At 43.3% G+C, this 72,089-nt stretch overlaps 1 protein-coding gene across 1 annotated transcript; it reads right to left on the bottom strand.

Annotated features, from left to right (window-relative positions):
• Positions 1-14,329: 14,329 nt before the first annotated feature.
• On the bottom strand, positions 14,330-51,416 carry LOC126234738 (dehydrogenase/reductase SDR family member 11-like). The gene is made up of 6 exons (XM_049943484.1): positions 51,247-51,416; positions 48,802-48,964; positions 45,951-46,080; positions 39,638-39,767; positions 26,740-26,886; positions 14,330-14,509 (listed from the first exon to the last, which is right to left on the bottom strand). Exons 1-6 carry the CDS (start codon positions 51,376-51,378, stop codon positions 14,468-14,470), a joined length of 744 nt encoding a protein of 247 aa, XP_049799441.1. The 5' UTR covers positions 51,379-51,416; the 3' UTR covers positions 14,330-14,467.
• Positions 51,417-72,089: the final 20,673 nt, after the last annotated feature.

The following is a 72,089-nucleotide window of genomic DNA, read 5'->3' as shown; positions in this document are numbered from 1 at the left end:
GGGAGAGCGTTGTGCTGACCACACGCCCCTCCTATCCGCATGGGCTTACTATCGCGATGCCATCTGGTTAAAATAATCTTCGTCACACAAAAAATACCATCAAGTCAGAGTGTGCTTTAATAAATCCACAACAGTGTCATCAAATAACTGGGAGAGCAAACATAAAGAGTCTTTGATGGGAACCCAAGTGAACAATGATACCGCATCAAAGCTAACCATCATATCTCCTTCTCCAAGATCTAAGCATTTAATTCGACTGATGAAGTCGGTCGTATTCTTGATGTGGTGCTCACAATGACCAACGTGCGGAGTAAGGAGGCTGGGCAGATGTTTAGCTAATCGGTACGTTGGTGATCCAATGATGCTTACGATGGGGCACAGAGGAGTGTGCTCCTTATGAACCTTGGGAAGGAAATACAAAGTAGGTGGACGAGATGCCTGAGTAATCAGCTTTTTAATGACATTCCCTTCTAGTGAAGACCACTTTAGAAGCTTCGACGGCTTGTTAATTATTCTACATGTTGTGTCCCAGTGAAACTGCAGAAGAAATCCGTCATGAAATGAGTCGTATTGTTTCAAAATCCAAGCCACCAGCCTCAAACTTTACAAGAGCTGAGTGTAATGGTCTTCATGAGCTCCCCAATGATCCTCTCATCGTAGTTTTACCAGCAGGCAAGGGCAATGCAGCCGTCATTATGGAAAGATAGGACTATGACGCGAAGATCCGGTTGGTGCTGGAGGAGGAGATGTACCAAAAACTTTCAAGGGGCCCAACGAATCAATCGCGCTGATAATGTGTCGTGGAATGTCTGACTGGGACAGTTTGGAAATTAAGCCATAATGCCAGACTCTATCAAATGCTTTCTTAATGCCGAAAAACACTGTACCTGTGATGTGTTTCCAGTTTCTCGCCCTGCATATGTGTTCCACCAGATATAGGGATTGGAGGATGATGCTGTGTTCTGCATGGAAGCCAAACTGCTCAGGACCAATTAAGCTGTTGTCTTCTGGAATTGTTGTATTGGGACTGGGTGAGAGATCTGTGGATAAGATACCCCAGTACTTTCTCTAGAAAGCACAGGAGTTTAATGGCTATGAAGCTTTGGGCAAGGAGGAGGTTTTTATTGGATTTAGGTAATGTTATGATCTGAACACTTATCTAAACGGTTGGCGAGTGGGTTAGGAAGAGGCACTGGTAATAGGCTGTGGCGAGGTAGGTAATTATAGAAGGAGATAGGTGTTTTAGTAAGGGAACGTGATCCCTTTGGATATCAGGAGCTCTGTTGTTTTCTATACATCTGATACAGTCACACACAAAGTGATCGGAAACAGGTATAAACTCTGTCTCTGATCTTACTATCTCAGAGCCAGTCTTCCGACTATTTCCCTTTCCTGCCTATCACTCTCATCATGCTTGATAACATGAGCTCAGAAGCCCTGGGTAGAGCCTTCTGCAATTTCGTAATTTTCCATACATTGCTCATATTATGTTCCCCATCTCTGAGTTTTTCTTCCCAGCAGAGGCTCTTGTAGTTTTTCTTTCACCTGGCCTCATAACTGACTAAGTACATGACGATTGGTGGGATCACATTAGCATTGCCAGTTCCTTCTCATGCGCCACTTAGTGACTGTCAGATTGCAGGTGTAAGGATGCAGGTCCCTATCTCCAGATTAGATGGTCAGCTTGGTCCTTGTTTCTCAAACACAGGTCTGGAGGACAATTGAAAATACTCAGCTGCCACATCCATCTATCTTTCGCTCCACATTGGCGGTGGGTTCTCCATATGATGTCCCACCCATGGTGTTGTATTGTCCCAAGTTAGTAATGTACGTTATGTTTGCCATCCTCCTGCCTGGTTCTTCGGCATTGGCATATTCCAGGATAATTGGATTGTGGCTGAGTCCAGATCACAGTGACTTTGGATGCAGCCCTCCACAGCAGGCCCTTGGACGGGAAAATATCTAGGGTATCTGGACTGAACTGAACTTGGTAGGAGATGTGTGTAGGCTCCTCAGGAATGACTATCATCAAGGAGGGATTGCTTTAGACAAACCGTCTCAGTCTCCTTCCACTTGCTTTTACAGAACTGCAACCCGCCATGTTTTGCATTCAGATTCTCTGCTATTTTCCAACCTTGAAACTGCCTGTCGAACCTGAAGGTCCTGTGCGGTTATGTAACTGTGGGGAGGGTTATAAGTTGAAACTATTGTGAGGACATGATTACCTATTTTGAACTCTACAGCCCGCATCTCGTGGTCGTGCGGTAGTGTTCTCGCTTCCCACGCCCGGGTTCCCGGGTTCGATTCCCGGCGGGGTCAGGGATTTTCTCTGCCTCGTGATGGCTGGGTGTTGTGTTCTGTCCTTAGGTTAGTTAGGTTTAAGTAGTTCTAAGTTCTAGGGGACTTATGACCACAGCAGTTGAGTCCCATATTGCTCAGAGCCATTTGAACCATTTTTTTTGAACTCTACACTAGCAGCCTCAACCGTCAGTAGATTCATTATATTGACAGTCTGGAGGCAGATTTTCCGATTCACAAGGACGGTCGCCCCTTCAGTTGTGGTGGTGACGGTGAAGCTTATCCGCCCTGAGGTCAGTGTAGTTGCTCACCTTGAATCGATCGGTCAGTAATTTATGCGTCTCCATAATGCAGGCGACATCTATAGCACGCCAGCCTACACAGGACTGTAACTGTGTTGTCTTATCAGAAACGATGTTGGCATTGCAATTTGAGATGCAGATGTTTCTACAACTAAGGGTCATTATCTAGTAGCGACATGGCGGCTTTCACTAGTACAATTACTTGCGCGAATTTATCTGGCTGCTAAATGAGTCCCTCTACAATAAGGGGTGGAGCCCCTCCATGCCCACACCAGCATGATGGCCAACTCAAAAGGTCTACTGCCATCTCTGCATAAAGGGTTAGTGTTTACTAAAGTGAGGTGTCGCAGGATGGGGGTACTGCCATGTTTGCGTACGTCTGGCTAAGGTTAGCCATTTATACGCGCTCATCTGGAGATAGATTACGTCGAAAGTCGAACGAAGGGTAGCGGCTTTAAGGGCAGGGGGCAAAAAGTAACAAGGCAAGCGCCAAGGGAGAAAAAACCTCTGCGATAGTTAGGTCGGGTAGTAAGAGCAGTAGCGGATGTCTTGCTGACTGCGATAGGTCATGCAAGGGTAGGTTATGTTAGAAGCAGGTATCATGCAATCGGATACCGTGTCATCCCAAGTTTCGTCATAAGAAATCAGTCCTAGACGGTGCTGCAGCTGGGTGTGCTGTAGTACGTGCTGGGCTCGTGTGGATTCTCCTGGGCCTGCTGCGGTGGCTTCGTCCCTGTAACAAAGGAATTCAGAGCAGCAACGCATGCGTTGCCTTTACGCCCTCTACTGCGCCGTGTCGTCAGTGACTTCGCACAGCTTCATCAGGCTGGTGCTGAACGGCGTCCTCCTCTACGTTGAGTGGGACGGGGCCAGTATTTATGCCTACTGCCTTCCCCCTCCATGGACGGTTTTAGGCACACCGTCGGCAGTCCGATGCCCCTGGCTTGGAGCTGGTGTTCCGTTTTCGGTTTGGTGTGCCTGACGGGAATGTGGTGCTCTGTTCTCGGCACATTGTACCTGAAGCTCTGTCTAGCAATCGTGCCCCATGTCGACACTCTCATTTCTCCTTCTTGTTGAGTTTTGATGCTGAAACTTGAGTTATAAGCAACTCCATTGCAAGGTCCTGTCCTTTGCTTAGTTGGTAGCAAGTGTCTCGAATCAAGAGGTTTTCCGCCATCTTTATCTCTGTTGACTCTCTTATAACTCTGTCCCAGTATCTAGGGTCTTGCCAGAACCTTCGTTCCTTCATAGATCACGGTATATATAAGTTCAGATAGTGACTATGTAGGCTTCCCCAGCGTAATAACTGGTAATATTGTTCTCCGCAGCCGGATTATGAAGTCATCTGGACACAATATTTCTGCAGTCCTTCTGGCCGCCATCTTCAGGTTAGTAAACTGTTTTATGAACTCACCGGTACTGAATTTAGACTGATAGCGGCGGCTCCTTTATGAACTGCAGAAGGCCAATAGTGCTTGCGCAAGAAATCGTAACTGCCCTCTAATGCAAGTGAACATATAGCGCCCCAGTGATGGAAGCTGGCGAAATCGACAAATCGAAATCGAAAAATATTCTGATGGCTTAATCAAAGACCGTTTTTTGTTTGATAAAACTGGGTTCCAAACTTACTTAAAGGGCAACCCCTGTCTCTAAAACTGTCCGATAGTCGAATTTCAATGGGTTCTTTTAAAACACTGTCCCATTAGCGAGACGAAGGGGCAACCGTTTGTATCTCTTCGTGCAACGTTTTATATCACTTGGAAAGACAGTGCTCTGCCACTGCAGATTTCAGGTTTGTTTCAGCCTGAGAAATCTGCGGTGGCAGAACACTGTCTTCCCGAAGAACATAAAACATTGTGTGAAGAGCCACAAATGGTTGCCCTTCCTCGCTCTTGGGACTGTATTTTAAAAGAATCCATTGCAATTCGAGTGCCTGACAAACAAGGGTTATCCAGTAAGTAAGATTTGGAACCTGTTTTATCAGAGATTGACGAATAGCGGTCTTTGAGTCAGCTATCAAAATAGTTTTTTTTTTTCATAGCGATTTATCAGTTTCACCAGCTCCCACTTGCGCTAGAGGGCAGTTATGACGATTTCTTGTGCATGCGCTCTTTGCCTTCTCCGGCGTATAAAGGAGCTGCCGTTCGCAGCATGTATTCAGTTCCAGCGAGTTTGTGGAACAGCTTACCCACCTGAAGATGGCGGCCAGATGGTCTTCAGAAATATTGTGTCAAGATGACTTCATGATACGGCTACACACCCGAGAAGAATATTATAAATTCCGACAGTGTTCGACAAAGCTTAATTTAGCTGCCTGTCTCAGACAGGTGTGCCAATGATAGTCTTGGCGTCTGATTTCCACTGTCCTAGTTGTTTGCCAACGTATGACACGCCACACTGGCCAGGTATATTACAAATTCCCGGTTTTCGTAAGCCTAGGTCGTCTTTCACATTTATCAGTAGACTAATTTTGTTAGGTGGACAGAACACAGGTCATGTTACGCTTCTTGAAACTTCTGCTGAACTTGGCAGAAATAGATCCCACATACGGCAGATAATCCATCTTCATCTTCATCTTGTTCTTCCTTTCCATCATGTGGCAGAATGCGTGGTTGAATCTGTTTGACCATGTATCCATCATTGTAGAAAACTGATCTTAGATGCTCTGTTTATGAAGTCAAATTATCTTGATCTGACAAAGTGTGCGTCGTGTGGACGAATGTCTTAAGAACTTCATTCTTCTGTGCTGGGTGACGACAGCTGCCAGCTTTCGAGTATAAATGAGTGGCTGTCACCAAACGACCCATCTGCTCCGCTTCTTCGCAGTACAGCCAGAAACGGTAGAAGAAATCAGCCAGGAGACATGCAGCGCGATCACCACGACGAAACCTCCAAAATCGAACATTTCCACTACCGAGAAGCTGGCAGTCTGGCACTCAAGAAGCTCTGGGAAGGCAGCAGCATTGCGGTTCTGTCAGCAGAAAAAAGGAACTCCACAGTCGTTATTCAACAGATCGAAAATGATCATAAAGTTCGTCAACTTCTGGAGGACCAGCTACAGACTTTAGGAATATGATATTTCGGGCAGAGCAGACAAGATCAGGGCTCTATTGAACGAAGCAGTCATGTCCCACAAGATCATCAAAGAAATATGACCCACAGTGCCATTTACACCTACACTCTATGGTCTCCCGAAAATACAGGAAACGGGTGTGCCACAACATCCATTTGTCAGCAACAATGGCGTGTCAACGTACCCAACAGCTAAGTATTTGAAAAAAAAAAAAAAAACAGCTGTGCTCATATGTGGGGAAGTGTATTCTCCACATCCTAGATGTCTTGCAACATCTCAAGCAACATCACACAATCTGATGTAATGGTCAATTATGATGTGGTCTCCCTTGTTACCAAGGTACCACTGAAAGACTCACTGGAACTGATTGCAGAAAAATGTGACGATGCTCTCATGAACCTGTTTAAGCATATATTGTCAACATATTTCCCGTATGGGGGCCAATATTGCAATCATACAGAAGGAGTGACCATGGGCAGCCGCCGTTTGCTGTGGTTGCCAATCTGTTCATAGGGAAGGAAGCATTAAAGATGGCTAGACACAAACCCAAATGCTTCTTCACATGTCTAGGTGATTTCTTTGTGATCTGACCTCATGGAAGGGAGATCTCAATGAATTTTTGGAACATCTTAACTCACACTAACCAAATATAAATTGCACCACTGAACTCGGGAAGAATGGTCAGCTGCCGTTTCTGGATGTACTGGGAAAAAGGAGAACAGATGGGTCATTTGGTCGCAGTGCGTAATGCAAACCAGCACTCACTTATTTGTACTTGGAAGACAATAACTGTCAACACCTAGCACAAAAGAATGAAGTTCTAAAGAAATTGGACCACATGGCACGCACCTTATCGCACCAAGAGAGTTTGACATAAGAAATAGAGCTAACCTAATTGAAGAACTATTTTCAACAGTTACAAAAGGAGAAATGAAAACTGTTTTCGCTAACAAGGGAATGGAATTTCACCATTCATCATTAATTACAGCATGAAGGAAGATGGATAAGCAGGGCTATCAAATGTTGTTTAACCATTCAGATGTACTATATGTGAATCATGTTTCCATGAAGTGATAAAATGACATAAGAGACTTGGACACGTCGGTTTCAAAGGTCTGTAGAATGTGACTGATATTAATTTTGTTCCTTGTTTGAAAATAAATCAGGTCAGTATGGCAAGATGAAGAGATCTGTAATAGAGATCGAAAGTTCATGGCGAACTTATTCATGCAGATTTGAGTGCATGGATGAGAAAACTGTCTCTTGGAGGTGCACATTTATACATAGTTTACAAGGGTGATTGTACTTCTTACAGATTTCTGTATTTTCTTAAAAGTAAACATGATGCTTTCCCTGTGTTTCAGAAATTTCAGAGACTGACTGAAAGATAAACTGGAAACAAAAATCAGAGTTCTGTGAAGTGACGATAGGACTAAATTCTTAAATAAGTAATCTGGAAATTATTTCAAGCAAAATGTAATAATACATGAAAAAAACAAATGCCTTTACGCCACAACAGAATGGCCAAATAGAGCGGGATAACAAGGTCCATCGCTGAATTTGCTTGCATCACGTTACTGAATACTCATGACTTTTGGGCAGGGAAATTAGGTCAGTAGTATATGTACATGCTCCTCATCAGTTTAGACCAAAATGGGACTTTAAATCGAAGAAATTAATCATCGTTGGCTGTGATGGATATAGTACCAATTACAACCTCTACAATCCTGAGTCGAAGAAAATTACAATCTCCTGCAATGTGTTTCAGTGGAGAAGAAAGACATGCCTTATACTTGGAACTAAGATATTGATTTTTATCTGTGGGACCATGTTTCAGAAAATGTTGAAGAGCAATCTGAAGAGGATGATAATAGTGAACAAGTCAAAGAAAATGAAAGGATGTATCTTGAGAGATCGACGTAATCTGCGAGGAAGTACTCGTTTTCAGGACCAAGGCATCTTGTTCTGCCATTCTGTTTGAACCTCAAACTTTTGAAGAAGCAAAGATGTCACTAGAGTAATCAAAGTGAAAGCAAGCAGTAGAAGACGAAATGGCATCTCTAAAGAACAAGGGCTCTGGCGCCATTAAGAGAAAAGCGCAAGACAGTTAGACGTGAGTTATCGTGTCAAGCAGAATTCTGAGGGAAAAACTGACCACCCGTGAAACTAGATTATTCGTAAAAGGCTACTCCCAACAAGAAGAGAGGTCCTCTCCTGTGATCTGGTACGACTCAGGGTTTTATTAACAATAGAACGAAATACAGAAATCAGGAAGCTTGACGTTAAGATTGCTCTTCTCAACAGGGATTTGAAAGAAGTTTACATGGTTCACCCAAAAGTGTTTGTTTTAGAGTACTCAAATATTGTTCGCAAGTTGAAGAAGCTTCTGTATGGGCTCAAACAATCACTACGCTGTTCGAATAAAAAAAATGTACAGTTTCTGTTAATATTTGGATTTGAACGACTGAACACAGACAAATGCGTTTTCTGTGCCTTAACAGGAGGGGAAGAGAGAGAGGTGAGTACATACACGGAAGTTAATTAATTGGGACTAGCGTCGAACCAGCCAAATAACCTCTAAATTGCTGGTGTGTTTTCATAAGCATTTACACTCACGGAAACCACTTTGCAGGGCAGGAGATAACCGACGGTCAAAATCAGGCTCGGCGCCTTTACAGGAGCCTATTTGTTCTCTCGTGTACCATTCTGAACTCCGAACGTCTCTCGCCCTCCACATGCCACACACTCACTTCTTATTTCGTGGCTTTTGTTCCCATCGATGGCACCACCGGCGTACCTCCAGAGTTATCCAGACAAAGACTGCCAGCGAGGGGCGAATCGATAGAAGCTGAGCCCGCTCGTCTCACGTGTAAGCATTGTACTACACACATCAAAAAAGTTATGCATAAGCCCGGTTCCCAGAACTCCTGAAGATAGACGTTGACTGCGCATATTGTATCTCAGACACAGTAACGTTAACTGTTCAGAGGTGTCACTAAACCCGCCCAAAGATGTAAACAGCCATGCATGAGCAGCGCCTTTTAGACAGAGCGGGTCCAACAGCCAACCAGTTCCAGTCATTCCACCAGGAAGGAGGTACATTGCTCGTGTTGTCTGTAGTTCAACCATTCCTAGACGGTCAGTACCGCGGTTCGATCGCGTCCGCATTGTTACTTTGTATCAGGAAGGGCTCTCAACAAGGGAAGCGTCCAGGCGTCTCGGAGTGAACCAAAGTGATGTTGTTCGGACATGGAGGAGATACAGAGAGACAGGAACTGTCGATGACATGACTCGCTCAGGCCGCCCAGGGGCTACTACTGCAGTCGATGAATGCTACCTGCGTATTACAGCTCGGGGGAACCCTGACAGCAACGCCACCATGTTGAATAATGCTTTTCGTGCAGCCACAGGACGTCGTGTTACGACTCAAACTGTGCGCAGTAGGATGCATGATGCGCAACTTTACTTCCGACGTTCATGGCAAGGGCCATCTTTGCAACCTCAACACCATGCAACGCGATACATATGGGCTCAACAACATGCCGAATGGACCGCTCAGGATTGGCATCACGTTCTGTTCACTGATGAGTGTCGTACATGCCTCCAACCAGACAATCGTCGGAGACGCTTTTGGAGGCAACCCAGTCAGGCTGAACGCCTTAGGCACACTGTCCAGCGTGTGCAGGAAGATGGAGGTTCCCTGCTGTTTTTGGGTGGCATTATGTGGGGCCGACGTAGGCCGCTGGTGGTCATGGAAGGCGCCGTAACGGCTGTACGATACGTGAATACCATTCTCCGGTCGATAGTGTAACCATATCGGCAGCATATTGGCGAGGCATTCGTCATCATGGACGACAATTCGCCCCCCCCCCCCCTCCCCATCGTGCATATCTTGTGAATGACTTCCTTCAGGATAACGACTACAGTGGCCAGCAAGTTTTCCAGACATGAATCCTATCGAACATGCCTGGGATGGATTGAAAAGGGCTGTTTATGTATGACGTGAGCCACTAACCACTCTCAGGTATCTTGCCGAATCGCCGTTGAGGAGTGGGACAATCTGATCCAACAGTGCCTTTATGAACTTGTGGATAGTATGCTACGACGAATACAGGCATGCATCAATGCAAGAGGACGTGCTACTGTGTATTAGAGGTACCGGTGCGTACAGCAATCTGTAGGTCTCGCTGTATGGTGGTACAACATGCATTTTAACTAAATGACGTTTAAACAGTTGCCATTAATTATGAACACACTGTCACCTAATAGACAGCAAAGGTACAGAATTTTATAAACAATTAACAGTCACTGAACAATCAGCTACAGTCAGCCAAAATTCACAGATTAGATTTTAAGCACATGACTTTTAAGCAACAAATCTAGCCCGAAAGGACATTTTTAACTTATTTGTAAAACGACTCGACAGCCCTCTCACATGCAAACAAAATCACAATTACAAAACTTCACCACACCCATCAGAAACAGAATATTATTCTGTTTTCCTGGCTGTTTACAAGTACTTGCATTTGCATTCGCTATTCACACATGTCACGTTCAGAAAGGTATTTTCTAGTTAATGTGATCACAAACTTTTATTTTATTAGAAACAATGTTTTATCTTCGTACTGTCAATGTAGGATCCTTATTGTTTACACTTTTGCACTTTTGTTCAAAATTGTTCAAATGGTTCTGAGCACTATGGGACTTAACATCGGAGGTCATCAGTCCCCTAGAACTTTAAACTACTTAAACCTAACTAACATCACACACATCCATGCCCGAGGCAGGATTCGAACCTGCGACCGTAGCGGTCGCGCGGTTCCAGACTGAAGCGCCTAGAACCGCTAGGCCACACCGGCCGGCTGCACTTTTGTCATCTTACCTTAAGATGTAGTGTAAGTCCGCTCCAGACGCTAAAATTAGTTTACACTCACTAACGCCACAGCCCCAGCTACATGCTGTACACGCTTTGTATCTCTCCGTGTATCCTCAGCGCCCTACACCTCGTTTTACTTTCGGCGAATGGTGATATCTTCACTTCTGCCAATGATTTCTAAACAAGTGAATTATTTTTTCGCGAAGTAAATGTATTTATACTCTGTTGTCTATTTCTCAGACTAAGACTGATGTGAAGCTATATGTAATACATACCACAATCTAAACAACTGCAACCTTAGTTCTTGCTAAGGCTATCTTCCTATTTCGTGGAAAACCTTTAAAAAACATATGATCTTTCAGCATTCGAACATGTGATCTCTTTTACAGCTGTCGAACGCGCTTCCCGTTGCGGCACGGAACGCCTGACGGATGTAGTAACTCTTCTGAGTATCTTCTACACAGGAAATCAGCACCAACTTTTGCCAAGAATAATTTGTGCTTTGGGTCGTAGGTCGTGACTGGTAGTCGATAATCTGGATATAATATACAGACCCATTTGCAAAAGTTCTACAGTTCCTTAGTTTTGAGTGAGTTTAATGATGTTACAGGGAGCCGGGAAAAGAACGTTTGTCGTTGCACATATCGCCGCTCTAAATGAGTGGAGCTTAAACGTAACAGCTTTCGAAAGGCTTCAACTATCAGCGTTCACAAAATTCCTTTCTATTGTTAATTAAAAGCTGTAATAGCGTTTTCCATCACTAAACAGCTAAGCTGTTCGCATAAAAAGTACGTAAAAACCTCGTAATTTCAGCCAACACGCCTTAACAGACATACAGCTTCGTTTTAATATACGCGCAAACAAAATAGACATTCGGCGGGATGGCTGCAGGGAGCGACTGTAAATGGGAAATACCTTTACGGTCGCTCCCATCAGCCACTGCGCCAAGTGTAAACTTTGTCTGTGCGCATAGTACATTTAGCCTGCGACGTCTCCGGACCACCAGCCAGTAACAGAGCGTTTTCGATCACGTGACCAGATCTCGATATGTAATGATTTTAAGGCTTTAATTACATAAAAATAACAGATAAAAATGTGTGTTAAATCTTATGGGACTCATCTGCTAAGGTCATCAGTATCTAAGCTTACACATTACTTAACCTAAATTATCCTAAGGACAAACACACACACCCATGCCCGGGGGAGGACTCGAACCTCCGCCGGAACCAGCCGCACAGTCCATGACTGCAGCGCCCGAGACCGCTCGGCTAATCCCGCGTGGCGAATAACAGATATTTTGTGAGAATATTGACGATAAATGCCATTTATATGTTATAATGAATTGGAATAACAACAACCCGAACCATATTTTTTACATATGAAAATAGCCTATAATGTACTTTTGGTGTGTAGCTAATGGCTGGTGGCACATAATTAGTGACAGCGGTTTAAAAGTCATTTTTCTAAAGTCTGCTCACTCAGTTTTACTGTTGATTGTTTTTAAAATTCGTTTGACTTTAATAAAGGCAACTTATGTAGTGAAGATAATGAACGTTGAAGAAGTTATGTGGGGACCCCAGTCCTTTCATTAGGGTGACCTGATCCCAAAGCTTCCCACCAGTATTCCTAGTTATCAACATCCATTTTGCTTTAGGTAAATTATTAAACATAGTTTCTCTCTTTACTGCCACACACACTATGGTCTCCCGCTAATGACCTCTTGGCCATGAAGATGCTGCTATGCCCCACGCATTAACTTCAGTCTGTTCGGAAAACTGTCTCCAGAGCCACAAGCATTCAACTATGCCCCTTTATTTATTTATTCGTCCTTAGACCATTCAACACAACAGTATCAGACTTGTCAGGTACATTACATAAATAGCATATACTAAACATATACTATGTAGGATAGGATTAGATGAGGATGTGTGGCAGCCCACTCCTTCTCAATACGAATCCTATGCATTAACAAGGGCTTAGCCACTTCACTCGGCACATGATTATGAAAGTAAAATACGTGTACATAGTTTACAAGTAGTTTACAAAATAGTCAAGTTGAGTTGTACTAAAACCTAAATCGTTTGTCAATTTCAGGTATCTGGCCTCCCTTACGGATGAACACTCAATGGAAAAATTACACGATTCACACTCCACAACAAAAACAAAGCAAAATAATAAAATAAAGACTATGCCAGTCTAAACATTTTATCTGACAACCATACAAGAGCAAGGGGAAGAAAAAGTCATTCATTATATCCAGCAACGGTGTATTTGTCAAAGCATTGCAAAGAAGGTGAGAGGTGCTGGAAAAAAAATCTGCTGCTTTTTAGATAACATTACCCCTTTCCCTACCTGGTGTGACAAAATTCTGCCGGTTAAGAGTGCCAAGAGGAAATCTTTACCTGACATGTGGCAGGATACATCTGCTGAAAAACGGAATTTCTGTGAGCAAGAACTAACTGAATAGCTGATGTGCTCGTCTGTCTGTGCGATTGCAACAGGAATAGTGTTAATTTTTTCCTTGTCTTCTGGTGCTGCTTTTACAGATTTGTATTGCAGTAAACATTATGCGCTTTGATCTACGTCCTTGTACTTTCTCAAAATAAGGTTTCTGTTTCTCCAATAAATGACACAGAAAAACCAGAGTGTTTCAGCATGACTAGCATTTTTCATTCACAGTCGCTCGCTAAAATACTCAACAAATGTGAATTCTGTACACTATGAGGACTTGATGTAACAATGCTTCCGGTTACTTTACAGGTTTCCGAACTTCGCATCAAGAGTAATGAATGATCTACGCCATAGGCCAAACATGGAATCCACCGTCCAGTTTCATAAACTGATATTGTACAGGCAGATGGAAGTAGCACACACGGTAGTAGGGAGACGTTCGCGATTTAGAAATTGTTCAGAAAGGAAGATAGATTAGTGTTTAGTTTCTAATTGGTGACGAAGACAGTCTTTAGAGACAAAGCACGGGCTTGTAATGGCGGCGGTTGGAAAAAGAAATCGACCGTATCCTATCTGAAGCAATCAGTTCGGCATTGTGAATTTACATGTTAAGAAGTCTTTCTGGGGGCATTTGTCCCAATTTTAGTCGTTTACAGAAGTGAAACGTGGATGACAAAAAAATGGTTCAAATGGCTCTGAGCACTATGGGACTTAACTGCTGAGGTCATCAGTCCCCTAGAACTTAGAACTGCTTAAACCTAATTAACCTAAGGACATCACACACATTCATGCCCGAGGCAGGCCTAGAACCGCTCGGCCACTCCGTCCGGTCCATGCATCATAACAAAGTGGTCACACCAGAAAAGAAGCTTTTGAAACGTGGTGCTGCAGAAGAATGTTGAAGATGAGGTGGGATGATCGAATAAGTAATGAGGAGATACTGATTCAAAGTGGGGACATCTGCTGCGATATCTGAACAATCGGACATCTTCGGTGCAACACTGTTATCGCTCGCCCTCCATACAGTCCCGCCTTGGCCTCAGTCGATTTTCATCTGTTTCGGAAACTTTACAAACACTTTGATGATAACTAAGCGTTGAAAGCAGACGTGAGGCTGTGGCACCGTCAACAGTGTCAAACATTCTACAGTGACAGTACCAACAAACTGCTCTGTCGTCGCTGGTTGACTATGTTGAGAAATAAATATGTAGACACGAAGAATAAAGATAAAGAATGTTAATAAATTTTGTTTTATTTATAAAGGGTTTCAGACAAAGAAATTCAGAGGGATTACTTTCCAGCATGCCCTCGTATTAAAACTCTATGAAGTTTTTACACAACTGTTTTTATTAACAACTTGATGATAGAAACACAGTGCAACAGTTGCTTACAGGAGTTAGTAAAAGTCAATTATTTTCGTGAAGACGATTGCAGTGCTGTGTGCAGTTTATTGTAATGAAAAAAAGATTACAAATCACTTCCCACAGAACGAATGATGATATCATGCACCTGTAACATAAGAAGTTGCATTTGATTAGTAAAATTTTAAGCTGGACACAGAAACAGACACGCACACACGTACACACACAGACACACACACACACACACACACACACACATTTCGTGCTGGATACTGGTTTGCCACTGCAAAAGTTTTCAGCAGCTATTGCGCATAAATTAAGAAATACACTTCATCTGATGTCTCATTCCTTAGGGTGTCTGGTCAGTATCTTTCTGGCCAATATCTTTGGTGCTACAGAGCATTATGAATGTCAAATGTTAAGGAGGGTAGGACGTCAAACGGGCCGACTTGGAGCAGGAGAGGCACCATAGGACATTTTAATTTCCACTGTCTATACTTTTACAAGTAAATTCATAAAACTTTGTCACCATGACCAGGAAGGATTCAGGATTCACACTCGTAGCAGCGGAAGTTCAAAAACATAACAAAATAATTTTTTTACACGTGAAATTTCATCATTTTTTCACTTACTATTGGCTGCATTTGTTGCTATAGGTACACTTTTCTTCGTAAGTAAGAGAGACTGTTCGATGAATTATGCATTGCATACAAACCATACTCACAAGTGTCTGAAACTCTAGAATCTATTTCATTTATGAAAAAATGAATGAGCTGTTACGTTTTAAACTTAATGTTTATAAAAAAATCAAAATTTGTAGTTAATTATCTTAATTTTTACGACATATTTAATAGATTTGGAAAATTCTAGAGTTTCATACACCTGTAAGTATGGTTTGTATGCTGTGCAAAATTCATCAAAGAACCTCTCTTACTTGTGAAGAAAAATGTACCTATAGCAACAAATGTTGCCAATAGTAAGTGAAAAAATGATGAAATTTCGTATCTAAAAAAAATTATTTTGTTACGGTTTTGCAATTCCACTGCTATGAGTGTGAATCCTTCCTGGTCATGCTGACAAAGTTTTATGAATTTATTTGTAAAAGTATAGACAGTAGAAAATAAAATGTCCTGTGCTGCCTCTCCTGCTCCAAGTCGGCCCGTTTGACATCCTACCCCCCTTAAACTAGACAGCTACGAGAGATGTGGCGGTCAAACTACGAGGCCACGTGTGTACTACTGGATAGCCATACCTTTATTTTTTCTGATTGCGGTCCCAATATTGTGCAGTTGGTTTAACAGTTAGTTGTGAAAAATAATTTATTGTAAGAAGAGTGCATGGTCCTGCTGGCTCTCAGACGTAAAGCCTATTTTCCTCCGGAGCGAATGGAAACCAAGGCAAGCAAACGAGCATTCACAGACAATTCGCCCGTGTTCAATACCATTCGCTTGTGTCTGCGAACAACTGTTTACATTAGAGGTAAGAGAACAGGATATAACTAGAATAGCCTATTAACGCTGCGTTATTGCATTTTGGCACGCAGGATACGTCGCTACACATAGCCACGACGCACAACTTTGGTGTTCAGACAGGATTATTTTGCATGGCGTCTGACAGTTTTTGACGAAGTAAGCAAAAAGGCGCAGGAAAAGATGATTTTAGGTGTCGGAATTTGAAGAAAATGGTTCATATGGCTCTGAGCACTATGGGACTAAACTTCTGAGGTCATCAGTCCCCTAGAACTTAGAACTACTTAAACCTAACTAACCTAATGACATCACACGCATCCATGGCCGAGGCAGGATTCGAACCTGCGACCGTAGCGGCCGCGCGGTTCCAGACTACAACGCCTAGAACTGCTCGGCCACTCCGGCCGGCCTCGGAATTTGAAACTGAAAGTAAATATACGACCTGTCACATAGGCCACTTGATAAAATCTGCTGTATAGTTTGTTAGAGGGCAGATAGCATGATCCTGAGTAAACCATTTTTATTTATCATAAAAAATCTCTGACATAACAATGATACATGAGTCATGTAATTACAGATTAGATTAGATTAGTTTTTCGTTCCATAGATCCACGCTGAGGAGATCTTCGTGGATGTGGAACATGTCAAGGATACCAAGGATATGAGCAAAGAGAACCATCAGGAATTATGTTTATTTTTTAATTTTAATCAGCGTTATAGGTGCGACGGTCAGTCAGAAAGTAATGCCTCGTATGTTTTCTTTCTCCTTCAATAAAGTTTGTTAAGCGAAAAATTTGAATTTGGTGCTGTTCTACAAAGCTTCTTCTCCAATCCCCTTTCTGCATCAACAGATGCCAGTACTGCAGTCGCTTGCAAAACGGCCGATATCCATGTTTGTATTAAAAAAGCATTCTATGGTAGAGTTCTTAAACGCAGAAGGTGAAATGCCCATTCCCATTCATGAAAGACAGAAAAATGTTTACGGTGAAGCAACATTGGATCAGCCCTGTTAGACGATGCGTTCGTAACTGTAATTATGGTGAAGGGCAAACACCAAATTGGCTGACGAAACACGAACCGGCAGGCAGCGGCAGCGAATCGATGACATCATTCATGGTGATTGCCGCGTGACTGCAGATGATTTCTCTGTAAAAGCAGTGTGATGATCATTCAACAACTGGGATACTGAAAGGTTTGTGCAACTTCGGCACAGAGAAAGCTAATCGACCAAAATAAAGAGACAAGAAAAACAATTACCTCCCAACTCTTGCTGCTCTTTCGTTTGGAGGGAAAGGAGTTTGAAGAAAAATTATTGAGCGTAGACGAAACGTGTTCGTTATCGTGAACCAGAATCAACGAGGCAGTCAGTGGAATGGCATCACAGAAACTCACCCAAGAAGAAAAGTTCAGAACTGGGCGATCGGTAGGCAAAGTTATGGGATGAAGAGGATGTGATTATGGTTGATTTTTTGGAGCAGTGAATCACAATAAATTCTGTCCAATCGTTGTGACCTTGAAACAGCCTAAAGCGTGTCTTCAGCGAGTTCGGCCAAAAAAAAGCTATGCCGGATATTCTTCTTTTGCATTACAATGCAAAACCACACACCAGTCGTAACGCTACTGAAGAGATTGTGTAAATTGGATGGGAAGTCTCGCCTCATTTCGCATACAACTTTGACCTTGCTCTATCAAACTACCGTGACTTCGGGCTGCTAAAAGAAACTCATCGTGGGATTCACGTTGAAGATGAGTAAGGTCTGAAAATGTCCGTGCGTCAATGGTTTTTGGAGCAGGACCGTGAGTTTTACCACACTGGAATACATACCCTTGTTAAAAGATGGACTAAAACTATGCCGGCCGGAGTGGCCATGCGGTTCTAGGCGCTACAGTCTTGAGCCGAGCGACCGCTACGGTCGCAGGTTCGAATCCTGCCTCGGGCATGGATGTGTGTGACGTCCTTAGGTTAATTAGGTTTAAGTAGTTCTAAGTTCTAGGGGACTGATGACCTCAGATGTTAAGTCCCATAGTGCTCAGAGCCATTTGAACCATTTGATGGAAATGGACGGAGATTATACTCAAAATTCATAAACTAATCATCAGTATTGCGGTTTTCAATCGAAGTTTTTCTATTTGAAATTAATGACAAATAAAAAAAGGAGGCATTACTTTTTGACTGACCCTCGTACATACTCGTACTCCCGGGTTCCCGGGTTCGATTCCCAGCGGGGTCAGGGATTTTCTCTGCCTCGTGATGACTGGGTGTTGTGTGACGTCCTTAGGTTAGGTAGGTTTAAGTAGTTCTAAGTTCTAGGGGACTGATGACCATGGATGTTAAGTCCCATAGTGCTCAGAGCCATTTGAACCATACTCGTACTTGTTTACTTTCAATGAAATTTATTGTTCCTTTCTTTCTTAACGAAAATAAACACAAAGTTCGTGCTTATTCACTTCGTTCCCGCCTGATGTCGGTATCTAATGAATTTATCGTCTTCCTCACATCAACAGATGGTGACAGTTATTCGGCTTGGTACTGATTGACAGGGTTGTTGGATGTCTTTCTGAGGGATATCGCGTCAGATTCTGTCCAGCTGGCGCGTTAGATCGTCAAAATCCGGAGATGGTTGGGGGGCTCTAACCATTATGCTCCAAATGTTCTCAGTTGGGGAGAGATCCGGTGACCTTGCTGGCCAAGGTAGGATTTGGTAAGCACGAAGACAATCAGTAGAAATTCTCGCCATGTACGGCTAGGCACCTCTTGCTGAAATGTAAAGCCACACAGGTCTTCGACCTGGAATTTCACTGAAGTAGAGCAGCCCTCAGTGATGAATATCGCTTCGAATTTAGCTCCGATAACCAGCTAAGACATATCTGGATACGCCCTGGACATTAGTGGCATACCAACTTGACTGTCGCCCGTCATACGGTCCGACAACCAGGAGTGATGGTCTAAGGTGCCATTTATTTTCATAGCAGGGCGGCTTTGGTTGCCATCCGCGGCAACCTTGCAGCACAGCGGTATGTCGACGATGGCTGGTTGGTTGGTTGGTTTGTGAGATTAAAGGGACCAGACTGCTGCGGTCATCTCGACGATGGTCTACGCCCCATTTTGTTGCCCTTCATGGCAAACCATCCTGTGCATATATTTCAGCAAGATAATGGTCGCTCGCACTCAGCGAGAGTTTCTGCAGCTTGTTTTCGTGCATGCCAAACCCTACCTTGATTAGCAAGGTCGCCAGATCTCTTCTCAATTAAGAAAGTTTGGAGCATTACTGGTACGGCCTTCCAATCAACTCGGGATTTTGACGACCTAACTCGCCAATTCGACGCAATTGGGCACGGTATTCGTCAGGAGGACATCCAAAAACTGTATCAAATCAATGCCTTATTTGTATAAGGGCCAGAGGTGAGATAACGCGTTATCGACTTGCTCACATTGTGAAGCGCTCTCTCTTGAACAAATGATCCAATTTTTCTAAAACTGTAATCGTTTGTCTGTACATGTGCATCACGTCTATCGATTTCTATTCCATTTGGATAATTTCTGGGTGTGGGCAGCATTTTTTTTTTCGTGGAGTTTATTTCTTTTCCTTGGGCATTTGTGCTGTGGATCTATAAGAAGCACCTACGACATCTATATTTTTTTAACATCAACATTGCATTCTATTCAGACTAAACCATCCCTCATGCAACTCATGTCAACAACGTAAGTGATCAATGCAGCACACGAAAGCTTTCTATACTGCCAGCGCCGAAGCAGATAGCATGATCCCGAGTAAATGACCATTAAACAGTGGAATACGATCGAACACTGGCAAATGCGAACCGAATACGATCGAACGCTGTTCTCTCGCGCTCACCTACCGTTTACACCAGAGAGAATACTCGTTCGCTGATGCTCGTTCACTTGTGTTCGCTCCTGTGTAAACTAGGTTTAAGACGACTGTGTATAATAAGCGGTTGTTTCTGAGTGACGAGTCGTAGAATTACGAAATCGAATTAGGCACAGTATCAGATGCTAAGGACGATCAGACAGGCAATTTTGAAAATGACGATAGTATTTTTTTCTCTCTTCACTTGACTTCACAATCCCGCAATATTTTTAAAGTGACAACGCGAGCGTAACTTCATCATATTATGCTGTTGTCAAGTGACAGCTCACTATGAAGAACATCAATGCATAATTCTTCCTTTAAAGGCATCGTGTCAGCTATGCTCACCCATTTAATGTGTCAGCTGTAACACTTGGTGCATGAGCAGTGCCTGTTGAGAGTTCAGTATGACATGCAGGGCTTTAGGGGTGTAAGTGCAGATATTGTGAGTTTTGATACTTCAATATGTACCCACTTCGGTGTCTTGTTTTTTTCTCTGTGTGTAACAGTCTTGCCGCAAATGCGTCACGTAACTTACTACCGGAGGTTTTCTGCACGGTCGTAAGTGCATCACTAAATGGACTCGACCTATCGGTATAGACTAACCATTTAGCGTCCATGCATCCACGCTTCAACACCTACCCTGCTGCCCAGGGGAAAATAAGCATTAATGGCTTGTTCTTGCCACAAGTACTTGCAGGTACTAATCAGCCTAAGAAAAATACTGTTGCTAATATCCATAATTATTAGCCTGTAAATCTAGCAAACACTGGTGTTTTGTCGTTCAGTACACTGTCCCCAATCAGCAATAAAAATATCTGCACTTATACCCCTAACATCCCGTACAAGGTATGTCCAACCGAAAAGGAAAACTTCATTGTAACGGCGTTGTATGTAATCCCATTGGGTGAACGTGTTTGCAGAGAGATTGTTTGGTGGTATTGCTAGAGGCACAAGCGGATTTAACGGCTTCGCAGCAATTTACTCATTTCTGGAGAGTTATTTCCGCACTTCGTTGAGGGATGGATGGCACCCAGTCAGCACAAAGAATGATTATCCAATTTCTTTGCACAAAAGGAAAGCATGCTTCACAAATTTATCGCGAGATGGAAGAGGTGTACGGATAGCAGTGACTCGTGCGGTGCACAGTATTCCGAGGGTGTCAGCGTTATGAGGCAGCATGTGTTGCGTAGAAGACCCTCTGGCTCCTTCAGAAATTTCGATGGGAGGTCATGGAACATCCTCCTTACAGCCTGATCTCCCTATATGACTTGCATATCTTTGGCATGATCAGATGCACACCTGTGACGAGGAAGTGCCGGACACAGTGGACAACTGTATCCGCCAGCAATACAAGAGTTTCTACATTGAAGCCATCGAGTCCCTTCCTTCGCGCTGGGATCGATATATCAATTCCAATGACAGTTATGTATAATTGTACTGTTCCACATGATCTGTAGTTATAATATTGTTACTAAAATTTCTTTACTCGTAACTGTAGTCACTTTTTCATTTGCGCACACCTTGTAAATTACATAAAGTGCTACGTTCTTTTACATAGATGACAAAGAATCTTATCACTCATCAGTAAATATTCCCGAATTCGAAACCAGAACAGCTGTTAGTATGAGTGACATAAAAGTAGGTATCTTAGGTGTTGCGAAACAACTCAAATCACTTAAGAAAGGCAAGTTTTCCGGTCCAGATGGTATACAAACAGGTTACTTTCAGAGAACGCAGACACAATAGAGCCTTTCTTAGCAATCATATACAAGAGCTCACTTGACGAAAGGTCTGTTCCTAAAGACTGGAAAGTTGCACAGGTCACGCCAGTATTCAAGAAAGGAAATAGGAGTAACCCATTGAATTGCAGACCCATATCACTTACCTCAATTTGCACTGGGATTTTGGAGCATATACCAGAATAGAAGATTATAAATCACATTGAAGAAAATGACTTATTGATACATAACCAACACGGATTCAGAAAATACCGTTCTTGTGCAACGCAGTTAGCTCTTTATACCCATGAAGTGATGAGTGCTGTCTACAAGAGATCTCAGATCGATTCCATATTTCTAGATTTCCAGAAAGCTTTTGATACCGTACCTCACAAGTGACTATTAATCAAATTGCATGCATATGGAGTATCGTCTCAGTTGTGTGACTGGATTTGTGATTTCATCTCAGAGAGGTCACAGTTGGTAGTGATTGACGGTAAATCATCGAGTAGAACAGAAGTGATATCTGACGTTCCGCAAGGTAGTGTCATAGGCCCTCTACTGTTCCTAATTTACATAAGTGATCTAGGTGATAATCTGAGCAGCCCCATTAGATTGTTTGCAGATGACGCTGTAATTTACCGTCTAGTAAAATCATCAGATGATCAATTCCAATTAGAAAATGATCTAGAGAGAATTTCTGTATGGTACCAAAAGTGGCGATTGGCACTAAACAAAGAAAAGTGCGAGGTCATCCACATGGGTACTAAAAGGAATCCGATAAATTTTGGGTATACGATAAATCGTACAAATCTAAGGGCTGTCAATTAGACTAAATACCTAGGAATTACAATTACAAGCAACTTAAATTGGATAGACCACATAGATAATATTGTGGGGAAGGCGAAACAAAGACTGTGCTTTCTTGGCAGAACACTTAGAAGATGCGACAAACCCACTACAGAGACAGGCTATATTACACTTGTCCATCCTCTGCTGGAATATTTCTGTGTGGCGTGGGAGCCTTATCTGGTAGGCCTGACGGAGGACATCGAGAAAGTGCAAAGAAGGGCGGCAGCTCGTTTCGTGTTATCGCGCAATAGGGGTGAGAGTGTAACTGATATGATACGCGAGTTGGGGTGGCAGTCACTGAAACAAAGGCTGTTTTCTTTGCGGCGAGATCTGTTTACGAAATTTCAATCACCAACTTTCTCGTCCGAATGCGAAAATATTTTGTTGACACCCACCTACGTAGGTAGAAATGATCATCATAATAAAATAAGAGAAATCAGAGCTCGAACGGAAAGATTTAGGTGTTCCTTTTTCCCACGCGCCATTCGAGAGTGGAATGGCAGAGAAGTAGTATGAAAATGGTTCGATGAACCCTCTGCCAAGCACTTAAGTGTGTATTGCAGAGTAACCATGTAGGTGTAGATGTAGTTGTAGATCTGAAAAATACTTAAGATGGTTAATACGAGAATGGTACCCTGTTGAAAGGACCGATTATGCACTGAACCACTTCATAGTGAACTGCCACCAGAAATATACAACAGTAGAAGTCACTGTTATGAGCAAATACAATTAATAACGGCCGTGACGGATAACACTGCCGTCCCTAAAGCAGTGACAACTCTTTAAGCCGGCCGGGGTGGCCGAGCGGTTAAAGGCGCTACAGTCTGGAACCGCACGACCGCTACGGTCGCAGGTTCGAATCCTGCCTCGGGCATGGATGTGTGTGATATCCTTAGGTTAGTTAGGTTTAAGTAGTTCTAAGTTCTAGGGGACTTTTGACCACAGCAGTTTAGTCCCATAGTGCTCAGAGCCATTTTTGAACAACTCTTTAATTTCGAGGAGTGATGATCTTAGAAATTTTGTTAATATTATCCAGAAGTTAGCAGGAGAAAATGTCTGAACTATCTTGGAGGAATGACTCATTTGCTATTCACTGGAGAAGAAAACTTTCGTGTGGTGATTAAGCTGTTTCATACTTTGGTATTGTTTAAGAAACGAAATCTACCATTGTTCTAGATCGTACTAATTACAATGCCGTGCAGTGGTTCTGGATGTGGCAACCAAGGTAAAATCGCGTTACTGTCAGCGAAATAACATACTCTGATAAGCCAAAACATTATAATCACTATACTATATTGCAGTGCCTGTGTTCATTCAAAGTACTGTGCGATGTCGTTCAGTCATCAAGAGATCCACAGTTCTGTGCGAGTATAGGATGTAGACAAAGCGGTGACGTAGGGAATTCTCGATCTGTCCGGGGAGCTAATGATAATGCTAAAAAGAGAAAAAGAAACCCCGCTCGGAAACAAATTTTCAATATCACCAATACATGATCACTGCCCACGTCCGCCCCGATAGCTGAGTGGTCAGCATGACGGATAGCCGTCCTACGGGCCCGGGTTCGATTGCCGGCCGGATCGGGGATTTTTCCGCTCAGGGATTGGGTGTTGTGTTGTCATCATCATCATTTCATCCACATCCAGCGCGCAGGTCGCCCAAGGTGGCGTCGAATGTAATAAGACTTGCACAAAGGCGGCCGGACCTGCCCCTTAAGCGGCCTCCCGGCCAATGACGCCAAACGCTCTTTTCCATTTTTTTATCATCACTGCCCACCACGAGCGTTGCGGAAACGAGAGGCTATAAAGAAAGTATACAATAGGGTCAGAGACAAATGGACATTATTCTAGCAACGGTCGATACAGACCGCAACTGGTGCAACATACTGACATAAACCACTTTCTCAAAGGGCAGAAGGTTATGGGCCAACGACTGGGAACGAGCATCTCGGAGAAGCTGGTCGGCTGTTCGCCTCCTACTGTCGTGAGCATCTACGGGAAGTGGTCTGAGGACAGTGAAACCACGAAGAAGCGACAAGGTGTTAAGACATCCACAGCTCATCACAGAATATCGTGAATTACAATATAGTAGTGGACACTGGATTATTGCGGTTCGGCCGTGGATCAATGAAAACGTGTCACCTGGTCTTGTTAGAGCAGCCTGATATTCGTGTCGGGATTTGCCGTCATGGAGGCGAACAGCTACTCGAAACGTGTACCGTGCCACAGGCACAGGCCGGTGGGCGCATTGTTACTTTATGGTGACATTCACCTGACCATCCATGGGACCTGTGGTAGCAGTCGAAGGCACCGTAACAACTGTCGACTACACGAACATTATTGGAGATCACCTGCATCCCTTCACGTTTGATGTCTTCCCCAACGACAATTGGATAACTGTCCACGTCACAAGTCCAGAATCTTACAACACTGGTTTGAAGAGCACGATAATCAACGCTGATGTCTTTGTTTCTTCTGCACCCGGTGGAACACGTCTGGGACGTTATCGGGAGCCAGCTCCGCGCCCACAACCTACCGGCCCATAATTTACAGGAACTGCGTGACCTGTGCGAAGACATCTCTTGCCACATACCTCCGGAAACGTCCCAAGTTGGACTTGTCGAGTCCATGCCACGGAGAATCACTGTTGTATTGCTTTCTTAAGATGTATCAACACGTTATAAAACCGGTGCTCTTCATGTTTTGACTCGTCCGTGTAGGTGTAGAGAGCTACTCGTTTTCCTGGATTTGTTTCGTCCTGTTGGGTTTCTTCTCGTGCTATGGGTTCTTTCACTGCTTTTAAAAGTACAGCGTAAGACGTACTCGCCCACAAAATCTGTTTCTGGCGCCATGCATGCCTGAAAGTGCGAATAAATATTTTTCCAAAAATATATTAATTTAGTTGAAGATCAACTATTTCGCTGTTATATACCGCTACTTACTGATGAATTGAGTCGGTTCCTGCAGAGCTTTTTCCGTACGCAGTGTGTGCGAATGTGTTAAGCCCATTCATTTTGTTCTTCAGGACAGATAATCACGGAATTCATTTAGGTATCCATGTACTGAAGCTATTTGTTCTGGAAACATACATTCCGCAGTTACACTTTGTTACTACTAATTGTTTCGAGCTCGTTCCACCACTTTCAAGCAATCACGGACAAGCTGAGATCGGCCATCATCGCTTGTCACAGCCGAATTAAAACTGCACTGGAGCTGTGATGGCATTAATATCTATTGTTGTGCTTATGTAAATAAAAAGTGAGAGGCGTACTGCCAGTAGGTGAAAGTTTTTAAAAGTGTGCCGTGATCTTTACAACGTAGTTACATAGGACATAAAATAAAAGTTAAATAACAGATAGGTAACGCATTTCGCACTGGGAGTATTTTGTACTTTGTAGTAGTCTACGTTACATGGAAAGCGCAGAAGGCAAATAAATCCAGGAGTGTCGTCCAAAGTATAACAAACAATTCCTTTCTTTTCCTAATGTAATAGTAGCACTAAGTGTGGTGTCACCGCCAGACACCACACTTGCTAGGTGGTAGTTTTAAATCGGCCGCGGTCCATTAGTACATGTCGGACCCGCGTGTCGCCACTGTCAGTGATCGCAGACCGAGCGCCGCCACACGGCAGGTCTAGAGAGACTTACTAGCACTCGCCCCAGTTGTACAGCCGACGTTGCTAGGAAAGGTTCACTGAGAATTACGCTCTCATTTGCCGAGACGATAGTTAGCATAGCCTTCAGCTTAGTCAATTGCTACGACCTAGCAAGGCGCCATTTATCCTTTGCTATGTATCTAATGAAGCATGTACAGTAACAAGACCAATGTTCACCAATTGTTGATTAAAGTTAAGTATTCCAGCAGCTACGTACTTTTCTTTATAGCATTCATTAAGTATCCTGTTTCAGACCTCACGCCATCCTGCGTGAGCTTATAGCGTGCATTTCGGCTTCCTCAAACAACACGGTGTTGGCACTTCTGCCGACACGTCACTAAGAATATGTGAATGAAAGTGAAATTCACTACACGGTGGCATTTCCTATGAGGTGGGGCACCAAGAATCACGGATGTATCCACGATACGCCTTTAAAGCCGTTTGTGGTAAATGGTGATGCCACTCAAAAATTTGATAGTGTGCTTCCATTGTGATAGATATTTGAATGTGGATTATCTATTTAATTTAACTATCACTATTATGAAACTTCCTGGCAGATTAAAACTGTGCGCCCGACCGAGACTCGAACTCGGGACCTTTGCCTTTCGCGGGCTATTATGTTTACTTTCCTTTGTCTGAATTCTTATGCTCTGTATGCAGTATCACTTTACTCCCTTTGCTCCATCTGTTTGACCGCCGAAACTCATGGTCATTTGTACACGGCAGGGTACGCACATTTTATTGCGAGCAACCATTGCGTCTATAGCTGAGATACATGACCCCAAGAAATCCATGGAAGTAAAGAAACCAGCTCACCTGGACACGGGGATGCTGCGACAACATGTAGACCACAGCTTCTGCTATGTCCTCGGATTCCATCCACGGTGTCTTCTCTCGAACTTCAGGGGTATACTTTGGGAGGAAGTCGTGGATCTCTGTCCTCACGTAACCCGGAGATATTTGCTGTGAACGGTAAATAGTAACACAACATTTAAGAGGAGCATTGTCTGAGCAAAGACGAGAGAGACATTAATGTTTTAAATGAAGCATCACTTTTCTTAACATGAAATTAATGAGTCTGTGCGAAGTGCAAGATGTATCGTAAGGGCGAGGGTCGCTTGTTATCATTTTGCAGAATGATACATAAAGAGTGCATCTGAATCATACCTCATATAGTTTACATCAGAATTCCAACAAGCCGGCCGGTGTGGCCGAGCGGTTCTAGGCGCTTCAGTCCGGAACCGCACGACAGCTGCTGTCGCAGGTTCGAACCATGTCTCGGGCATGGATGTGTGTGATGTCCTTAGGTTAGTTAGGTTTAAGTAGTTTTAAGTCTAGGGGACTGATGACCTCAGATGTTAAGTCCCATAGTGCTCAGAGCCATTTGAACCATTTTGACTCCAACAAGTAACGTGTACAAACATATATTTTCGTTTCATAGAACAGATAGATAAATTATACTGGTATGCGCTAACCGAGTCGCATTCAGATGACGAGCTGTAGTCGCAGAGGAAAATGAAGTGAAAGTGTTCAAATGGTTCTAAGTACTATGGGACTCAGCATCTGAGGTCATCAGTCACCTAGACTTAGAACTACTTAAACCTAACTAACCTAAGGACATCACACACATCCATGCCCGAGGCAGGATTCGAACCTGCGATCGTAACAGCAGCGCGGTTCCGGACTTAAGCGCCTAGAACCGCTCGGCCACAGAGGGCGGCAGTGAAAGTGTATGGCAGTGTAAAAAGTGTGGTGTTGCTCTACACTAAAAGACTATTTTGAGATCTACCATACCAAACAATCATACTAGCTGATATTTAAAGCAGTCCTACCAGTTGGTATGTATTAAATCTGATTTCACCAGTAGGGAGTTTAAATACGATGTCATTGGATAATAATAATGAGCGTATGGCATTGGTGATCGGGAGACCCCTCGCGGGGCGGTTTGGCCGCCGCTCCACAAGTTCTTTAACGCCACGACGGCGACTTGCGAGTGAAGGAGGATGAATGATGAAAGACACACAACACCCAGTCATCTCGAGGCAGAGAAAAATCCCTGACCCCACCGGGAATCGAACCCGGGACCCCGTGCGTGGGAAGCGAGAACGCTACCGCAAGACCACGAGCCGCGGACATGCCATTGGATTAATAAAACATAATGATGACGTAGCACTCTGGATTCAGCTATTTATGTACAGCAATTCTTAATATGTTCCCCTTTATTGTTATTTTAATTCATCTCGAAGGGGCTGGCTATCAACAGATGAAACCGATTTTCGGACAAAAGTCTTCCATGTTTAACAAAACTTCTTATTACATAAGAGAGATGAAATAAGTCTGTTTGTGAATAGAAATAACTTTCTATTGCTCCTTTACAAGAGTTAAGATGTAAGAGAAATCATGTATATGCTGCCACGATGTAACGGCGATGTTGGCGATGCATGAGAATGACGATGATCATGATCGGTCTCACAATTGGACCCTGTGGAATCGTGGGAAGCAACTAACTTAGTGAGGACGGAGGGTGAAAGAGATAGGAAACGGAAGGACGGGATGAGATGGCCGCCGTTCACTAGGACTGGTAGGAAGGCTACATGTCGATGAGGATTCCGTTGTCGGTTAGTGGGAATCGCTTGAAATTCCTTGCCCATGAAGGTGCAAGAAAGGTGAGGTATCGATGTAGTGGCGCACCAGTGTGCTCAGGTTGGTGGTTAGTGAGTGATAGTTTTTTAGTGCTGCGACTGAATTTTGGAATCAGTTTATTGGGTATGAAGGTGATCCAAGAAGGGAAGATACGGGAAATGATCGAGTTGACATATAGTAGGAACTAGATTAGATACGGAAGGAGAGGCGAAGTGTATGGCCTTCTTTGTAGGACCTAGGTAAGGCCTGGTAGTAACTGTAGCCGATGAAGTCTTTGTATTGAACAATCTTCTAAGCAGGACATCCACAGGTAAAATAATTGTACTCAAACAAATTAAAATATACCGACTTGATAAATAGTTGATAAAACTGATTAAGAGTTCAATCTGCTGCATTAGCTGTTTTACTGTAGGAACCGTGCTGAATATTTTAGATCAGATACAGATTATAAGAGTTAGTAAGCACACACTTTCACTATTACTGAAAAATCAAACAGATCTCAAACATCGCAGTCTTTTATCGAATTTTGATTATTTAGGGTCTTTCGACTAACTGTAATTATGGGGTCGGTGTATAATTCTGCTTATGGTTTCTTATAATTACCATATTCAGTCTTCTCATCCACGCACCTCCTCTTTCCAATAACTCCCCGTCCCCTCTCCTCCTTTTTCCCCGCCGGCCGTTGTGGCCGAGCGATTCTAGGCGCTACAATCTGTAACCACGCGGCTGCTACGGTCGCAGGTTCGATTCTACCTCGGGCATGGATGTGTGTGATGTCCTTAGGTTAGTTAGGTATAAGTAGTTCTTAGTCAAGGGAGCTGATGACCTCAGATGTTTAGTCCCATAGTGCTCAGAGCCATTTTTCCCCTTCTCCTGCTTTTTTTTTTCCTTTTCCGTTCCCTTGCAAACCATCACCCCTCCTTGCTCCCACTTTATCTTTCGCTAAAGTACAAATACTAGCAGTTTACGTCACACTCTTGTTTTCTTATAGTTTGGATTTTTGTACTTTATTTATAAGTAACTCCATATAGACAACTGAGCATAGGCTTTTATATTTTTACCGTTTTCTACGGCAACAGAAATTAATACATTTCTTGTCTATTCTGAAGCGAGTTGTACTGCTTTCTCGGAACCCCACAGTGGTACGCAGCGTGCCTGCTCTGCACTCTTGTTGTCATCCGTGCACCAAGCCTGTGCATAATGATCAGTGCTCTGCTGTTGCCGCGGCTCCACGTGTTCTTCTCGAAGGCTAAGTCGTCCTTTAAACCCGAAAGCCAATTTTGACGGCCTTACTACTATGCAGCATGGATGTTCATTCTGCACAAACAAGTATAACAGCACTTTACCGGCCGCTGTGGCCGAGCGGTTCTAGGCTGTTCTAGTGCTGTGCTGGATTGGCTACCAGGCAATCAGAGCAGTCAAGTGTAGAGATTCAATGAGTCGAGGATAGTTTGACTGGTTTGTACAACACGGAGGCGGGCGTTTTCTATTTTGACTCCTGTTCAAGGCTTCGTGGAAAGTGACTGTGATTCTTTGCCTCCATCGGCTACTGGTCCACCCCAGGTGGAAAACTTTAGGCCATTCCTTAGTGGGTGAGACTTGGGGTATGCAACTTGGCCGGCCGTGGTGGCCGAGCGGTTCTAAGCGCTTCAGTCCGGAACCGCGCGGCTGCTACGGTCGCAGGTTCGAATCCTGCCTCGGGCATGGGTGTGTATGATGTCCTTAGGTTAGTTAGGTTTAAGTAGTTCTAAGTTCTAGGGGACTGATGACCTCAGATGTTAAGTCCCATAGTGCTCAGAGACATTTGAACCATTTTTGAATGCAACTTGTGGTGGACTAAGTGCCAGTGGCAGTTTACAACTGCACGGACGGCATATCATCTCAGACATATTATGTGTCACGAGGGTGAACTTATTCGTACTGAGTCGGCTGTCTGACATTTGACAGGCCATCGTGCCTGTGAGTCAAACTAGCTGGCCAGACCAGCGAACGGGTGCACTTCACACTGAAATGTGCTGGGATTTCAGGGCTGTGATAGGGGAGTTTCCCGCACTTTAATAATCAGAACGCCAGTACGCGTAGTTTGCAAGTTTTCATGGATGTATCAGAGCGTTACAGCTGCCTCTGCGACTCATCACTCGTCTACAGTATACCGTTTTCTGATTCTGTATGAACCAAGGTGAGAGAGTAAAGTATTGCTGCACAGGCGTAATGTTGTTAAAAGATACTCACAGCCCTCTGTTCTCCGTGATCCATAGTTTGTAATGTAGCCGGTCACAGTTGGTTCCATCTGAATGTAATTTGGTCTCTCTGTGGATTCTTGTAAATGGGGTATGATGGCGCTGTAAGAGGGATTAATTTGGGGGAGAACTTGTATAGTTTTCACCACACTGAATGCTGTGCGAATCAAACACCATTCTATTTTTGATTTATGTTTGTCATTTTTCTGTAAGATTTGTCACTTCGAGTCTAGTTGTAAAAGGATGAATATAACTTGTCTTTGTTTTCGCAAACTTAAAAACGCCACAGTTCTCGTTCGTACTCCCCTAGCTATTCACTGTTTTTATTTTATTGTGATGATGCATGGATACACCAGCAATTTAGAATGCAATCGTACTAAATTAGTTAATTTGATGATTAATTTGAGTTCTGAAAGTGACTTCAGACTAAGGCAACAAAAGTGCCATGAATAAATTCACTAATTTAATATATAAAATTTAAGTGTGTAGCTCACAATGTGAAGATTATTGGGCCGGCCGCTGTGGCCGAGCGGGTCTAGGCGCTTCAATCTGGAACCGCGCGCCTTCTACGACCAGATGGTTCAAATGGCTCTGAGCACTGTGGGACTTAACATCTGAGGTCAGCAGTCCCTTAGAACTCAGAACTACTTATACCTAACTAACCTAAAGACATCACACACATCCATATCCGAGGCTGGATTCGAACCTGCGACCGTAGCGGTCGCGCGGTTCCAAACTGAAGTGCCTAGAACCGCTCGGCCACAACGGGCGGTCGCCTGCTACGGTCGCAGGTTCGAATTCTGCTTCGGGCATGGATCTGTGTGATGTGCTTAGGTTAGTTAGGTTTAAGTAGTTCTAAGTTCTAGGGGACTGATGACCTCAGTGTTAAGTCCCATAGTGCTCAGAGCCATTTGAACCATTTTGAACAGCTCTTTCTGGTAAGCACCGTTCTTAGCTCCTGTTTCCTCCGTATTATTTGGGACGGTGAGAAATATCGCCTCACATAGACTTTCATTTAACGAACACACCTATAATTTCTGATGGTATGTATTGGTGTTGTCAAATATGAGAGCGGTAGACACTGGTCTAGACGGTTTCACGTTACCACATGTGAGCCCGACATTATTGTTTAAATTATTCTTTCATTTGGGTCTACCTAGAGCCGCTGTTGGACCTTCCTCACCATTACTTTTACAACGCTTTTATTTTAGGGACTCATGGCGCCTCCCAAAGAAAATTATCAGTAACAACTGGCTTTATTAAGTTTGACTCCCCTTAATGGTTGCGTCAGTAGTGTTTCTCATTGCACCTTGGAACACGCATTAAGCCACTTATTTAACAAGGGGCATTAGACCTTGTAAGTAATTTTATGACAGCGGCACATGCCATTTCTTATTAATTTGCGTGCCATGTTTTTACTTTTTAGTATTAAGAATTCTTACTTAGTAAGTCAGTAGTACGGTTCTTATTAAGTTTTGTATAAACTTTTTTAGGCATAAACACACCTGAGGAGGTACTTCCATGGTACGAAAGCGGTCCTACTGGTCTCTGAGCGAGTGCAATAAAACAGCTAACGGGGAAGGTTGGACTCTCAATCAATTTTACCGGCATTTTAACAGCTCAATATATTATTAACAGCTCAATATATTTTAATTTGTTTGAGTGTTCCTTGCAGTACGTATTTGTGTTGGAAGATGAGCACGAGTTTAATCCATATAATTTTCCTGTCAAAGGTTAATGCTAAATACTTTACTGTGTTGGTGAGAGTAACTGAAAGATGATGAAGTGGAAATCTGTTCGATCGATTTGACGAGTAATGTGGCCAAAGTTGGTGACAGTTTTTGTGTGGATTTGCTTGAAGTTACCACATATGACACCACTCGACGTGGAGATACAAATGTCAGAGGGAGAAAAATGGTTGGATGGTGTCATGGGTAATTGGCAGCTGGTATCGTCGGCGTATTGCAAGAGTTTTTATGCCTTCAGCTGTCATTGCTGTCTTAGCTGTGTTCGTGAAGCGCTGAGTAAGAACTGCAAGTTGTTGCAACTGGTGGGATGTCTAAGTTACTACGTTCATAAACACATAGATCCATGGAATTATCCACGTCTGGGTCAAATGTGACGGTGAAGTTATTATTTTGGAAATAGGATGCGAAGTGGTTAACTTTGGTGAGGTTATGAAGGATGGGCTTATTGTTGTGCACAATGTTTTCTCTGAAGGCATATTGAATGCTTTTCAGTATTTTGTAGAGTTTATAGACATGATATCTGCCAATCACGACGCTCTTCAGGTTGTAAGTAACTGCGAACATATCGCTGGAGTTGTTGGTGGGATGTGAGAGCATCTCTGCCATAAGTAAGAAGGACTTACTTGTAGAGATGGTGAAATGCTTGGAGAAGGTCAAGAACATCTGAGAGGCTGGGATGGTCATAGCAATTAGATAAGATAGGGATATGAATGATAATTGCACTTGTGATGATGTGTTGTATGTAATCAGCCTCACGCTGGATGTTGACAGTATTTTGAAGATTGAATTGGTTCAGATGGCTCTGAGCACTATGGGGCTTAACTTCTGAGGTCATCAGTCCACTAGAACTTAGAACTACTTAAACCTAACTAACCTAATGACATCACATACATCCATGCCCGAGGCAGGATTCGAACCTGCGAACGTAGCGGTCGCGCGGTTCCAGACTGTAGCGCCAAGAACCGCTCGGCCACACCGGCCGGCCTGAAGACTGGAATCTTGGCCTTTTGTTCTGGTGTCGGTGCGGACGCATTAGACATCCCAGTCAGTGAGGGAATATTTCTGGATTTGTCGTGGTGGATAAATAAGTTGATATACGTCTGCTTTGGTATAGGATATGAGGTTTGTAGAAGGACTGGTACAAGATCATCCCTAGCTGGACCAAGGACTTCAACAGTGGTACACCTCAAGAGGATTGGCGAAGCAATAAAGCATTAAGAGTGGTATCTGTGTAAGGTCAGGTGTGGACAGGAATGTAGATTTCATGGCCATTGAGGATATCGATAAACTGATGCCACCTTTGTTTTTCGGCAGGTCGGTGCACTCGACGCCTTGAATCATTTCAAAAGATGCAAAATAATAGCTCATCGAACCACTCTACATGCCTCCCCCTCCCAGTTACCTACTATCCAATTTCTGCTTTGTTTGCTCTATTGAATACGTATTGAAGACACATAGCTTCAGCTGCTGCAATGAATAATGAATGGACTTTCGCGAAATACTCGGCGCCACGCGTCTATAGCATAGAGTTTCCCTCAAAAAGGTTGCCCAGATGCTGGTGGAGGTGGACCTGCATTTACTGATCGCAGCAGTACCTGTCGGGCTTGAAACTAAACACGTTGTATTGTCCAAGTTGATAGATGAAGAAACTGAGCACCTTCGTTCATATTGTTGTCACGGATACATCGAACATGATGGCTCCTATCTGCCATTCAGCCATTTCTTCAGGTCGACCCATCTTCCTTCGCTGATTCCATGCAATCGGCTGGCACATCACTTCATTGCCGAACTTCCGTTGCCATTGGAGGTACACATGAACTCTTGGTGACAATTCTATCCCATTTACGGCGATCGAAAGTGACCTGAGTGTTCTTTCAAAGAGGGTGAGTAGTACACGTCAAAAGCTAGTAACGACTCAGATACGGCAGTTGGCAGCACTAGCAATAATGGGTATACAGGGTAATTCACTGCCGCTACCGAAGGGTTTTGTGCAACCGGCAATGCTTTCAAAAACCAATCACGAGATTTTCATATTCTTTCGCTGGTAACGTGCAAACAGTCAGTACCACAGAAAAAATGAATAAGCCCCTTTTGTAAGAAATTTAGTCTAGTTAAATTTTGTACTGGGATACGTTTTCGCTGTAGACCGAGGTTTTCGGGCTATTCAGGAACACATATTTGAAGTTTACTTTTGTTCGTTTTTCTTGAATAATTCAAAAACTACACCTCTAGCGAAAACATATCCCAGTGCAAAATGTAACTACGTTAAATTTCCTACAGAAAGGTTCTGTTCATTTTTTCTGTAGGATCAATAGTTTGCATGTAGCGAGGTAGAGATTGTGAAAATCATGCGCATGGTATTTGAAGGCATTGCCAGTTGCATAAAAAGAATCGGTTGGGACTGTTGAATCACCCTGTAGAAAGCCTGTCGGGGTACGCAGAAAACAGTGCAGTCGTTGTCGTAATGTGGAGACGGAGAAATTTATTTGGCATCCAAAAGGACATGATCATTGGCTTCTAGGCCGGGCTGGAGGGACTGCCAAAGTGGCTAAGTTTGTAAACTGTTGGCGTGCCACTATGGTTAAAATACTCATATACTGTCGTGGCAAAATGACGCTATCCAAAATCGGCGCCGATGCAACTACGGTGCGACGTGCGCCGTAGACAACAGTGGTGAACAACTGCTGCGGAAATGTGTTCGTGCGAAAAGACGTTCAACTGTTGAGCAACTGACCGCCTAGATAAAACCAAGGGATTATCACCAGCATCTCCTCAACGATCGGTCAGCGACCTTTGCAGCAGACGCCTAGTTCATGCATCCATGTGTAAGAGGATCGTTGAACCCTCGTAGACCCCAAACACACACACACACACACACACACACACACACACACACACATATACATACACACATGCTGATAGCTGTTCATCGGCGACGAAGGCTGGAATTTGAACGCCAGTATTGCAATCGGACGTCCACTGATTGGCTACAGATGGCCTTTACAGACGAATGACGTTTTATGTTCCGCCAGACAAGTGGCTGTTGTCGTGTACGGTGTGAAACGTAAGAGAGCAAATGTCCTGAAACAATCATCAGAAGGATCCCGGCCGGAGTAAGAGCGTTGCGGTCTGGGGGAATGTTTTCGTAGCATGCCCTGATTGATCTCGTAATTATGGAAGGCACATTGGATCAACACTATTCTGCATCTATCCTCGGGGACCATGTCCATAACTAAATGCAATTTTTTTTCCTTGCCTTGATGGCACCCACCAGCAGGACAATGCAACGTTTCACACGACGCACATGCGTGGTTCGAAGAGCACCAGGATGAGTTTACCGTACTCCCCCGGCCACCAAACTCCCCAGATTTTGGCCCAGACGGGAATATGTGGGACCACCTCTATCGGACTGTATGCCCCACGGATCCTCAACCAAGAGGCCTGGTGCCCACCGGGCTGGAGTCGGCATGGCTCATCATCATTGACCGTATCTTCCAGAACCTCACAGACTCTGACTGTATGCAACACTGATCCTCAACCAAGAGGCCTGGTGCACCTCACTGACTCTTCCTGCACGTCTGCTTTTGACTCGTGGTCCTATTAATGTGCACAGTGTACATTTACCTGCGAGAGCGCCTTCCAGTAACCCGTGCCACGTTGCCCACCAGCGGCCAAGGAGAAAACTCTCAAGTGTAGTAATAAGAGCCCAGCAATCATCTACCAGGGCTACTATAGGGTTCGTATTGTGTCTGAGGCACATTTATTTGCGGTGCTAAACTACAAATCTCTGATTCCTTTTATTATACTGTCAAAAATCTGAAGTTACACATGTTTGGTGATTTAATGTTCTAATAATTGTTATACTGTAATAGCTCTGTGTGACATCAGCCTTGTTGCGGCACTGTTCGACTGTACCGTTGCGAAAAGATTTGCAAAGAATGCAGTAAACATTTGTCTACAAAAGCCCAGAACATTTTTAACAGGTCACAGCAAGGCAGGAGTTTTGGCTAGAAGGCACGCTGTTACTTTCGCCAGTCGGTGGGTGCTCTTTCCAGATTTCTACTAGTGAGCGCCTTGTGGCTTTACATCACACTTGGTATTTGTAAGTAAGTTGTCGTTTTCATCAAGAAATCTTTTATACAGATATAGTTAGTCTCTATGTGATCATTTAAGTGTATTTAAATGAAGGAATAATAATGTTGAATTACGAGCAGTGAACCAAGTGTCGTATTCCATTAGCGGCTCACTGAACACATTTTGTCCGCCATCAACTTCTAGTACGCAAGCTGTGTGATCCATGTATTGGTGGGACTCTACGTGAAAGTTTTGTTAATAGTGCTGAGAGAGAGACCTGTTATTTGTGTGTATCAAGTGATACGTCGCTGTTCACAGACAGTTGCGAATACTCATGACATTCTGGCGGAAATGGACTCTACCCAGCTAAATAATTCTTCTTATCTGTGTTGTAATAAACTGAACTAATGTTTTGTGTGTTACAGTCTCCACCCAGTCTCCTCCCGGAGCAAACCAAAGAACTTACCGTTGTATCAACGAGTATAATTTCATCCGGCACAACAGTTATTGTTCCTCCAGATCAATGACTTGCATGTCTTCTGCTGATTATTGGGTGCCAAAAATTGTGATTTTTCTTCTTCTTCTCAATTTGCTCTTGTGTCCCTGTTTCCTACACTGTGTTTTGCGGATTCGGCGTTCAGGAAGAATGAAAGTTTTGTCAACGGATTGCTCTGATGAAATATCGGAAAATCAGCTGCTAATGTATTCGTTTCGGAAAGACGTTTCGACAAGTTTCTAGCTTCTCCTGTCGAAGCGTGTGAGTCCTAACATACTTTGTGCACGTGGTGACCCACAGTTTGTAAGCATTTCAAAAAAATCGTCTTCCAAAACCGCCAACAGCTGCTGATGAATCTTTACTGACTACTGGTTTCGATCATATGATCATGTTTACAACAACCGCTACGCTAAAGGCGTACTGTAGCGTTAAGTAAAATAAAAACCACCCTGACTCATTGCCGTCAATGATAAAATGCATTATACGGTCAACAGTAAAATGCATTGATGTATATAATTAATCCCGGGTTCGATTCCCGGCGGGGTCAGGGATTTTCTCTGCCTCGTGATGACTGGGTGTTGTGTGATGTCCTTAGTGTGGTGTCACCGCCAGACACCACACGTGCTAGGTGGTAGATTTAAATCGGCCGCGGTCCATTAGTACATGTCGGACCCGCGTGTCGCCACTGTCGGTGATCGCAGACCGAGCGCCACCACACGGCAGGTCTCGAGAGACTCACTAGCACTCGCCCCAGTTGTACAGCCGACGTTGCTAGGAAAGGTTCACTGAGAATTACGCTCTCATTTGCCGAGACGATAGTTAGCATAGCCTTCAGCTAAGTCAATTGCTACGACCTAGCAAAGCGCCATTTATCCTTTGCTATGTATCTAATGAATCATGTACAGTAACAAGACCAATGTTCACCAATTGTTGATTAAAGTTAAGTATTCCAGCAGCTACGTACTTTTCTTTATAGCATTCATTAAGTATCCTGTTTCAGACCTCACGCCATCCGGCGTGAGCTTATAGCGTGCATTTCGGCTTCCTCAAACAACACGGTGTTGGCACTTATGCCGACACTTCACTTAGGTTAGTCAGGTTTAAGTAGTTCTAGGTTGTAGGGGACTGATGACCATAGATGTTAATTCCCATAGTGCTCAGAGCCATTTGAACCATATATAATTAATTTTAGTACACTCTCATGCTCAAGTATACTTTGCATCATCAGTCTGACACTACTTTGGGAAGGGTGATACAGGTTATTGTAAATAGTTTTATTATACCAGAAAATGATCGAAACCGCTAGTTAAGAAAGATGTATTTATCGGCAACACTAAGCGACTCTGAAAGATGACCTTTTAAAAAATGACTAGGTCCTGTTAATTGCGTCTTCTGAGTCGTGTAAACGAACAAACAACAGCTTACTACAGGACCCAGACACCTTGCCAGAAGAGTACTTGTAAGAATCTATTCGAAATGTCGCCCGGAGAGAATATATTACTTGACTTTTTCCGAGAGGAATTCGTCAATGTTGAGAAAGATTTTTTAAAAAACGAGGAAAATAATGAGAAGTGCGTAAGCAACTGGATCCGATTAGAATATTCATCACGTACAAAACACAAAAAGAATATCTTGATGAGAAAAAAAACAGTATAAAACATATTCACATCACAAGACGCTTAGCAACAAGCCCACTGCAAACACAACACATGCTTTACAAACATCAACAGCGACAGAACTTTTGTCAGCGAGAGGTGTAATTAAAGAAATTCATTATGAATAACGTACATATGTTTCGCTGTGTACCCTTGCATTTACGCTTTTCGTAGCACGCAGCGAAAATCAAGTCTTGCGGCTAGTTCCCACAGACACGCCTACCAAAGAACTACAGCAGCTGGCTTTAGCTAACAAATCGGCAATACAGGACGAATATGAAATTGATTTCGGCTCTTCCTCCGCATTCACACTCGTGTCATGATTGGCCCATTATTTGCTGGTAACACGATTAAGTTAGAGCTCTGTGTACCTTTACTAGAGAAAATATCAGATGACGCTATCTAGGCTTCACTCTTCTTCGAAATGTGAGTGAGCTTTATGGACAAATGTGCCAAGTGCTTGAAGCTGCGACAGGTGAAAGCAATTGGAACCTGTCGCACCAGGAAGGCATTTTCAGAACAAAGTACTTGTGGCTCAATATATGGCATGTAATGGCAGAGATCACTAGCGAGCACATTACTTTTAACTGGAAAGATCATTCCAGTGGATACGCATATAAATTTTCCGGTCTCTAGTCATTATAAATAGCCCATAAATACTTCATGGCCGATGGATCATTGACGCTAGAAGGAATCTCGTGGAAATGTTGACCCCTGACATGCCGTGACACCTCCATCGGCCGAAAAACATTTATGGGTTACTGACCGAAAAGTGTTACAGCCATCCAACAGTTTAAATGAGCATTGACTAATAGACTCTATACTCCAGATAGTGGTGAGATTTTTCTGAGAACTTACCCCACACCGTATTTTGCTCTTCCTGGCGACGAGGTCCTTCCTCAGTCCCTCTAGCAGGGCCGTGACAGCATGCTTGGCTGCGCCGTACATCGCTATATCGGAGCCGCCAGGCGGTATGTGGCCCAACACACTGTAACCAAAGAGACGTGCTTCAAACATTCACTCACTACCTCAAAATTACTCTATGGAGGCGAATGCACAGTTCCCTAAGTTTACTTTTCCATAATATACTTCTCCATTATATAATAAAAAGTGTCCGGACACCTATTTGAGGAGATTTATGTAGCTTGTGTCCTCTCTTCTTGAACTCAGCTCAGAACACTTTCAATGAGGTGTCTGAATGTCTATGGAGGAATGGCATCCCATTCGTCCTTCTACCCTGACCTGTGGAAGACTTCCTGCATCCTCTTATTCCTCAAACCCAACAAACCCCCTTCTGCCACCTCTTCCTATCATCCCATCTGCCTCACCTCCATCTTCAGTAAGGTCTTCGAATCCATCCTCTCCGGCCGTATCCATCAGCACCTTAATCATCATTACCTCCTCCCCCTTACCCAGTGTGGCTTTCGACCCTCCTTCTCCGCTGAAGACCAACTCCTTAACCTCGTTCACCTTCTCTCCCTCCAGCTCAACTCCTGTCGCTCCGCCATTTATGTTTCTCTCGACCTCCAAAATGCCTATGACCGTGAATGGCACCCCAGTCTCCTCTTTAAACTCCAAAACTACGACCTGCCTATCAATTTTGTCCGTCTGGTCGCTTCCTTCCTCGCACCATCCTTCCTATGTCACCCTCGACAACACCAACTCCCCTATCTTGTATCCCACTGCTGGTGTCCCCCAGGGCTCTGTCCTCTCCCCTCTCCTTTATCTCTTGTATACAGCTGATATGCCCAAGCCACCCTCACCTGTCCACCTTCTCCAGTATGCTGATGACACCGCCTTCCTGGCTCTCTATCCTACCCTTCAATGGTCCCAACGCACCCTCCAAACCCACCTTAACCAGTTCAACACTTGGTGTAACCAGTGCTTCCTTCGTCTCAACCCCTCCAAAACCCAGGCAATCATCATAGGCAACACCACCCACTGCTTCCGTCTCCATGACTTCTACTTCACCCTTTATGGTTATCCCATCCAGCTCACCTCCACCCTGAGATACCTTGACCTCACCCTTGACCATCACCTCACCTGGACCCCTCACCTCCAGACCCTCCAGCAGAAAGCCCATTCCCACCTCCTGAAACTCCTGTCTGGCCGGACATGAGGATTGCATTCTTCCACCATCCCTCACACCAACAAATCCCTCATCCGTCCTATCCTCTGTTATGCCAGCGTTGCCTAGATCTCTGCACCCACCCGCTTTTTGTCCGCAGGTTTGATCCCTCCCACCCCCTGGTTTCCTGCTTCCTCTCCATCCCCCACCCATTGCCGTGCCTCTATCCTCTCTCCACCTCCACACCCTCCATCTCCTTCATCAGGGCAATTTCCAACGCCTCCCCCTCCCAGATGATGAACTTCGCCTTGACATATACCCTTCCTTCCAAATATAACCTGGCCTTGTTCCCCCCCTCCACAGGGCCCCCTTTTTACTCTCCTCTCCTTCTCCCTTTCCTCCTCCCCCCCCCCCGGAGATCCTGCACTCCATCCTTGCCTCTTTCCCTCCCATGTCCCTCCCTACCTGGCTCTCTTTGGTGCGCCCCCCGCCCATCTGCCCCCCTCTCTGCCGGCCGAAGTGGCCGTGCGGTTAAAGGCGCTGCAGTCTGGAACCGCAAGACCGCTACGGTCGCAGGTTCGAATCCTGCCTCGGGCATGGATGTTTGTGATGTCCTTAGGTTAGTTAGGTTTAACTAGTTCTAAGTTCTAGGGGACTAATGACCTCAGCAGTTGAGTCCCATAGTGCTCAGAGCCATTTGAGCCCCCTCTCTACCCCTCCCTCCCTTCCTTCTCCCTCATCTCCTTGTGCATGGCAGATCCTCCATTTTGATCATCGTCAGTGTACCACATCAGTGTTGTGTTTAGTGCTGTTTCTCCTGCGCGTCAAGAGGTGTGATATAATTGTGTACTGGCCTTGTACTTAGTATTACTGTCAGTGTTTATGTGCTACGCCATCCGTCAACACTTTTATGCTCCGGTCATACTGGTCCTTGTGTTCTTTTAATTGTCCCAGTGTGTGGTTTTTCGTGTGCACTACTATTTTACAGTTTTTATCTCCATTTTACAGTCTCCCATTTTTTGTCTATTGTCTTCCTTGATTTTCCCCTTTTTTTATATCTATGTTCACCATGTTTTCTCCTTTGTTATTTTTAAATTTCTATTGTTTGTTCTATGTCTTTCGGCTGAAGAGCAGCGCATATGCTGCTGCCAGTCTGCCTCGATGGGGAATTGAAATACAATAAAGGAAAAAAAATCCCATTCGTCCTCAAGAGTCAAAACCAGAGAGGGTAGCCACGTTGGACGCTGGGGTGTGCAGTGTAGTCGATGTTCTAAGTCATCTCTAAGGCGTTGTATTAGGTTCTGATGCGGACTCTGGGCAGGTCAGTCCTTTCCATAAATGTTATTGTTGACAAACCATTATCTCACAAACGTACTTTATGACAGGGTGCATTGTCATACTGACACAAAGAATCATCAGGACCGAACAGTTCCTCCACTGTACGCTATACACAGTACAAAATGCTATAAAATATCTTAATATCCTTCCACATTAAATTTAGCGTTTTTCTAAGTGCGGTAAGGGGATCCACCCTAACCGCTACAAAAGCACCAATGCCGTAACACCACCTCCTCTGTACTTCACTATTAGCACTACATACACTGAAGAGCCAAAGAAATTTGTACACCCGCCTAATATCGTGTAGGGCCCCCGCGAGCACGCAGAAATGCCGCAACACGATGTGACACAGACTCAATTAATGTCTGAAGTAGTGCTGGAGGGAACTGACACCATGAATCTTGCAAGGCTGTCCATAAATACTTAAGAGTACGAGGGGGTGCAAATCTCTTCTGAACAGCACGCTGCAGGGCATCCCAGATATGTCGGAGATTTGATGTTTTACCTGATGTTCACGGTACACTCGTGAAATGGTCGTACGAGAAAATCCTAAGTTCATCGCTACTTCGGAGATGCTCAGTCCCATCGCTCGTGCGCCGTCTATAACACCACGTTCAAACTCACTTAAATATTGATAACCTGCCATTGCAGCAGCAGTAACCGATCTAACAACGGGGTTGCCGACCGCAGAGTGTATTCTCCCTGTTTACGTATCTCTGTATTTCAATACACTTGCCTATACCAAAGTCTTTGGCACTTCAGTGTATGATGACAAGTAACGTTTTCCAGCTATTCGCCAAACAACACTGTTGAAGAGCAATTCGGGGATGGCGATTGCATCTTTCAACACGATCGAGCACCTGTTCATGATGCACGACCTGTGGCGGAGTGGTTACGCAACACTAACATCCCTGTAATTGACTGGCCTGCACAGGGTCCTGACCTGAATCCTGTAGAACACCTTTGGGATGCTTTGGAAAGCCGACTTTGTGCCAGGCCTCACCGACCGACATCGATACTTCTCGTCAGTGCAGTACTCCGTGAAAAATGGGCTGCCATTCCCCAAGAAACCTTCCAGCACCTGATTGAAAGTATGCCTGCGAGAGTAGAAGCTGTCATCAAGGTTAAAGATGGGCCAACGCCGTATTGAATTGCAGCATTACCGATGGAGGGCGCCACGAACTTGTAAGTCATTTTTAGCCAGGTGTCCGGATACTTTTGATCACATAGTGTAGCTTGCTCCACTCATCGTCCACAGATCCACAAGCCCTCACATCGTGACACACTGTGGAGAAGTTTCGAATTTAATCCTGGACATTGACGGAAAGGTGTGGTCAGGGACTTTATACCACAATCTCTTCTCCCCTTGCCGACTAAATACTGACAGTAAAGATTTCATCCACCACCAGGATTCGAACCGGCTTATCTTCTAGTCGAGTGTTACCGCACAGGCATGCGTTAGCGTCCTCGGCTACAGGAGTAGGATTCTGGTTAAATAAATCAGTACTAGGATCATTCGATACGATACCTGCTTTAAAATACTGATAAGAGTAAAAGTGTGAGTTGAAAAATGCCGAGTAAAAGAGTAGCAGTATCGTAGTGAAATTACTTGATACCAATAATTATATGTAATCTATTCTGCAATAATTTAATTATACAGTATTAGGTCTGTCCGCCTATTTATGCATAATAGTTACATTTTTTCCGGCACCTGTCCCGGCAATGGCGAAATATCGTGTCAGCAGAGTTTTCTTTGGCCGGATTCTATTCCTATAACTGCCATTTGCCTTTCGGAAGGAAGTACTGTGTACCACCTAGAGCTGCTGAGCGGATTCGCTCACCAGCGATCTAGTTCGGCGTATTCCACTCGTTCGGATTATCTCAGGCACTACGTAGGAAGCTACAACCAATCGGAGCTCACTCGGAGCAAACGGAGCTGACATATCGGTCACATCTGACGGGAGCAGAATCGAATAGTACTTGTAGAGATACCGACTAGTGAAAACTGTCTCTCACATTTCGCGAAAAAGAGCGAATAATGTTCCGCTATGTGTACTGTGGCGCACTCTAGGTGCCACATAGCACATCACTTTCTCTGAGTCGTAACTGAAGACGTGACATCTGAGGGAGCTTTGAGCGCTTTTAATATAATCAAGAAAGACAGATCCCTTCCGAGTCACATTTTCCTTTTATTTGTGCTGTGTTTGGGAATTTGTGGTAAGGTCTTACGGGACCAAACTGCTGAGGTCATCGGTCCATAGGCCTACACACTACTTAATCTCACTTAAACTAACTTACGCTATGGACGACACACACACCCATGCCCGAGGGAGGACTCGAACCACCGACGGGAGGAGTCACACGGACGTGACAAGGCGCCTCAAACCGCGCGGCTACCCCGCGCAGTCGTGCTGTCTGCTCCAGAAGGTACAGCCTACATGGAAGGCCTATGACTTAGGGGCAAGTGTTAAGATGGAAACTTGTCTGGAAGATTAAAACTGTGTGCCAGACCGAGACTCGAACTCGGGACCTTTGCCTTTCGCGGGCAAGTGCTCTACCAACTGATTACCAAAATGAATTTTTCACTGTGCACTGGGGTGTGTGTTGATATGGAACTTCGTAACAGATTAAAACGGTATGCTGGAGCGAGCCTCGAACTCGGGACCTTTGCCTTTCTCGTGCTTGTCCTCTACGAACCGATCTACCCGAACACGACTCACGATCCGTATTCACAGCTTTACTTTCTCCAGTACTTCATCTCGTACCTTTCAAATTTCACATAAGTTCTCCTGTGAAACTTGTGGCACTAAAAGTCCTGGAAGAAAGCATGTTGCGGAGAAATGGCTTAGCCACAGCCTGAGGGATATTTCCAGAATCAGTTTTTCACTCTGCAGCGGAGCGTGCGCTGATATGAAACTTCCTCGCAGATTAAAACTGTTTGCCGGGAAGGGACTCGAAGTTGGAACGTTGCCTTTCGAGGGCAAGTGCGCTACCAGCATTGCTCTGGTACATATACTATAGTATAAAATATTTTGCTCAATAGGAAATGTCAAATTGTGTGAAATATATGAAGTCATATTGTTAAATTACACTGTGATGTTGCTATGTAAGTGAAAACTAAATAAAAGTAGTAGCAGGAGGAGATTAGTGTTTAACGTCCCGTCGACAACGGGGTCATTAGAAAGGAAAAGAAAGTAAACGCCACCAACATCATCACTGATGTTGTATCTCACTTTGACTTCCCCATCAGCTGGCCTTCTCTTTTTAATCTACCGGTTGGTTGTATTTAAAGCACAGTTACTCAAAGAGTTCCAGTGTGGGCTGTAATTATCGCATGGCAGCGAAACATATTAGATAGTCAAATGCGTTAATGCGAAACCGATTTAATCGGGAAAAAAATTAGTTCCAATTTTGGCCACCAGGTCAAAATCTGGCGCTGTGAATTCAAGAAAGACGTATAAAAATGTTTCTCTAGGTAATGAAAGGAACGGAAGTGGGTAGAAGAGGTCAAACATGTGATAAAGGCGTATCGCTGATATATTATTAACCACTGCTTACACAGTTTGTTCAATAAGAGTACCGGAGATGTCGACGAGGTGCTGTACAGCGCCAGAATATGTGCAAAGTTTCGTTGCCACAAGATAATTACAGCCCACACTGCACAACTGCGAGTAGCTATACTATAATTATAACCACCCAGTATTAGTGTTTAGCACGGGATTTTTTTTGTGCTCCAGTTATAATGCAACTGAAGAATATGCTGACCTGTTGATGTGGATGATGAACCCGTCATCGACGCCCCTCTTCAGCATGCTCTGGAATGCCTCCCTAGTGCAGATGGACAGCCCCAGAACATCCACGTCCAGGATTCGTTTCCAGTCAGCTGTCTTCGCACCTATGTACACAGATAACTATTTTTAGTCTTTCGTGGCATGCAGGCTTATCGCTAATTAGCATATATTACCTATGACAAACAAATCTGTGACGTGCAACTAAGGGGTAGGCGTTAGCGTGTAATGAAAACTAGTGGCACTTTATGTGATATAGCCTACTGCACAAACGTTGTCACACAGCGCAGCAGCAGACAGCATTTTGCTGATGACATTCTTTTTATTTTCCCTAGCAATTATTCACTCTTGTACGGGGTCCGCTTTCTCAGAAGTAGGCAGACTTTATTCTGTTATTTAACTTTCTGACCGGATGCCTTTCCTAAGGCCACAGTCGCCAAGGTAACCTAAAGTTGTCGTCACACGGGGCGAGTTAGCTATCGCTGACGTGGTGCTGTACCAGTTTTGTGATGTCACTTCCTGCTATTTCACGTTGACGAGCCACTTTGCCACGTGAAACACGTACGATGTCTGTGCAACGTGCCACGTAAAATAGAGACAACAGGAAGCAAGAACACTCACTATGCCACAAGCAGAAAGCGAACGCCATATTGTATTTGTCGTGTTCGATCGCAGTCCATATTCGTTGGATTTTATGTTATGCATTACACCTTACGAATATATTATGCTAAGCACTAGCGCGTTGAATGTCTCGAGAACGAATCCTCACTGGTACAATTGTTTTTTTTTTATTTTATTAAAAAAAAAGACCTTTTCTAATGCCATAATCGTCAAGCGGCAACGGCACGTTGAGCATTCATGAAAAACGTGTCGTTCTTGTTACGATTAATTACAGTCAAACGTTAGTTACATTTCAGCGATTATAGCCTCTAGATGACCGTAACATACAAAACAAGGTAGCACACTGCGAAATTTCGGTGTTGCTGTGTCAGTTGATGGGTCGCGCTATAGAAAATAGGGTAAAATGGTAGAGGGTTCGTGTCCCACTATATATTTTTTTTACCTTCATGTTTTCTATAAGATTTCGGGACTTGGTCATAAAATAAATGTTAAGTAAATATGAAAGCGCTCTCTGCCAGGAGTGAATTTGTTCGCTTTGGTGAACTTTATAAACTAATGCCATTACTGACTGGACATCTACATCTACATCTACACGGACACTCTGCAAATCACATTTAAGTGCCTGGCAGAGGGTTCATCGAACCACCTTCATAATTCTCTATTATTCCAATCTCGTATAGCACGCGGAATGAACGAACACCTATATCTTTCCGTACGAGCTCTGATTTCCCTTATTTTATCATGGTGATCATGTCTCCCTATGTAGGGCGGTGTCAACAAAATATTTTCGCATTCGGAGGAGAAAGATGCTGACTGAAATTGCGTGAGAAGATTCCGTCGCAACGAAAAACGCCTTTCTGTTAATGATGTACAGCCCAAATCCTGTATCATTTCTGTGACACTCTCTCCCATATTTCGCGATAATACAAAACGTGCTGCTCTTCTTTGAACTTTTTCGATGTACTCCGTCAGTCCTATCTGGTAATGATCCCAAACCGCGCAGCAATATTCTAAAAGAGGACGGACAAGCGTAGTGTAGGCAGTCTTACTAGATCTGTTACATTTTCCAAGTGTCCTGCCAATAAAACGCAGTCTTTGGTTTGCCTTCCCCACAACATTTTCTGTGTGTTCCTTCCAAAAAATGGTTCAAATGGCTCTGAGCACTATGGGACTTAACATCTGTGGTCATCAGTCCCCTAGAACTTAGAACTACTTAAACCTAACTAACCTAAGGACATCACACACATCCATGCCCAAGGCAGGATTCGAACCTGCGACCGTAGCAGTCGCGCGTGTTCCTTCCAATTTAAGTTTTTCGTAATTGTAATACCTAGGTATTTAGTTGAATTTACGACTTTCAGTTTAGACTGATTTACCGTGTAACCGAAGTTTAACGAAATCCGTTTAGCACTCATGTGGATGACCTCACACTTTTCGTTATTTAGGGTCAACTGCCAATTTTCGCACCATTAAGATATGTCTTCTAAATCGGCTTGCAATCTGTTTTGATCTTCTGATGACTTTATTAGTCTATAAACGACAGTGTCATCAGCAAACAGCCTAAGACGGCTGCTCAGATTGTCCCCCAAATCGTTTATATAAATAAGGAACAGCAAAGGGCCTGTAACACTGCCTTAAGGAAATATGTATCTTTCCTTTTTGTTTTCTTACATATTGATGGAAATTGAAATATATTTGCACATGCCACAGACGGAACAACGTGGCTAGCTTATGGACAAGGCAGGAAATGTGCCTTTTAATGGAAATAACGCAGGAATTTTACGCGCGTCCGTTTTCGTGAATATACTTGCCACGTTGATATACCGTCTGCGTGCACATCAACATTAGCTGCCTCGTCACGCGTGCCGACAGCTTAAGGGAGGGAAGTCGTGTGCGGCATCTGTCCGTGAATCGTGAAATACTTTATTCTATGATACGGAATTCCGGGATCACAGCAGTATTTTTCTAAACAAGCGTGAGAAACCGCCTAAAAACCACAGACTGGCAGATGTACTAGCCCACAGTAATTAATTCGACGCTTGTCCAAAGTCTTTATCTGTAACAGGCAACAGTTCATACTGATAACTGCAAGATATACGCTATTTCTGTCTACGACAAACGATCTTCTTAAGTAAAAATGATATCTGCGAAGCGTCGTTACCTTACCAGGTGTTTCATCGGGCAGTGGAGAGATAATTTCAACTCACTTGTTAGAGGTAGTTCCCCGATGACACCAGCGTTGTTGATGAGAATATCTACGCCTCCCAAGTTGTCCTCGATCCACTTGAAGGCGGACAAGATGCTCTCCTCACTGCTGACGTCGCCCTGAAGGGCGTACAGCTTGCCCGGGGCATCTTTGAGTTCAAGAGCCTGTGCAATGAAGGGATGAGATCACAGTATTACGACGTCGTGACTACAGTATGTTTCTATTGTAGATTGATCTAAATTAGTGACTGATGTTGTGACAGGAAAGAATATTAAACTAAGAGTATTTATTGAACAAGCAGTCGTTATTACAGTGTGGCGTTCTTAAAATGTGTAAACGATGACCAGCGTTTACTGAACCATCAAACGTAAAAGTAACTTCCGAAGCCCCCTAGTGGAGTGTTTTAGGGTCGTTAACGTTCACTACGAACAGGGTGTTATCGGTATAAGTGCAGATATTATGAACATTGGTATCTTAATATTTACCCACTTCAGTGTGTTAGTTCTTTTTTCTCTGGATCTAATATTCCTCCCGCAAACACCTCACATCATTTACTAACTGGTGTTTTCTGCGCTGTTGTAATTGCATCATTAAATGGACTACTCCTGTCACTATAGATTAACCGTTTTTCGTCCATGCATCTACAACGCCTTACCTGCTGCCCAGGGGAAAATAAGCATTATTTGCTTGCTCTTGCCACATGTACTTTGAGGTACCGACCAAGCTAAAAACATAGTACTCCTAGGAACTATAATTATTAGTCTGCTATGGAGTAATTACTTATGCAATGTTTTTCAGTACAGTGACCTCAGTCACCAATAGAAATAGCTGCGTTGTGACTAACTGACCGGGTGGGTAACAATGGAAGCTCCATGAGGCAGTTCGCAGTTGATGCTGTCGTGTATGGGGAAGGGCAACGCTAGGAAATTGCACCAGACTGCAGGAGGACTTGTACTATCGTCGCAAATATGTTAAGTCCGATGTCTGAGGGTGGAGAAGTGCGAAATCAATAAATTAAATAAAAACGAATTTTTAAAACACCACGTCGTTAAATTGAACTAAAAAGTGTGAAAAATTTATCATTGCTCCGTGCATATTCCTAATAGCTATAGCCAATAGTGCGAAGGTAAATTATTCATGCATTAATTATGTGCTGCCTGCGCCCCTCCTTTTTCGTTATAAATCCTTCACATACTGTCCTCGTTAAACATTCTCAATCCCGAATTTTCTGGTCTATCTGTATGGGGTTAGGAGTCTGTATGGGGCTAGGAAAAAGTATTTAATACTTTTTTATCCAATTTAAAAAAGTGGTATATTAAAAATTTATTTTAATTTAAAGTGTGCTGGTACTACAGGCAAACGTACAGCATTCTGCCTACGATGTAAATGGTATGGAGTGTACATTGCGAGCACTGAAGGGTGACATCGTACTTTACGGCACTAACTAGCTAGTAGGTTGTAGAAAAATGTCCGCTACCAGTCACAATAAAAAAAAAAGGTTCAAATGGCTCTAAGCACTATGGGACTTGACATCTGAGGTCATCAGTCCCATAGACTTAGAACTACTTAAACCTAACTAACCGAAGGACATCACACACAGTCATGCCAGAGGCAAGATTCGAACCTGCGACCGTAGCAGCAGCACTGTTACGGACTGAAGCGCCTAGAACCGTTCGGCCACAGCAGCCGGCCACACAATAAAAGATAATTTATTCGTCACACAACCGGTTTCGGGCTTGTGCCCATCCTCAGGTGTTTATACAATCATGTACATGTCTATATTGCTGGAGATCACTGAATAAATACAAAGAAAATTATTTGCTGGTGACTAAACAGATGCAAGTGGAACAATTGTAAGTGGCAAGGCAGCATTTGTCGAAAATACACCTGTACTTAAATAAAGAAGAAGCATCATTGTTATGATTATGCTGTGGTGACAGTTTTGCCACTCAGTTGCACATTTGTTATCATTTTCACGTGCATGTTCCGGTTTTGTAAACCTGTCACCACAGCATAGTTATAATAATGATGCTTTACCTTTATGTAAGTACAGATATATATTTTCGCCAAATGTTGCCTTGTCACTTACAATTGTTCCACTTGTATCTGTTTAGTCACCAGCAAATAATTTTCTTTGTATTTATACAGTGATCTCTAGCAATATTAACATGTACATGAAAGTATAAACACCTGAGGATGGACACAAGCCCGAAACCGGTTGTTTGACGAATAAATAATCTTTTATTGTGAGTGGTTGCGGAAATTTTCCTACTCCCTATAAAGGAACAGTCACGGAGACCAGTAGCATCCAATTCGGATAAAATTCACTAACTAGCTTAGCGCTATGCAGGAAACTGATTGCTGTCAGCATATGCCACCCGCTATAGCCATTAAGTCGTTATTCTGCTGTCGCTTGCAGGACAGAAGCTACAATGCGGCTGTTTACCTTTACTCTGTCGACCCTGCGGGCGAGTCCGACGACCTTGAGTCCCTTCCTGACCAGCGCCTGTGCGATGGCAGCGCCAATACCTGAGCTGGCGCCCGTCACCAGGGCAACGCGACCTGTGTACCTCTCCATCGTGTGACGCTCAGAGTATCTGCTGTCAAACACACGCTGCAGACGCAATAGCAGTGACGTCTTTTATATCCGACAGTCGCTGTGTTATCGCCCTTATCTACGTGGCCGTCGCGATACCACCTGTCAACATCCGCTCCCCTCCCCATTAATCTTACTCCTGTTCGATAAATATTCCCCATCTTTCCTCGAACATTGGTCAAGACATCGACGATGTAGAGGCTGTAAACGATAACTGTTTACAACGTATCGCAGTCGTGTAGCTGAAGTCGAAACGAACTATTTGATACAGGACTAGAGTCGAAGAACTCTCATAGGCTACCGTAAGTACGTGCAGACTACGGTAGTTTTCCTACCTAGTACATTTGGTCAGTTAAGATAGTTACCAAGTTACCTGTACATTAGGTGTTTTTGCATACCTATTGGGAGTTACCTTTTTTCGATCGCTTTGTTTACGTATGTGATCAGCGTCTTACTAGATTCCTCTAGAAACCGGAAGTGGTGAACCGTCTAGAAAGTCAGTGTGGATATATAAAGGGCTGCGTAACCTATGGAACAGTTTTGTTCCAGGTAGTTATCCTCCTATCTGCTACTTAAAAATAAGCAGTATTTATAGCAAAATTGAAATTGTCATTGTTTAATCCAGGTTTTAATTCGAAAAACAGAGGGATGTAATAGCAAAAATAAAAAAAGAGACATACTTAACATAAAGCGCTAGGAAACTCAATTTCATCAAAATAGGTAAAAAAACGCAAACCGAAAACACATCAAACATCGCTTCAATACTTCGTCGAGCTTTTATAAAACATGTTTTTATTATTACCAAACAACATTCGCACTTACCAATTATAACAAGAAACTCTTGCGTTTAGCCGGCCGGTGTGACCAAGCGGTTCTAGGCGCTACAGTCTGGAACCGCGCGACCACAACGGTCGCAGGTCCGAATCCTGCCTCGGGCATGGATGTGTGTGATGTTCTTAGGTAAGTTAGGTTTAAGTAGTTCTAAGTTCTAGGGGACTGATGACCTCAGAAGTTGAGTCCCATAGTGCTCAGAGCCATTTGAAAGATTTTTGCGTTTAATGATGATGATGAACAATGTTCTATTGTGTACAAAATTACAACAATAATTATATATAATTCTATTGTGCTTGTGCATGTAAACTGTACTTGCATCAAGAGTAATTGTTTCGGTTGCATTAAAGCGCAGAAGTTACGCAGAAGTTTCTACCGGTAATCCTACCATTTACTGTACCATTTATATATACTGTACCAAAACTACCGAACCGTGGGTTAGGTACAGCTTAACTCTACACCGGACACATACGATCTATCAATCCGGGAAAAAATTGAAATAGGTCTACAGAAGCCACCTATGTTTGAGCTCAGTCGCACTGCAAGGGATTTTCAATATCCTCTCATTCTCTTACGTCACTGGCTTAGTTGGCTATTTGGTTAACCTTATTAATTTAAAATTTCCCGTGAGAGTATTGAAAAGAGACTTCCGTGAACGTCACGCGAAAAATAATTGCCTTCACAATTCGGTATAAACATAACTCTTACAAGCACAGCACTTTCGTATTAAGAAGGCAAGTCAAAGAAAACGATTTAATCCCCAATTTTGTGCTATTAAATTCAAATATTTTGAGGTAGAATTTACACACACGTCAATTTTACAAGGGGACCCAGAAGTTCGTTAACATTTGAAAATGCACTGATTCACGGAAGAATGTAAAAAGAGAGGTAAAGGTTGATACACGTGCCTGAAATGATTTGAGGTTTTATTCAAACCAAATGTGAGTGCAAAAACCGGCCAACAGATGGCGCCGGACAGCTACAAGTCAGTGACGCCGCATGGCAATCTCATATAAAATGAGCTGTAGGGGGAGAGGGAATCATATGCGCCAGAAATCGTGGCATGACGACTGTAGCAGAAAAGGCACTGTTAGTGAAATCTTACTATAGAATGGAGTATCCGCTCCTACAGATTTACGATCATGTCGCCATAAGAGCGGTATTCGAGCGGGTAAATGTTCTACGACAAGTGTTGCTATGAAGAAAATAATCACGAGTTGTTTACATGATCGGTCGCTAGTGAACGACCAGACATAAGTGCTGACGCTGCTCGGACGGTTCAGGTAGAAATGAAGACTTTACAGCTGTTCATCTCCGCATGTTGAAGTCACCGCTCGAGAAGTCGCACTTCGCTCCGGCATTCCACGCACTACTGTTTCGAGAGCAGTGCTATTCATACAAAATACAGCGTCATCACGAACTGTTAGCCACCGATTTTGTGACCCGGAGAGCATTTGTGGTGCGGGCACTTCAAAAAATTGGGGATGATGACGACTGGTTCTCTAACGTGTTGCGATCGGACGAAGCCTATTTCACACGCTTAGGGTATGTCAACGCAAACAACTGCAGAATTTGGGCATCCTAGACCTGTCGTGGAAAGCCCACTGCATGACGGAAAAGTCACGGTGTCGTGTGGATTTTCCACATCAATCAAATGGCTCTGAGCACTATGGGACTCAACTGCTGAGGTCATTAGTCCCCTAGAACTTCGAACTAGTTAAACCTAACTAACCTAAGGACATCACAAACATCCATGCCCGAGGCAGGATTCGAACCTGCGACCGTAGCGGTCTTGCGGTTCCAGACTGCAGCGCCTTTAACCGCACGGCCACTTCGGCCGGCCCCACATCAATCGTGATCGGATCCTTTTTCGTCGAGGAAATGCGGGGCGCTGCTTTTCAGATTGTGATGTGATGGGTGCGACGTAGTCCTACGACAATATGTCAGAGAACGCATCATCCTTAGTGTAGCTGATAAACATTTGCTGGAAGGTACGACTTTTACGCTGGATGGCGCTCCACCCCATACTGCTCCACATATGAAAGATCTCCACATCGTTCACTGCGGATCGCGTGCTGAGTCGCTTCCGTCGTGCTTGACATAGCAGGTCCCCAGACTTCAATCCGTGTGATTATTTGAAGTCACAAGTCTACTGCGATAGTCCGACCTCATTAGGGTTGCTAAAAGGGAACGTTCGACGGCATTTTCTCAACACACCTTCTGAAATGCTGAACAGCGCTATTTACAGCTTTGTCGCTCGACTACAGATACTGTTTGTGAATGACGTCCGACATCTTGAGCCTTTTTTTACAAAGAACATCGTCTTTGCAAAAAAAAAAAAAAAAAAAAAAAAACTGTTGGTTTGCTAGTTATTGATTTTGTATCCTATGAAGCACCAATTGTTGATCGTTTTATGCACTTTCTTGGCTTCAGTACAAGCCCATATTATTTCAAGCATATGTGTCAATTTGTACCTCTCTACCTTCATTATTCCGTGAAGTGTTGAATTTTCAAATGTTAATGAACTTTGGTATCACCCTGTACATTCATAAAGTGCAAAACCAGGGGTTTCTTGATATTCAAGGAGGATTTCTGCCAAAATTTTGCTCGCCGTATATATTCTGTAGATTTCATGGCTTTTGTAGGCTTCTAGAAGGCTGTCTCCCCGTTCGATAGACCACAAGTGCCCTGAACCAATTTGTTCGTCTCGACTTCACCCACAACAGTGTGGTACCCTGTAAACAGTTATCCCTCAGACACCATGCAACTGTCCTAAAGTAGTGGGGAGTACTGTGGTAAATACATAGCAGTCGAGCAAATAATGTTTGTTTATATCCATCAGTATTTCGACTGGTTTGATGTTGCTCGACGATGCTTTCGTATCCTGTGCTGATCTTCTCATCTCTTCACAAGAACTACACCCATTACCTTGTATAATGTGGTTTGCATATTCTTGCCTCGTGTGCCTCCCATCCCTCTAATTTCCCCCCTGTACTGCTCACCCGACGCCATTTTGACTCTTCCTGGATATGTAGCAGATGTCCCTCTAACTTGTCCCTTCGTCTGGTATTAGTCCTCCGAAGATTTCTTTCCTCACCTTTCCCTTTAAGTACTTATTCGTTTGGTACTTCAAACCTCCACTTCATTTTTAAAGTCTTCAGTAACACCACATTAGGAATGCTTCCATTTACTTCTTCTCCGGATTTACAATGATTCACGTTTGAGTTCCCCACATCGCAGTTCCCCAGGCGTACACTTTCATGAACTGCCGCATTTCTGTATCTCGTATGTCTGATAGAGGAAGGACGGGCACAGTGACCGGCGTGGTCGTAATGGCCATTTGAATTTGTGAGTCAGTACAGAAACGGTATAAGGGTGTTATTCGAAACTCCCTTCATTCGAAGGAGACTGGATATCGTGTTGTCTCGCAGTCAACGTTTTGTGTGGTTCATAGATCCTGTGATCCAAGGTAAGTTCTTTCTGTAATTATTACAAACTTACGTAGTAAGTTAGGTTTTTTCTGACGTAACTGTGTTGAAATAGTGGTTATTTAACGACAAATTCCTATGTCGGCTATGGCTTCATCGGAGACCGTCGCCAACTGAAAATAACTTTTGTGAAATGGCGTCTAGGCGGACACAGTGACAGGACAGGGGCCATTACATCCACTTTGAATTACAACGTTTTTCTTCAGTTTTTTTTGTTGTTTATGTGAACAAATAATTAATAGGCGTTTGGACAGTTTCTGCCATTTTACATCAAAACAAGGGAAATCTACGATGACCTCGTGTTGTTATAGAAAAGGTTTTTCGACATGATAGTCAAGGATTTGTGACGCACAGCATTTAAACTGCCCAAGAGGAATAATGTTACAGATTATTTTAGTAAGTAGATCAGGAAGAATGGCTAGAAAGCGTGGACTGCTTGTTTCCGGAAAAGGTTCCGAACACTTCGTCTATGGTCAAGTGGTGGGCCCACAAACACTGCACAGCGACTGGTAAGGACGAGTATAACGATTCGTGTCAAAACTGTGAGTCAAATTCTCGAGTCATCTTCCTTGACTTATTATAGGCAATAACAACTTCCTTTACTTATTCTCGCCAGCAACAACAATTTTTTCTTGAAGAACTCAATAATAAATATACACTGCTTGACAATATTGGTGCCGTGCGGGATTAGCCGAGCGGTCTGAGGCGCTGCACTCATGGACTGTGCGGCTGGTCCCGGCGGAGGATCGAATCCTCCCAGAGGATGGGTATGTGTGTTTGTCCTTAGGATAATTTAGGTTAAGTAGTGTGTAAGCTTAGGGACTGATGACCTTAGCAGTTAAGTCCCGTAAGATTTCACACACATTTGAAGATTTTGGCAATATTGCTAACGAACAGAGACGTTGTTGGACAGGAATAATCACAGGCACTGATGGATGACATGAAACGCCGTACATTCGTAACAGAAGTGGAGTGGTATATTTATAACGAAAAATAGTACAGATTTCACCACATGGGAAACCAGGGTAACAGATGTAAACAACGTTCATGTTTGAGACAGATCACACTCCTAACATAAAGGTCAATAACGGACACTCAGTGAGGAATATGCCCTCCTCGGGCACTAATGCACATTTTGCGACTGTTATTCATGCTGACTACAAAACTGTTAAGGAATTCACGGATGATGTTGTCCCACTCCTCTCTCCAGGCAGTTTTCAGTACTTGCAGATTTCGGCGAGGGAGTGCCAAGAGCACCCCAGACACGTGCCATAGGGTTAAGGTCCAGGCAGTAAGCAGGTCGTTCCATATGTTCAGTATCTTCACTTTCCAGTGTGCCTGACAGCTCAACGGTCCTGAGAGGACAGGTATTGTCCATAAATACAAAGCCTGGACCTACCACACTTCTAATCTCCCTGCAATACCGCTGTACTGTAACGCTACCTCGCACAAAATAGCTTCTGTAAAGTTTGGAATATAGGAGACGAGGTACTGGCGGAATTAAAGCTGTGAGGACGGGGCGTGAGTCGCGATTGGGTAGTTCAGTTGGTAGAGCACTTTCCCGCGAAAGGCAAAGGTCCCGAGTTCGAGTCTCGGTCCTGCACACAGTTTTAATCTGCCAGGAAGTTTCATATCCAAAGATGCTCCGCCACTGTGCAAATGCCTGCCCACACCATAACGCCAAGGCTTTACCGATGCCGTTCATGAATATTCTGTGGTGTATAATGGTTTCCCACTTTCTGTACACTAACTGGTGGCCGGAATCAGTTGCCATGTCAATTTTATTGAGGATTTATGGTCAGAGAGAAGTGTGTGTGATAACTATCCACCTTCACCGTTACCCGAACTTGCCACTATTCTGCAGGAAGAATAGAGAACGACACAGAACGTGTATTTGACCTTCCCGAGAGGACTGGAGGCTGTTTTGAATGTCAACGGTTTTCCTACATCGTATTAAGCCTGGTAATGTATTCTATTTTTGCTGTTTCCGTATTTCCGTCCACCTTGTGTGTCTTCAGTGACGTGGATAGAATAAACCAGACCGATTCGGGGTTTTTAGACGTTCTAAAAGATCTTGATGCAGCTTCATACGAGCGCCTTCTAAAGAACTCATTACTGTGGGTACCTAACCAGGCTTCCGACTGTATTGAAATTTTTTCGACAAGCAGGCTGCAGCAGGTTATTCTGGATGGAGAGATATCTACGTGGACTGAAGTAATATATTATGTGCCGCATAGATGTATATAAAGTATATTAAATGGATCGACTATATTACGCAGTTGTAGTTGAAGCGAATGGTCCGTCGATAGGATACTATTTCTTGGATACTGCTTTTGTCTGTTTCTCCAGGGTATACGACCCACTTCAGGTTGAACATGCGGGTGACGTCGATGATATGCATATGAGGGGAATGTGAACAGTCTCAGGCTTGTTTGATTTAGCGAGAAGTGTTTGATTTACCGAGAAGTGTAACAGACGTGTTGAAAAATCTTATCTGGCGGACACTGAAAGGAAACTGCCACAAACACACCTAGCAGTCTTTCAAGGCAGAGTGTTCTTCAGATTCCTACGTTTCTATCTCGTAGAGATTGTGAAAATAAAATTACAGTCCGCCCTGAGGCGTACAAACAGTCATCTTCCTCAGGCTCCGTCTGTAAATGGAACGGGAAGCACTTCACATTAGTATGCAGAATATGGACTAGACGTAGGTGAGTAATCTACTTACATCACCAAGTATTCCTTTCCATTTTGGGAAGATGCCAGCAAACAAGTAATCAAGCGCTTCGTGAAAACAGGAATCATTCACGAATGATTGAGGTGGTCGGACCATTCAAGGAACACTGTCCACCAAGATTGATAATGACTAATATACTACAGATGGATTAGCGATACAACGAAAACGACGGTGTGTGGCAATGACGGACAAGGCTCGATAAGCCATGCGCAACCTCGTCATGCCTCACCAAGCCCCAACTGGTTACGCGAACATCGTAGCACTTTCTTAACAGTTTTCCTTGCTTATAAACGGCCTGCTTTGTGAGTGGTACCGACTATAATATTCAATGTATGGAAGCTAACCGGACAAAACCTTAGTGACTAGAGATCAGAAACGGAGTGAGAACGAGTCCGGATGCATGCTTCACAAATCAAGACGCCACAATTATATTGGTGCTAATAGGCTTGCTGCGTTCGGCGCCATTCCTCTACTTAGGTCGGCCGTCCTATACCCAGCCACGATTCTGCAGGAATAACGTTCCTTTGAAACTTCCTGGCTGATTTAAACTACAGATCAAGACTCGAACTCTGGACCTTTGCATTTCACTGGCAAGTGCTTTACCGACTGAACTACCCAAATACGATTCACGACCCAAATACGATTCACGACCCAAGTACGATTCACGACCCAAATACGATTCACGACCCAAATACGATTCACGACCCAAATACGATTCACGACCCAAATACGATTCACGACCCAAATACGATTCACGACCCGTCCTCAGTGATGCTTTACTTCCGCCAGTACTCCGTCTCCTACCTTCCAAACTTCGCAGAAGTACTCCTTTGTTCCAGGAGTGCTAGTCTTGCAAGTTTCCCATGAGAACTTTTGCGAGGTTTGGAAGGTAGGAGATGAGGTACTGGTGGAAGTAAAGCTTTGAGTACGTGTTGTGAGTCGTACTTGAGTAGCTCACTCGATGGAGCATTTGCCCACGAAAGACAAAGGTCCGGAGTTCAAGTCTCGGTCCACAACACAGTTTTAATGTGTCAGGAAGTTTCATATCAGCGCACACACAGAGTGAAAATGTCACTCAAATAGCATTTACTTGCTTGGCCTGCATGCGCTATAGCTCAGGAAGAGCTCGCCACTACTTACGTGAGCGACATTCCCGCTGTAGTTCCGCGAGTATCACAAGAACTGTGGCGAAGTGGTCGTTTCAGACCCGTCGATTCGTTCTCTCTTGGGTATTCAAGACTAGTCGTCACATACTGCAGGAGATAAGTACACCACCTGGCTGCTGCAAAGCAGCACAGACGAATCAAAATGACATACCAACTGTCGGGATCAGATGGTCTTTAACGAAGGAGGGTGTAACTGATGCAAAGTACACAACTGCAGACATGTTCCATAAGAGAAGTGATATCTGCAGTAGGTTTCGCGCTGTAGTCCACGCTTCAAACGAAAAACATATATATTTCGGTATATTACCAAACTGTAGTCGTATATAACCAAATAATAAGCAATCAGTTGCATAAATGAAAATTAATTTCCTTGGTTAGTATCCATCTTCGGAAGGTTGGCTGTCTCATCATTTGCAAGTCTCAACAGTGAGATTCGTACAGTAAAATGCCATAGTCATGTGGTTCATAGTGTCTGTACAAAATTAGTGTAAAGACGTGAAATAACAGTGTTGTACAGACACTATGAACCACATGTCCATGACATTTTGCTGTATGCATGTACGAGGGTCACTCCAAAAGAAACGCATACTATTTTTGTAAAAATACAGTTTTCATTATGCATGTGTGGAAGTTTTACAGTGTGTAGATACATCCTTCCCTTTTGTTTTCAAACTTAGTTCAATTTGTTCCCGTGAGTGGCGCCATCACAGCATGTCTTCAAGATGGCTGCTACACTTGACGTTCTACAGAAGCAACGTGCTGCCATAGAATTCCTGTGCTGTGAAAACGAGACAGTGGGAAACATCCACAAGAGGTTGAAAAAGGTGTATGGAGATGCTGCTGTCGATCGCAGTACAGTCGGTGGGCAATTAGGTTACGTGATGAAAGCGGGCACGGCAATATTAGGATTGTCTTCACAGCGGCAGGCCTCGTACTGCACACACTCCAGACGATGTGCAGAGAGTTAACGAATTGGTAACTGCTGACTGACGCATCACAGTGAACGAATTTTCACGTTACGTTGGGATAGGGGAAGGAAGTGTTTGCAGAATACTGAAAGTGTTGGCGTTAAAAAAGGTTTGTGCCAGGTGGGTTCCCAGGATGATGACTGTGGCTCACAAAGAAACAAGAAAACGGTATGCAACGAACTTTTGGAACAGTACCAGAATGGTGGAGATGAATTTCTTGGAATAATTGTGACAGGTGATGAAACATGGCTCCATCATTTTTCACCAGAGACGAAGGGGCAATCTGTGGAGTGGCATCATGCAAATTCACCCAAGAAAAAAAAATTCAAAACCACACCTTCTGCTGGAAACATTATGGCTACATTGTTTTTCGATTCCGAAGGACTCTTGCTTGTGGACATTATGTCAAGTGGAACAACCATAAATTCTGATGCATATGTGACGACACTGAAGAAACTTCAAGCTCGACTGAGTCGTGTTCGGCCACATCGGCAAAAGCAGGATGTTTTGCTGTTGCACGGCCACATGTCAGTCAAAAAACCGTGGAAGCGATCACAAAACTCGGATGGACAACACTGAAACGCCCGCCTTACAGTCCTGACCTGGCTCCTTGTGACTATCATCTCTTTGGCAAACTGAAAGACTCCCTTCGTGGAACAGGGTTTGAAGATGATGACTCCCTTGTGCACGCTGCAAAACAGTGGCTCCAACAGGTTGGTCCAGAATTTTACCGTGCGGGTATACAGACGCTGGTTGCAAGATGGCTTAAGGCAGTTGAGAGGGATGGAAATTATGTTGAGAAATGAAAATATTGTTCCTAAAGGATGTATCTAAACACTGTAAAACGTTCAAACATGTAGAATAAAAGATGTATTTAAAAAAAATAGTGTGAATTTGTTGACGCTCGCAAATAATGCGACAGTTATAGCCTTCTGAAGAAGGACACTAAGTTCCCGAAACCGATAAAGAAATTGAATTTCTTTTCTGGAACTGGTTGCTTATTATTTCGTTACATACATATTTCGTCCAATGTAAACAAAATAGTTGTACTCTTATTTATTCCATCTCCACTGTGAGAAAACTTACATACTTATGTACATGAGATGTACTCGCAGTTGCAAATACGAACAACCATCAGCCATATAAGGGAAGGATGAAAGTGAGAATTTGTACCGGACCGGGACTCGGACCCGGATTTGTCGTTTCAAGCAGACGATCGCCTTAACCGTATTGGCTACGAGTGCACGACCCAGGGCTAGACTCAGACTTCCGTATGTCGTCGTTCATGTGTCACATTCTGCACTCCTAGACATTATGCAGTTCCCGCTGCCTGGTATCGGCAGATATATACGATATTGCATTGCCTGTGTTGTTAAGAAGTACTATTCGGATATGCATGCATGTCCAACAGAACGCGTCGTAGTGAAGGTCTGTTCGAAAAGAGCGCCAGTTTTGAAACGGCTGATCAACGCTTGTTTGTCGGTTGGTCACATCGTTTTGATTCATTTTTATTTTCAGGAACATTCGAACTGTTGACTCAGTCTGAATTCCTCGCATTCTGGGTCCAACCGCAGTGTAGTTCACTTGTGTGCAACGTGTGCTAATCATGAAAACGTTTTATCAGAATGGAGAAAGTTATGCTGAAACTGTCAGGCGGCTACGCGCAATTTTAGGGCGTAATGAGACACCGAATTAATCAACTTTGAGACGGATTCAACAGTAAAAAAAAATGGCTCAAATGGCTCTGAGCACTATGCGACTTAACTGCTGAGGTCATCAGTCGCCTAGAACTTAGAACTAATTAAACCTAACTAACCTAAGGACATCACACACATCCATGCCCGAGGCAGGATTCGAACCTGCGACCGTAGCGGTCGCTCGGTTCCAGACTGTAGCGCCTAGAACCGCACGGCCACTCCGTCCGGCTCAACAGTAAACCTTAAGAGTCATTGACATCGTCGTTCTGGCCGAAGTGAGAACATTGTGGTGGTTCGTGACTGTGGCTATTGGCCCAGTGAAATCAATCCGTCATCGTTCCCAACAATTGGGCTTAAGCTGCTCTTCACGGAGAATGTTCTTCATTATCACCCCGATAAAACTCAGCTGACGCAACATTTGAAAGTTATGGACCACAAGGAGAGACGACAGTCTGTTGATTGAGATCTGAGAGGACGAGAGGAGGACGGCAGCTTCGCAAACAAAATCATCTTCAGTGGTGAAACACGCTTCCACTTAAATGGCTTTGTGAATAAGCAAAACTGGGGGTCAGGAAATCCTTGCATGATCCAAGAAAGGGAAACGCATACACAACGATTGATGACAGTTTGGTGCGGCTTAATGGAGACCGATACCGTACGACGATAAGGTGCATTTTGTGGCCTAATTTGGACAGAATGGACACTGGAGTTGTGGTTTCAACAGGATGGTGCCTCCTGCCATAGTCTCCGCGAAACAATTCAATTGCTCCATGAGCGCTTGCCGGATCGCCTCTTTCACGAAATGCTGACGTTAATGGCCCCCTAGGGCATGTGACTTAATTTCTTGTGACTTTTTTCTTTGGGGCCATCTTAATTCAATGGTGTATGCCAATGAACTCCGAAATATCCATGACTTGTCAGTGAAATGAAACTTGTGCAGTCATAGCGAATTTCATGGACAGAGTTCTTACGTGCCAGTGCAGTGGAGAAGCTCATATGCCTCAAGTTTTTTATACATGAAATGGGAAGATTAGATGAACATGTTTATGTATTTTGTTTGTTTTTTGTAAAAAAAAACTCTTACTTTGATTCATCAAAACCGGAGCTCTTTTTGAACTACCCTATAATTTTGAACAAAACAGACACTGCAATATCGTATCGAAAAAATACAGTATGTACTGCCTCAAACGAAAACTGGACACAAGGCTGCATTACTCTTATATCCCCGCGACGAAAATGCGCGTTATTTCTCTTCACTTGGTCATGGCAGCTTGCGTTCATGGGCTAACAGCGAGTTGTGTAGTTCATTATTTATCTTAATAATTAATCATCAGAGATTACACTCCATCGTCATCTCATGTTTTCCGGTACCGCTGTTATTCGGAAACGCCTCGAAAGTGTGTACATGTCAAAGTAATTGTTAGACATTCTTTGAGTAGAAATTAAATATCACAATTAATGAAGAACAGTGTTCCAAAAAGGTTTACCTAAATAAATGTATGTATAAACAGAATAATACTCATCATTATATTGGTATATAGCTTACTTATATCATTTATGTAGGTTTAAAATTTTGTAACATTTCAACTTGGACTTGAGAATGGCTATAAAGCCGAAATCATGATTGTGTGAAATGAATGAATAGTAATTTACAGTTTAAGGGCGGAAATTTCATTCAACACAGTTGTGTATCTAGCGAAAATGCCACGATTCCACAATTGTATCTGGGAGCTCATGTACTCGCTCTCCTTTCTGCGAGAGTCGAGTACACTTGTATACCTGACAACAGGCTCAGGGAAGACTGGTCTACAACAGAGACACACGAGTCCAGTCTGCGAGCACACGGACAGTGTGTTTGAAGATGACGTACAGCACCCGTTGGCGAATTTACGACGAGTGTACAGAGCCCATTTCTGATCTCTAATAGTCACCCTGAAAGAAAACCGCGCTGCTCGCTTTGGAGCGTTGTACATGATGTAGGACTGATATCAGGCAGTCACGTGACTCTCCACTGATGATGTTAACAATAAGATTCGTACAGCAAAATGCCATGGTCATGTGATTCATAGTGTCTGTACAAAATTAGTATCAAGACGCGAAATAAAAGTTTTGTACAGACTCTATGAACCACATTTCCATGACATTTTGCTGTATGCATGTAATTGTTGACGCTTGCAAACAATGCGACAGGTGTAACTTTCTGAAGAAGGGCACTAAGTTCCAGAAACCGATAAAGAAATTAAATTTCTTTTTGTGCAACTGGTTGCTTATTATTTAGTTACATACATATTTCGTCCAATGTAAACAAAATAGTTGTTCTCTTGTTTATTCCATCTCCACTTAGATTCACATAGGCACTTAGCAGTTTTTGCCATCCCGCAGTATTTCTTGCGCTGCGTTATTTACACTTCACTTTTGTGAATTGAACTGAAGTTGTGTGTGTTTTCACTCTGCACAGTAACAATGTTTATGCGTGTTCGTTGTTTTCGTCCACACTGTGAGAGTTATCTACTTGTGAGACTACATTCTCATTTTATTAAATTCGTGTGTGTGTGTGAAAATGTCTATTATGTTAGGCAGAATTGTGAAAGGAGATGGGGGATTGATTTTATTTATTTATTTTGATAACTTCACAACTTTGGAACGATATAGAAATTTATTGATACAACTTACAGAATCGGTAGATATATCATTTTTCAGCAAACAGTCTCAATTTTCACACAAATGTGTCAGGTGTCATTGTGGTTCGATGTGACTACCATTTTTGGTGCGAGAAACATACCACTGGATATCAGTCCCTTCCGACACTCGTTGCAGTAAATCGGGCCTAACTTGTGCAAAGGCAACGTCGATTAGATTTTTCAGATCGGCTAAATTGTTTGATAGGGGAGGAACATGCATACCGTGTTTAATGAACCCCTTCACAACTGCTCTAACGACCTGGGAAGCGATTATTGAGAAAACCTCGAAATTCCGTAAGGAAATGAGGTGGCTCGGGTAGAAAACCATCCCACTTTTGTGGCCCTAACCTGTTCGACATAATCATCAACATGCAGGCGACCTGGTGATTTATCATGTGCAGTGATCGACCCACTCAACAAAGTTCATGTGTCAATAGTAAATTGCACGCCTGCTTGGAGGTTCTTAGCGTATTCGATGCGAAATTTACCGTGAACAGTTGTTGCACAGTTCGTTTCATGAAACTGAAACATGCAACGAGTACACTCCACACCAGTGGAAGCAGCCACTGTAACTGTGCACTCTCACTGGCGCTCCTGGCAGCGGAATGGGGTACTGAAGTTCTACGTGAATCAAACTTAAGGTACACATCTACCGATTCTGTTAAGTTATCTCAATAAAATTTCTCTATCATCCCAAACCTGTAAAGTGTTTTTCCACTCAACCTGCGTAATGACGTAGGTCATGAGATGACAAAGCCTTAGCACCAATGGTGATAAGCTCTGCTCAACACACAGGATCGCATTGTGTTATGGAAATAGGAACTTGCATGTCAGTATTGACAGTTCTACCAATACTTTACGGAAGCGTTTACATGATGTTCCTTTTGTTGTACTTCTGGAGAATTAACTCTGAACTGAAAACCTAATCCACTTGCAAGGTAGTATTATGAATTTCTTTCTGGCTGCAAGTTGGCGACCAGGAGAAGAAATTTTCCCCATCACCTCTCCCCTTACATGTATTGTTTGACATCTGCTGCACTATTTAATGGTTGACTAAAATGATCACGTGATGGGTTATTTGCTGTTTCCATGTTTTGGAGAGGACTAACGCCATCACACAACAATCAGTCTTTTATGACTCATAAAATTACTTGATATCATTTTGTTTGTAGCTGTTGTTCAACAGTTGCGATGCATATTCTTTTAACCAAAATAAACATCCGTCGTCAGTTGCACAAAAATTTTGGTACCACCTTGAAAAAGCAATCGCAGTTCCCTGTCCGCTGTAAAGCCTGTTTCAGTGAAGAATTGAAACGTCCCCTAGAAAAATTTTGCATGACTGTCCTTAAACTGACACACAATGTTTTTAGCGCAACGCAATCTGACTTTCAATAATCCCTACAAAAGAAAGGCCCTGACTAACATTAACCTATACCTTTCATAAATCACTTACCTCACAAAAATCTTCGTTACTCGAACTACTGCAATACAGCGAGCGCCAATACTGCCAGCTAAATAAAAGATTCAAACTACAGAAGGCACTAACTACTGATAGGCATAGTTAGCAGATGAAAGATTTTAATAGAGAACAAACAATGTATTTACCTTAATAGTGTTGAAAAATCATAATATACATAGCAGTTCATGACCTCCGGTCTTACAAATTTCAAAACTCCGCCATTTCTCTCCCCACATCCACCACCGCTGGCGGCTCACCTCCAACTGCGCCACGCTACGCGCTGTTAACATCCAGCTGCCCAACACTACAATAGCCAACAACAATGCAAACCAGCCACAGACTGCACACAGCACAGCCAGTGATTTTCATACAGAGCGCGACGTGGCGTTACCAATATAAAAACGTAAACAGCCTACTTACAGAATCAACAGCAGTAGTGACTCCTGAGAGTGTGTCAGTGTGTGAAGGGGGTGTTCAAAACTATGAAAACACCAAAAACACAACTCATTGTTGTGCCTAATACAGTATAGGAAAACCGTTGGCATTCAAAACAGCTTCGCGTCGTTTCGGAACAGATAAATTCCGAGACTGTACTGTTTTCAAGCTTATCTTATACCATTCTTCCTGTAAAATAGAGGTAGTTTCAAGTAACGATGATGGCGGATAGTGATGAAGCACCTTCCTCTCCAAAGTAGACTACAAAGGCGACAATACTGAGATCTAGTAACTACGGTGGCCAGGAAATATCCGGCAACTGAGCGTCGTGCTCGGATAACCAGTCCTGGTCGGTGTGTGCTGTGTGAAAAGGAGCTGTCGTCTTGTAAAACATCATTACTACTGGGGAACAAACACTTTACCACTGGATGTATCTGATCGTCCAGAATGGACAAATAATCCTTGCCAGTAATGTCACCTTGCAGAATAATCATGGGACCCCTGGAATTTCACGATCCGGGTGCCAAAATTATGACAGAACCACCGCCATATTTCACTCTTGGGACGTAAACTGAGCCAGAATTTGGAAACAGTTTGCAAGAAGACCCATCCGACCAAAAGACTTCCTTGCATTGCTTCATAGTCTAGGTTTCATGGACTCGGGACTGTGTGTTCCTATTAAGGGCATTCTCATCACTGATGAGTAGTTTTGATATTCCCTCTCGTCATGCATTTCCCTGCCTATGGAGCTCCCTTCGTGTCGTTTTGATGCTGACAGTGTTCGACATTCAGTTCTGCAGCGACTTGTACAGCTTTCGTCCTCTTTATTTTTCGTCACAATCCTCTTCAATGACCGCCCGCCACGATGACTCAACACACTCTTTGTCATGTTGTGACTTAGCGGATGATGTTTTTCCACTTTCTCTGTATACAGTATAAATCTTCGATACGGCACCTCTTGAAATGAAAAGCGCTTTTGCTTCCTTGTGTACGCAAGTATTCACTATACGAGCACCAACAATTTGTCCATGTTCGAATTCACTTAGCACCAACGTAACGCACTCACAACTACGTAGAACACCGTTCGAGCCACGACTTACACTTACAACATACTGAGGACATTGCACAAGTGCCCTTCGTGGTCCAGTACAACGAAGCGACCTGCAGTCCTGCCTAGAATCTGCATTTATGTTCAGGCATACTTTTCTCATTAATTTTTTAAATATTACATGGGCAGGCGGGGCTCATATAAAAACTTGTCAGTTTACTTCCAAAACTTTCATTGTTTGGAACAAAGTGTTCTAATTAGGAGTCAATGTTATTACCTCGTAATCTAAGGTTTTACAATTTGTTCTTCAGTACACAGATTTATTTGCTTCCCTCAGTGACTACTGGCCCTCTATTTACGTTTTCTTAGCTCTTAGTGAAATATCGTTTTTGAAACTGTAGATCTCGTGAATCGAAGCAACCGTGAAAATGTATCTCATGTCTGCGCCAGATATAAATCACAGTTTGAACGGAAAATAAGCATCGTGACTGGTCACTAACAATAGCACAGTGGCAGAGGTGATTCGTGAATTCTACAGGTGAACTTCATGTGTTGTTTGTGTGAGAAGAACCACCTCCCTCCAAATCGCAGACTTCAACGGAAGAATATAAATACTTGTAAACCGAAAATAATTGTTCACACTTGAAATACTTACTACCTGTATTCACCTTTACCAGCCACGTCGCTTAAATTGTACTTAAAGTTCCTATGACACCAGAATGAAACCTTCGTCGGAGGTTTACCCAAGCTAGAGGGCAAGGCATCTACAATACTACAATCGATACGCGGAAAATCCACTAGGTTCATAAATGAACACCTTGATCTGTTGTTGTTATGGTTGTTACAGCTCTCCACTCTAGTCTATACTGTGCAAACCTTTTCGTCTCAGAATATTGGGGCTTCAAGAGAAGAGCATTAATCAACAAAAACAGTCAAAAACAGTCGTTTTGAAGATTTCATTTTATTGCATGTAAACTAACTTTTCGTAGTTATGATGTTAATATTTATTACCATTAACGTCAAGTGGGGTATTTATCCTGTCTTTCAGGTAATTATTTTTATTCAAGTAATGATTTTTATCTGATATCCTTCATTTAATTTTTGAAATTAGTTTTCAAAATAGAAAAAATAATTGACTATTTGTAAATAAATAAATCCAAAAAGGCTGGAAGCAGTTGGTACGAACATAGGGAAACACATTCTGAGAGAATGAAAGTAATACGAGCACAAATAAAGACTAAAGGAAAATTCTGAAATGGCGTTTGTCGTCCATCGCTCGATTCTATAGGTTCCATAAGTGAATAGTAATAATAAACAAATATCTCTAACCGGGATTAGTCGGTAGAAAATGCAAATATCTTCTTTAGACAAGACATCAGGGATTGGGTGGAAATTATAATATATAAGATTTGACGAAGTAAATGAGAAAGAAAAATACAGAATGATTACTATAATAATTTCTGTTGCAGCCTTACAGTAGAGCGATAAACAGGGATTCGCTAGCCATTTTTGGAAAATGTCATATTTGTTCTTTTGCGCTGAAGTACCGCAGTAATACTGTACTGTATGTGATAAATATGATAGGCCTATCAGCATTAAATAGTACTGTACAGCCATATTGCTAGCATGCACATCACAAGTATCAGACGCCGAAGAATTTGATTTTAATGTTCATAGTGTGGTGTCACCGCCAGACACCACACTTGCTAGGTGGTAGCCTTTAAATCTGCCGCGGTCCGTTAGTATACGTCGGACCCGCGTGTCGCCACTATCAGTGATTGCAGACCGAGCGCCGCCACACGGCAGGTCTAGAGAGACTTCCTAGCACTCGCCCCAGTTTTACAGCCGACTTTGCTAGCGATGGTTCACTTTCAAAATACGCTCTCATTTGCCGAGACGATAGTTAGCATAGCCTTCAGCTACGTCATTTGCTACGACCTAGCAAGGCGCCATTACCAGTTACTATTGATGCTGTAAAACATGTACCGTCAAGAGCGATGTTCACCATTTACGGATTAAAGTATTCCAACAGCTACGTCCTTTTTTGCTAAAGTCAAACTTCCTTGTCCTGTTCCAGACCTCACGCCAGCCTGCGTGAGCTAAAACGCGTGCCTTTCGGCTTCCTCTCATAGTGGGTTGGCTCTCTTGCCAATCCACAACACATAGCTTTTTTAAGAACATGTTTCACTTTCAAATAATGATATTATAAATAGTGTGAAGAATTGTAATTTAATATAACATCCTCTTACATAAATGAGCTGCTGCATGCAATTAGATAAGGACGTGATATGTTGTTCTGAACGAGGACGTTTCTCTGTTGCGCTTTCATGATGATGAAATTTTGCAGCTTAATCCGTGACTTTGACATTGTTAATTGGTATAACCACGTGATACTTTGTCTTTTTCTCACGGACATTAGCTTTCTCTTGAATATAAACTGAAGGAAGCGAGTTCCTTATCGAATGTCACTTAGGAACCATACCATTGCTTATAGCTCAGTTTCCAGCAAACACTTCCTGAAGGTACTAGCTGGCATTAAGGCAAAAGGTCGGGACAAAAGTTTTTGAGTGCCGTCACGGAGTCTGATTCGCTTCAACATATTAACTTGGCGGTTGGCAAGAATTAAATTCGTGATGAATGGTTATAAGTGTATGTATTTTCTGTAACTAAAGTCTCTATGTGTGGAAATGTTGTAGAAAAGCGAGCTTTCGACCGCGCTTGACAGAACGAGCAAGTTGCGGCAAAGGGTCCCCTCGCGTCGGCAGCAGCAGTCATGAGCTCTTTGAGCCCGAGATTTCACTACATCGAGCTGGCGGTAATTCAACGAGACGAAGGCCGCCAAAGAACTTACATTTAATTGTTAAAAGCAATGGAATTGTGAAATGATTGTCCACATTGGTTCCCCTACGGTTTTGGGGATTTAGAAGTTCAATTATGATTTGAGTCTTGTTAGGGAAGCCTACACGAGAGCTGATAAGTGCAAGTTCCAATTAATTTTCGTGTCTAATAGTCACCGGAAAAGACGATAGATTGTGGATCTATTTGGGATCGCTACTAATAAATTGTGTGAGAATATCATGGAGAGGGTTTACTGAGTTATTGAGTTAGTATTCTGTCGGTGTTGTCAATCAGAACTTAGTGTGACTGAGTTATTAGATATGTTTAGCAGTGTATCTGCTTCAATTTATATTATTCCGCTAGAGAAAGTAGGGTACGTTAAACTAATTGATTTGAGTTTATTTTGGGTCATAGGGCTGGAGAGATTTTTGCTACGATCGTCTTTGTGGAGGGATTGATTAATTGACCCTGCAGTAGAGTGGATAAAGTTTATTAATGATCAAAACCGGGCTAGTATGCTGTTGCGCTCTAATTTCGGTGAAACTGTGCTCCACATTTGGAGAAGTTAATGTCTGAAGGTGTTAGTCATTGGACTACACTTAGAGTGCGATTCGTGGTCTTCCTGGTGCGCACAAGACTGCAGAAGTTGTTGTGGTTTAAATTGGTGGATGCTGTATTCTCACACGCTTTAAGATAATTGAGAGATTGCGGTATTGTGTGATTTTGGACGCTCACTCTAAGGTAGTTGAGTGTTGAGCGATGTACGTTGGTATGTATATTTCAGTTCGCACTACGCCGGCCAGTGTGGCCGAGCGGTTCTAGGCGCTTCAGTCTGGAACCGCGCGACCGCTACGGTTGCAGGTTCGAATCCTGCCTCGGGCATGGATGTGTATGATGTCCTTAGGTTAGTTAGGTTTAAGTAGTTCTGAGTTCTAGGGGACTGATGACCTCAGATGTTAAGTCCCATAGTGCTCAGAGCCATTTGAACCATTTGAGTACGCACTACACGTTAGTGGCGTAATAATTGTGATTTTGTGTACCATTGAGTTTAAGTCTCAATTGGTGTTTTATAAAACCATGAACCAGGATCGTCACGACTTACGTAAAAGAGGATACAGTTATTGTTGCCCGTAAAATTTGTGGCACTAAAATCTGAAAATAGGCTTCGTACCCTAGCAGAATCAATTAATATTATTCGGCAGTATTCATTTCCATTGCTTGGTAGGAATACTGTAAGTAGGCTGTTTATATGTAAGTAGGCTGTTTAGGTTTTTTTATTGTTAACGCCACCTCTGTTTGAAAATCACTGGCTGTGCCGTGTGCAGTCTGTGGCTGCTTTTCGTTGTTG

The sequence above is a fragment of the Schistocerca nitens genome, chromosome 2, assembly GCF_023898315.1.
Source record: "Schistocerca nitens isolate TAMUIC-IGC-003100 chromosome 2, iqSchNite1.1, whole genome shotgun sequence".
Taxonomy (NCBI): Eukaryota; Metazoa; Arthropoda; class Insecta; order Orthoptera; family Acrididae; genus Schistocerca; species Schistocerca nitens.
This window is presented reverse-complemented; position numbering and strand designations above follow the sequence as displayed.

What these genes read in the sequence shown, in the direction of transcription:
- LOC126234738 (XM_049943484.1), bottom strand. Translation starts at nt 51,378, where the DNA reads ATGGAGAGGTACACAGGTCGCGTTGCCCTGGTGACGGGCGCCAGCTCA. An exon ending in GCAGGGTCGACAGAGTAAAG is followed by an intron (nt 48,965 to 51,246) that starts GTAAACAGCCGC and finishes TTCATTGCACAG; the next exon opens with GCTCTTGAACTCAAAGATGC. An exon ending in TTCATCATCCACATCAACAG is followed by an intron (nt 39,768 to 45,950) that starts GTCAGCATATTC and finishes CTTTGGTTACAG; the next exon opens with TGTGTTGGGCCACATACCGC.